This window comes from Myodes glareolus, chromosome 7 (genome assembly GCF_982192425.1).
Source record: "Myodes glareolus chromosome 7, mMyoGla1.1, whole genome shotgun sequence".
Taxonomy (NCBI): Eukaryota; Metazoa; Chordata; class Mammalia; order Rodentia; family Cricetidae; genus Myodes; species Myodes glareolus.
This window is the reverse complement of record NC_142032.1, coordinates 23,068,595-23,140,683: the sequence shown is the minus strand read 5'-3', so window position 1 is coordinate 23,140,683 and position 72,089 is coordinate 23,068,595. Positions and strand designations below refer to the sequence as shown.

General features: G+C 38.1%; 2 protein-coding genes and 1 pseudogene across 4 annotated transcripts; 2 read left to right on the top strand and 1 right to left on the bottom strand.

Moving 5' to 3' along the window:
- Positions 1 to 15,064: 15,064 nt before the first annotated feature.
- On the bottom strand, positions 15,065 to 16,302 carry LOC148121322 (ras-related protein Rab-18-like). 2 transcript variants are annotated; one of them, XM_087907925.1, is made up of 2 exons: positions 15,837 to 16,302; positions 15,065 to 15,769 (listed from the first exon to the last, which is right to left on the bottom strand). In XM_087907925.1, the coding sequence occupies exons 1-2, from the start codon at positions 16,219 to 16,221 to the stop codon at positions 15,564 to 15,566; spliced, it is 591 nt and encodes a 196-aa protein (XP_087764051.1). In that variant the 5' UTR covers positions 16,222 to 16,302; the 3' UTR covers positions 15,065 to 15,563. The 2 variants fall into 2 exon arrangements, with proteins under 2 accessions (XP_087764051.1, XP_087764050.1); XM_087907924.1 differs by having other exon boundaries at positions 15,083 to 16,294.
- A 3,664-nt stretch (positions 16,303 to 19,966) lies between these two features.
- On the top strand, positions 19,967 to 24,574 carry LOC146893650 (ubiquitin thioesterase OTUB1 pseudogene; annotated as a pseudogene).
- Positions 24,575 to 39,238: 14,664 nt separating this feature from the next.
- On the top strand, positions 39,239 to 66,392 carry LOC125397673 (cytochrome P450 2C25-like). 2 transcript variants are annotated; one of them, XM_087907922.1, is made up of 9 exons: positions 39,239 to 39,447; positions 40,942 to 41,104; positions 41,576 to 41,725; positions 48,420 to 48,580; positions 51,883 to 52,059; positions 56,352 to 56,493; positions 61,209 to 61,396; positions 64,783 to 64,924; positions 65,872 to 66,392. In XM_087907922.1, exons 1-9 carry the CDS (start codon positions 39,280 to 39,282, stop codon positions 66,051 to 66,053), a joined length of 1,473 nt encoding a protein of 490 aa, XP_087764048.1. In that variant the 5' UTR covers positions 39,239 to 39,279; the 3' UTR covers positions 66,054 to 66,392. The 2 variants fall into 2 exon arrangements, with proteins under 2 accessions (XP_087764048.1, XP_087764049.1); XM_087907923.1 differs by lacking the exon at positions 40,942 to 41,104 and having other exon boundaries at positions 39,283 to 39,447.
- Positions 66,393 to 72,089: the final 5,697 nt, after the last annotated feature.

Sequence of the window (72,089 nt, the reverse complement as noted above, 5' to 3'; positions counted from 1 at the left end):
TTGGCAGGAAACCACACTCCTAGTTGAGAAGCTATTGGTAATTGATAACTTCTGGAAGAGTGATAGCTTTCTATCAGGGTGTGGCTCCTGGTAGGTCTAACACACTACAGTTTATTGTCACACACCCAAGCATATAGAGACAGTGATAATAGGAGTATAAGAGTTATAAAAACCAAACAATAGGGATGAGAACATAAAGTTGGATGTATTTGAAATAAAGAGCAGATGTAGAAGAATATGAGAAAAGAGGATGAGCATCTCTAATTTTACAAAAATATTTAAAATATTTTTTAAAAGTAAGGTAGTTTGTTATCTGGGTTGGAGTAGTCACCAATCTGTGGTCAGACAGTGCATCATTTTGCATTGTATTAGACATGGTAAATGTGATGGTAGCAGTGGTAACTATAACACGTCCCAGATCTTAACACAACTGACTTTATAATGGAAGTATCATTCAGGTCATAAAACTTAGCACACAGATAGTACCACCTCCAAAAATAAAAACAAAGACCTAATCCACCAAAAATCCCAGTTCTGGGTAAGTCTGTATATGTATTAACTGTGGTTTTTTTGACCTCTGTAAGTTATGCTCCTTGCTACTTTTGTTAACTGAAGTATGTCAACCCAGAATATGGCTCTTATGCTTTAAAACTGTTCCCTGAGAAGGATCCCAAACACCCAATATAGTCACAAACTGGCTAATAAAGACTTTCTAAAAGCTCAAACACGTGTCTGAGCAGTCATCTCTGGTTGATAGTCTACAACAGCAATCTTTTATGTTACAGCTTGGCACACACTCCCATTTCTTCCTCTAAAGACAATTACTCTATATTGTGCTTCCTAAAGTTGGGGGAGGGATGATGTGGGTAGCATGCTGGAAATCAATGCTGATGTTCTACCCTATTGTGAACTCAATACACCTGTGAGACCAGCTCAGCACTGGGGAAGGACCAAGACCTTGCTGCTTGTGTACTGATTACCTCTAAATTTGACGTGTAGCTCAATATTTGAACAGCAAGCCACAATAATTCTAGTGGGAAATACAATAGGTGGGGGAATATGTCTTTATTTCAAAGGCTCTGTCCTCAGCTAGTACTCCTGAGCATAGAAGCCATTAGCATCTCACCAAGTTAAGCTTTATTAACTTTCAACATAGGTTTTAACATACAATCCTGTGTTTTCTAGTCAAGCCTATGTCCAGTAATTGTTTATTTCTTTGTTTATGTGGGATTTTATGTCAATATGAATCAGAAAACAAATTCTGCTTACTTTGCACAAGGTGACAGGGCAATAAGACTTTGTGTCATTAAAGGTCAAAAGACTATTGATATCAAACTTTTCTGACCTCCATGTCAAAATAAAGACCATCTAATTATTAACTAGATTCTAAAGATCATTAAAATCAGACTTTTCTGATCTCCATTTAAAAAAAGATCATCTAATTATTAACTAGATTCTAAAGATCATTAAAATCAGACTTTTCTGACCTCCATGTCAAAACTTGTTTTTTTTTGTTTTTTGTTTTGTAATTTTATTAAAAGTTTCCATTTCTGCCCCTCCTCCCACTCCATCCCTAAGAGCAGTCAGGGTTTCCTGCCCAGTGGGAAGTTCAAGTTCCTCCCGCCTCCCTCCAGGTCCAGGAAGGTGAGTGTCCAGACTGACTGGATCCGCAAAATCCAGTATATGCAGAGGAAACAAGTCCCGGTGTTATTGTCAATGGCTTTTCAGAAAGACTCCGGCCAGCCACATTCAGAGAATCCGGCCACATTCAGAGAATCTGGTTGGATTGCATCCTCGTTCAGTCCCAGTCCAACTGGCCTTGGTAAACTCTCATTAGATCTTGTATCACCCCTCGTATCAGTGGGTGATCACATCCCTCGCAGTCCTTATTTCCTTTTTCATTTTCTTCCTCCTTCTGCTCCTCATTTGGACCTTGGGGGGCTCAGTCCGGTGCTCCAATGTGGGTCTCCATCTGTATCACCATCCATCGTGGGATGAAGGTTCTCTCTGATCTTGCTGTCTTTGCTCACGTTCTCTTTCCTTCTGCTTCTCGTTTGGACCTAGGGAGTTAAGTCCAGTGTTATGATGTGGGTCTCTGTCTCTATCTCCATCCATCGCCAGATGAAGGTTCTATGGTGATAAGCAAAATATTCATCAGTATGGTTATGGGCCTAGGCCGTTTCAGACACCCTCTCTTCTGTCCAGAGAACAATCTGGGGATTTCCTTGGACCTGTGATCCCATTTATAATCAAGACTCCTGTAAACCCTAAGATGACTCCCTTAGTTGAAATATATTCTTCCCTGATCTCATATCCATCCTTCCTCCCTCCACCCATCCCAGTCCACCTAGCTTTCCCCATTCCTCCCCTACTCCCTTCTCTCTAACCCTCTCCCCTTCCAACAACCCTCCAACCCCACCATGTACCCGAGGTTACCTGGGACTCTTGTCTATTTCCAATCTCCAGGCAGATAGCTACATGATTTTCATCAGGTTCACCTTCTTATTTAGCTTCTCTAGGCTCACGAATAATAGGCTCAAAGACCTTTAATTATGGTTAGAATCCACATATGAGTGAATACATACCATATTCCTCTTTTTGGGTCTGGCTTACCTCACTCAGTAAAGCGTTTTCTATTTCCATACATTTGCATGCAAAATTCAAGATGTCATTGTTTTTTACCACTGAGTAGAACTCTAATGTGTATATGTTCCACACCTTTATTAACCATTCTTCTATTGAGGGGCACCTAGGTTGATTCCAGGTTCTGGCTATTACAAATAGTGCTGCTATGAACTAGATGTCAACCTGTAGAAGAATGAAAATAGATCCATATCTATCACCATGCACAAAACTCAGGCCCAAATGGATTAAAGACATCAACATTAATCTGTCCACTTTGAACCTGATAGAAGAGAAAGTGGAAAGTAGTCTACAAGATATAGGCACAGGAGACCACATCCTAAGCAGAACCCCAGGAGCGCAGACAATAAGAGAAGCAATGAATAAATGGGACCTACTGAAACTGAGAAGCTTCTGTAAAGCAAAGGACACTTTCAGTAAGACCAAAAGGCTACCTTCCGACTGGGAGAAGATCTTCACAAACCCTTCATCAGATAAAGGTCTGATCTCCAAAATATACAAAGAACTCAAGAAACTAGACAGTAAAACTGTAATTAACCCAATTAAAAATGGGGTACTGAACTGAACAGAGAATTCACAACAGATGATCTTCGAATGGCCAAAAGGCACTTAAGGTCATGCTCAACCTCCTTAGCGATCATGGAAATGCAAACCAAAACAACTTTGAGATATCATCTTACACCTGTCAGAATAGCCAAACTCAAAAACCCCAATGATAGCCTATGCTGGAGAGGATGTGGAATGAGGGGAACACTCATCCATTGTTGGTGGGAATGCAAACTTGTGCAGCCACTGTGGAAATCAGTGTGGCGGTTTCTCAGGAAACTGGGAGTCAACCTCCCTCAGGACCCAGCAATTCCACTCTTGGGAATACACCCAAGAGATGCCCTATCATACTATAAAATCATTTGTTCAACCGTGTTCAAAACTTGTTTTGAAAAAGTATTTTTAATTTAATTATTGCAGTCCTTATTAACTAAAGTCATGTTTGTTTTGAATGTCTATGACTAAGGTTGATATTGAGTCACAGTACACAGTGATTGATGGTTGGTGGATGGAATAGAACTGAATGTCTTTTTTAAGAGAACAGTGCAGTATGAGGGCTCAAACCCTGGTTAATTATCAGTAGTTTCTCTTTGGCCAAAGCATTGAATTTCCAAGGATCAGTTTTAAATCCACAGATGGAAGAATTTTGGCTTAGACAAAGAAAAGGAAAAAGAATCAGAAGAAATATGTGTGTGAGCATTTCAAGAACATATATAATCTGTGTAATATGATTCATAAAATATTATATAAAGTGGTCTTAAAAGACAATTTCCCATGCTATGAAGCTTAATAATATTGGCTTAGTCAGTTTAGAACAAATATAAATATGTTTCTGCAAACCAGCACTTTTGCTTGTGGTTTGATGTTATAATTAGAATAATATATATCATTCCACAATTACATGTATCTTTAGGATGACTGTCTTTACATTTTATTCTGCACACCCTAGTTATTTTATAGTATGATTTCAAACATCCATAAGCTTCCATGAATTAACCAAATCATAGAAATTGATTTGTATTCAAATTTCCTCATTGTGTAATAATTTGAGAATTGTAATGAGTATTGGGTTTTTTTTTGAGGCAGGATTTTTCTGTAGCTTTGGGGCCTGTCCTGGAACTAGCTCTTGTAAATCAGGTTGGCCTTACACTCACAGAGATCTGCCAGCCTCTGCCTCCCAAGTGCTGGGATTAAAGTGCGCCACCACTGCCCAGCTCATGATGACTAGTTTTATGTCAACCTGACACAAGCTAGAGTCATCTGAAGGGAAGGAACCTCAATTGAGAAAATGTCTCCATGAGATTTGGTTGTAGGCATATTATAAATCAGTGACTGATGTAGGATGGTCCAGGCCATTACAGGTGGTATATGGAGTGCCGCTCTTGAGTTCTATGAACTAGCAGCCTGAGTAAGCTATGATGAGCAAGCCAGTGTGGCGCACTCCTCCATGGCCTCTTCATCGGCTCCTGCTTCTTGTATCCTTCCCTGCTTGAGTTCCTCTTTGGACTTAAATGATTGATAGTGATGTGGAATTGTAAGTCAAATAAACCCTTTTCTCTCAAATTTGCTTTTGATCATGGTATTTAATCACAGCAATAATAGCCCTAATTAAGACAAGAATAAAAACAATAGAATAACTTTTCAGTGGACAGTATAAATTCATGAATACATAGTTCCTATTTTCTACTTTCTGTGCAATTAACTAAGTTGTTTCTATGATCAGTTTGCTAAGCAAGATTCACTTCTGGAATGAAGTAAGGAGGACAATCCCAATATTTTTCTTTTGGAATTTGTATGGCTGATAGCTTGATATTTTTTTCTGGTACTCCTAACAGTGCGAATGGGTATATATCTGGGACTCTTGTGACTATTCCCCCTGTTGGGCTGCCTTGTCTAGGCTTAATATGAGGGTTCTTGTCTTACTGTATCTTTTCTGTCATATTTGACTATCATTTCTTGGAGGCCTGATCTTCACTGAAGAGGAAATAGACGGGGTGTGAATCTGGGGGAGAGGAGAGGTGAGAGGACCAGGAGGAGGGGAGAGGGTGGAAACTGTAGCCAGTCAGGATATATGGTTTGAGACAATAATCTATTTTTAATAATAAATTGAAATAAAAATAAAACAACAATGACTATCAGAAAAGTTTATTGAATTCTGTTTTTTGATCCATTTGAACTGTGTGATACTGACAGTTCTCTATCTTGTCACCATTAGAACAAATAAAAGCAATCTTGGTTTCCATGATTGTGTTATACAGTGGTCAAGGACAGGATAATACATGGTCTTTCATTTAAGGTGTCCAAGTAACAGTAGGCATACTTTATTGACTTAGTTGTATTTGTCAGAGTTGACTAAGTATTTATAAGGTTAAACTTACTGACAATGCATGTGCAAACATTTAAGACTACAAACAAATATATTAAATATATAGTTAAACCTGGGTATGGTGGTAGATGCATAGACTTTTAACACTGAGACAATACAGAGGATGGGTAATGAGTTTGAGCTAGGAAAGGAGACTTTGTTTAAAGCAAACTTATTTCATAGAGATACAAAATATCCTTATCTGATCACTAATTTCAGTATCAGTGAAATTAATGGATTAGAATTTTGAGGAATTTTAGTGTATCTAGTCATTAACCTTAATATATTTCAAGAATAGGGGCATCATCTCAGAACCTGCTTTGCATTTGAAATGACAACATTTAGTTATCAACCAGTACAATAAAGCCAGACTCTCTAAGGTGTATCTGTTAACAAGGACATGCTTGTCAACAGAAGAACATCTTACTTTTGCCTTTATCACTAGGTTAAAGTCCACTCAAAAGAATGATTAAAGAACATCTAGCTCATTAGTCAATTATGACACATTGATTCAGTGGGTAGTATTATGAATTTTCTATAGATCCAGTCATGGTCTGGTGCTCAGTCTCATCTGCTTTTTTTCTCACTCTGGAGACAGAGCTCTGGTAGAGTGAAGTTACCTCCTGGTACCTATTCTCTAGTTATTGTAAATTTCCTCCAGATAGATGTGCAGGTCATCAGCTGATCTTTGACCAAAGTATTCCATATTTCTTTATTCTTTCCATTCCCTGTTATAAACATTCCAAGTAATATATGCCTTTAAGACCAGAAATTACATAGCCTTAGCAAGATCCAGGGCTGGAATTCCCATAAAAATCAGGTAAGAATTTTCACACACACACACACACACACACACACATGCACAAATCCATGACCATCAGCTCAAAATGGAAGTGGCTAGTGCACATGCAGTAAACTTTTCAATAAAGTTAAAAAATGAATTAAATCATCATGGAACTCTAGAGGGGAAGTTTAGTGTGCAATGCAATATTTCTAGGTGGTAGATAAAAGGTCTAAAAGGTTTGCTTTCAGTAAAATTATGAATAGGGCACTGATTGTATATTAAATCAGCATACTACTTCTTTTCCCCCAGCACACATACCAGGTAAACAGGCAACCTTCATAAACAGTAAAGTAGAAACTATGGCTCTTAATCAGATAGAACATACACCAGACACTGTAATTCTACGAACCTACATGTCTGGAAACTGTGAAAACATGAAGGTCCTAAACAGATAGGCAGCACACACTAAGAGACCCCAGATGCAAGCCCAGACTACTATACCCAGCAAAGGTTTCAATCCCCATCAATGGAGAAAACAAAATATTCCATGCCAAAATCAGATTTAAACAATACCTATCAAAAAATCAAGCTCTACAGAAAGTATTAGAAGGAAAAATTCAACTCAAGGAAGCTAACTGCACCCCTCCAAAAGGCAATAGACAGCCTCAAACCAGCAAACCCCAAAGAAAGGAAACACACAAACACTACCATCAAAAAATAACAGGAATTACCAATCACTGGTCATTTATATCTCTCAATATCAATGTAATCAATTTGCCTAACAAAGACACAGGCTAACAGAATGGATATGAAAGCAGGATCCATCCTTCTGCTGTATACAAGAAACATACCTCAACCTCAAAGACAGACATTTCCTCAAAATAAAGGACTAGGAAAAGATTTTCCAGTCAAGTGGACCTAAGAAAAAAATGGGTGTAGCTATCCTAATATCTAATAAAATAGACTTCAATTTAAAATCAATAAAAAGAGATGGAGAAGGACAGTTTATATTCACCACAGGGATAATCCATCAAGATGAACTCTCAATCCTAAGCATCTATGCCCCAAATAAAAGAGCACCCATGTATGTAAAAGAAATATTACTAAAGCTTAAATTGCACATCAAACTTCATACACTAAGAGGAGCAGACTTCAATGAACAGGTCAACAAGATATAAAATGAACAGAGAAATAAGAGAACTAACAGATATTGTAACTCAAATGGACTTAACAGACATCAATAGAACATACAAGTCAAACATGAAAGAATATACTTTCTTCTTCGAACCTTCTCCAAAATTGACCACATTCTCAGTAACAAAGCAAACTAGAGCAGATATAAAAAAAAATGAAATAACCCCCTGTATATTCATGGTATAAAGTTAGAATTCAACAACAATGACACTAATTGCAGAAAGCCTACAAATTCATGGAAATTGAACAGTGATCAATTGAATCATCCTGGGTCAAAGAAGAAATAAAGAAAGAAATGAAAATCTTTGCAGACATCAACAAAAATGAAGGCACAATTTACCCAAACTTATGGGACACTAGGAAAGCAGTGCTAAGATGGTACGGAAGAATTGTATTCTGTCAATCATGTTTTAAATAAACACTGATTGGCCAGGCAGGAGGTGTAGGTGGGAAACCCAGACAGGAAGTGGAAATGATGCAAGGAGAGCAGGAGGAATTCTAGGGAGGAGGAAGCTGATTCCCTCTCCTGCCCGGATCACTGAAGCAGCAGGATGTGAGCTGCCCCACTGGAAAAGGTACAGAGCCACATGGCTAAAATAGATAAGAAGATTGGGTTAATCAAGATGTAAGAGTTAGTTAATAAGTAGCCTGACCTAATGGGCCAATCAGCACTTTAACTTACAGAGATCTCTTGTGTGATTTTTCTCTGGGACTAAATAGCTGGGGGGCCGGGCAGGACAGAAAAACACAAACAAGCAGGCCCCCGGCCTTTTCTTGTTACACTAAGAGGAAAGTTTATAGCACTAAGTGCCCACATAAAGAAGTGAAATGTCACACTAGTGACTTAACAGCACACCTAAAAGCTCTAGAACAAAAAGAAGTAGACTCACTTGGAAGAAGTAGATGACAGGAAATAATCAATTGAGGACTGAAATCAATGAAATAGAAACAAAGAAAACAATACAAAAGATCAATGAAACAAAGAGCTGGTTCTTTGAGATAACCAAAAAGATAAACAATCCCTTATCTAAACTCATCAAAAGGCAGAGAGAACATCTAAATTAACAAAAGCAGAAAGGAAAAGGGAGACATCACAGCACACAAGGAGGAAATCCAGAGAATCATTAGGTCCTACTCTAAAAACCTGTACTCCACAAACTTGGAAAATGTAAAAGAAATGGACAATTTTTTTTAGATAAGTACCACATACCAAAATTAAATCAAAACTAGGTAAACAATTTAAATAGACCTACAATCTGCAAGAAAATAGAAGCAGCCATCAAAAGCCTCCCAACCTAAAAAAGCCCAGGGCCAGATTGTTTCAGTGCAGAGTTCTAACAGAACTTCAAAAAAGAGTTAATACCTGTATTCCTCAAATTGTTTCACATGACAGATTCAGAAGTAACATTGGCAAACTCTTTTTATGAGGTTACAGATACCTTGATATACAAACCATTCAAAGACTCAACCAAGAAAAAGAATTACAGACTAATCTCCCTCCTGAACGTTGATATAAAAATATGCAATAAAATACTGGTAAACTGAATCCAAAAACGCATTAAAAAAATCATCCAACATGATCAAGTTGGCTTCATCCCAGAGATGCAGGGATGGTTCAATATATGAAAATCTATCAATGTATTCCATCATATAAATAAATTGAAAGAAAAATTCTAGATGATCATCTCATTAGATGCAGAAAAAGCATTTGACAAAATCCACCATCCCTTAATGATAAAGGTCTTGGAGAGATCAGGGATATAAGGAGCATATTTAAACACAATATAAACAATATACTACAAACCAGCAACCACCATCAAATTAATTGGAGAGAACTCAAAGTGATTTCACTAAAATTAGCAAAAAACAATACTGTACACTCTCTTCATATCTATTCAACATAGTTCTTGAAACTTTAACTAGAAAAATAAAACAATAAAAGGAAATCAAGGAGATACAAATTGGAAAGGATGAAGTCAAACTTTTGCTATTTCAGATGTTATGACAGTATACATAAGTGACCCCAAAACTCTACCAGAGAACTCTTACAGATAATAAATACCTTCAGTTATGTTGCAGGATACAAGATCAACTCAAAAAAAACAGTAGCCCTCCTATATGCAATTGATAAAGAAGTTGAGAAAGAAATCAGAGAAATATCACCCTTCACAAATAGCATAAAATATCTTGGGGTAACACTAACTAAGGAAGTGAAAGACTGGATATAGGAGGCCCTTCTGTCTATGTGTTGCTTTCATTGGTTGAATAAAGAAACTGCCTTGGCCTTTTGATGGGGCAGAACTTAGATAGGTGGAGTAGACAGAACAGCATGCTGGGAAGAAGGGCAGAGTGGCAAATGCCATGAAGCTCCTGCCTGAGGCTGACGCTGGTTAGCATCTTTCCCAGTAAGCCATGACCTCGCGGTGCTACACAGGTTACTAGAAATGGATTAAATCAAGATTTGAGAGTCAATAAGAGTCTAGAACTAACGGGCTAGGCAGTGTGAATGAATACAGTTTCTGTGTGATTATTTTGGGTGTAAGCAAGCTAGGCAGCCAGGATGAAAAGCAGGCCCACTTGTTCCTGTTACAAAAGACCTTTTCAACAAGAACTTTAAGTCTTTAAAGAAAGAAATTGAAGAAGATACCAGAAAATGGAAATATCTCTCATGCTCTTGGATAGGTAGGGTCAACATAATAAAAATGGCAATCCTACTAACAGCAGTCTCTAGATTCAAAGTAATTCCCATCAAAATCTCAACACAATTCTTCACAGACATTGAAAGAATAAACAACTTCATATGCAAAAATAAAAAACCCAGGATTGCTAAAACAATCCTGTACCATAAAGGAATGTCCAGAGACATCACCATCTCTGACCTCAAACTCTATTATATAGCTACAGTAATGAAATCAGCCTGATATTAGCATAAAAACAGACAGATTGACCAGTGGAATTGAACTGAGGACCTGGATATTAATCCACACAACTATGAACACCTGATTCAAAAAAAGAAGCCACAATAGACAGTGGGGGAAAAAGCATCTGTTACAAATAATGCTGGCATAACTGGATGTCAACATGTACAAGAATGGAATAGATCCATGTCTATCCCCATGCACAAAACTCAAGTCCAAATGGATTAAAGACCTCAATATTAATCTGACCATACTGAACCTGATAGAAGAAAAAATGGGAAGTACCCTTCAGGGTATGGAAACTTCATAAATATAACACCAGCAACACAGACACTGAATGCAACAATAAATAAACAGGACCTCCTGATACTGAGAGGCTTCTGTAAAGGAAAGGATACAGTCAATAAAACAAATAGACAGCTTACTGAATGGAAAAAAGATCCTCACTAACCCCATATCAGACAGAGGACAGATCTCCAAATTATATAAAGAACTCAAGAAATTAAACATCAAAATACCAAATAATCCAATTAAAAATGGGGTATAGATCTAAACATAGAATTCTCAAAAGAAGAATTTCAAAAGAATTTGTTCAACTATGTTCATAGCAGCATTATTTGTAATAGCAAGAACCTGGAAACAACCTAGATGCCCCTCAATGGAAGAATGGATAAAGAAAGTGTGGAATTTACACACATTAGAGTACTACTCAGCAGTAAAAAAGACATCTTGAATTTTGCATGCAAATGGATGGAAATAGAAAACACTATCCTGAGTGAGATAATCCAGACCCAAAAAGATGAATTTGGTATGTACTCATTCATTTGTGGACTCTAGCCATAAACCAAAGTCATTAAGCCCATAGTTCACAAGCCCAGAGAAGCCAAATAACACGGTGAATTCAAAGAAAATCATATATAGATCCTCCTGGAAATTGGAAGCAAACAAGATTGCAGGGCAAAATCTGGGGGCATTGGGATGGGGGCAGGGGTGGGGGTCAGTTTGGGGGAAGGGGAGAATGGGAGAGGAAAGGGAGAAGGTAAGGATTGGCAAGAGCTTGGGGGATTGGGAGAGTGGAGGTGGAGGAAGGGCGGATATAGGAGCAGGGAAGAAGATACCCACAGTAAGGGATCCATTTTAGGGTTGGCAAGAGACTTGGCTCTAGAAGGTATCCCAGGTGTCCATAGGATGTCCCCAGTTAGGTCCTTGGACAGCAAAGGAGAGGGTGCCTGAACTGTCCTTGCCCCACTATCACGTTGATGATTATCTCGAATATCACCATAGAATTTTCATCCGGCAACGGATGGAGATAGAGACAGAGACCCTCATCAGAGCAACGGACTGTGCTCCCAAGGCCCAGTTGAAAGGCAGAAGGAGGGAGAAGATGAGCAAGGAAGTCAGAACCGTGAGGGGTTGGTCCACCAACTGAGGCAGTGTGCCTGTTCTAATGGGAGCTCACCAAATCCAGCTGGACTGGGCCTGAATGAGCATGTGATCAAATCGGACTCTGATTGTTGCTGACGATGGCGGCTGACTGAGAAGTCATTGATAAAGGCAATGGGACTTGTTTTTATGGCATGTTCTGGCTTTTTGGGACCCTAGTCTATATGGATGCACAGCTCCCTAGGCCTGGATGTAGGGGAGAGGGCCTTGGACTTCCCACAGGGCAGGATTCCCGGCCCTCTCTCAAGCAGGGCGGGAGAGAAAAGAGGGGGTATGGGGGAGCGGGAGGGGATTGAGAGGAGGGAAGAAAGTGTAAATAATTGAATGGAAAAATAAAAATTAAAAGAGAGTCATAATGTAAATATCTGATATACAGGATATCTTTCTGATACGTGACTCATGTGGGGGTCGTGGCCCATGGGTTGAGAACCTCTAATAGCAGGAGACACATAACAGTTGACTATTTCCCATGTCTCCCAGCTGCTCTGGGACTCAGATGAGATGACACATATACATCTGAGAAAGGGACCTTAAAGACAGATTGGCTTCCTCATCATCCACTCTCATATAGCAAGTATTGCCAACCTCCTTTCTTGTATAAAAGTTGCCTTACCCATATGGACAGCACACTGCTTGCTTATACCTTTACCTGTTAACAGGAACTTGAGCTGCTCAGAGTTTGAGGCTGTAACAAACATGCTGCTGTGAATATTAATGCAGAAGGATTTTTCAAGGACTTGTACTGTCATTTCTTTGGGGTAAACTCCCAGGAGTACAATGTCTAGATCATACAGGCAGTGTATGTTTAATTTTTAAGAGCCTCAGAAACTGTTTTCCAAAGTGATTGCTGCAATTTTACACTCCCAGCATCGATGTGGAAAGTCTCTGTTCCATCAGTATCTCATGGCTGGTCTTCTTCAGTCTGAGCCACTTTAAGTGATGCACAGTAGAACCTCATTGTGACCTTAATGGGCACTTCTACACCAACTATTGAAGAAGGCCATATTTGAAAAGTGCTTCCTTTCCATTCTCAAATCATCTTCAGAAAATTTTTTATTCAAATATTTTGCTTTTGTTTTGAGACAGGTTCTCATATAGCCTCGGCTACCACTGTACTGGCTGTGTAGTTCAAGGTGACCTTGAATTCCTCCCTGCCTCCACTTTCTAAATGATGGAATTAGAGATGTGGACCACCCACCTGACTTACTTTGCTTATTTTCAAAGGTCATTTTATTAATGAGCTTTGAATGTTACTTATTCTAAAAGTCTGCAATCAGATATATGATTTGTAGCTATTTCTCCTAGTCTGTGGCGTGACTTTCCAAGAGTACAAATTTTTGATTTTAATAAAGTACAGCTTAACTGAAACAAAAAAGAAAAAAGAAGACAGGCCCAGAACAACATCCATCCACCATTCTCTTCAAAAGAAAGCACTAATCACTGGAAAAAAACTGCCTTTCATCTAAACTGCTAAAGATCTCCAGACATGACCAAAGGAAAACTGGAATGACTGCCTGGCTGCCCAGACCTGGATAGTCTTGTCTCCCTATAGATTCCTAAACTGTAAGACCTTCTAAAGCCTGGCAGGCCCCATGCTAACAGCAGAAGGCAAAAGCTGCCCTTAAGACACTGCCCTCAATGACCATGGAGAATGCTGGGAAATGGCTGTCTATGTAACCAATCGAGTAAGTTTTCTATCATTTTAAAATCGATAACTCAGGTAAAACTCCAATGCAATTTGATGGATGAGAGGTTTTGCCAGTTTAAAAATGACAACTTCACAAAACAGATTTCAGCATAACTTCATTACTATGTCTAAATAAAAGGTATCTTAACATACAAAGCTCAAACCAAGAAGGTGTTTTAAGGTATACACATGCAAGTTAGTAAGGAGTGTACCTGCAAGTTATAAAAGTCTGAGGATAAAAATGTGTCAGAGTATAAGAAAATGATTTAAGGTGTACAAATGCAAATTATCAAATTTCTCTCTCTTTATGCTGTCATTGATAGTCTTAACACTAATCAATAAAATTCTGATAAGCTATTAATCTAGCTCTGCCAGAGTATACCACTAACTATACTGCAATATCAAGATTTTATTTTATTTTATTTTTTTTAAAGAATAAGCAGAAGTCTTGTCAAGACATATTCAAAATGTACATAAATCAAAAATTTAATAACATGACCAAATTATAAGTGTATTGTGAGCTACCTTTCTCTAACATTATAGAAGCAAAAGTCTCATATTTAATAAAAATATACAGAATGTATAAAAGCTCTAACCACATGTAGACTGCCAAGTATAAATGATGTAGAATGTAAGGTGGTTTCCACATATGGAAACACCCTGTTCAGAAAAAAGCCAATCTGAAGTAAACCCACTAACACACATATTGCAAAGGTACACAAAAATGTTTATCATTTATCATTGTACATAGAGAATAAACTGCAAAAATGAATATCAGAATCTTAATGAGGAATAATACAGTGACCAGCCTAAGTACATTGTTACTTATGGAGCATAAATAGCATAGGTCAACGTAAATTTAATAGTGTATGAGTGAAAAAACATTGTACTATAACAAGGATTTAGAAAACTGAATACTGTGGAAAAGGTTTATTCTGTACAGGTTGGTTTTTAATAAACTATTGGCTACTTGTTACAGTAAATTATCAACAATCTCATTGCAATAGCATTTCCCCAACATTCAGAATCTGGAAGCAATAGGCCTTTCTTAAATTATTACTTAGTATTTTCTCTCCCACCTTCAAAACACAGAAATAGGTTTTTGAATAGTAATTAGCCATTTATGGAAGCCATAAGATACAGATAGTCATTACACAAGCTACAGTTAAGGCATCTGGACAAACACTGCCAGCAGGTGTGGGAAAAGATGTTAGGTTTTAGAAGTGGAGGAAGTATTAAAGAAGTTACAGTATATAGTTGATGTCCTTCTGAATCCCAAATGAGGGAAAGCCTTGCTGCCGTCCTGCCAAACGCCATATAACTAAAACATGATTCCAAGGATCAGGAACCCAATGTGTGCAATGGATTAAAGTTCCAGGATTAAAATGGATTAAAGTACAGCTAACTACTGTAGTAAATTAAAATACCAAATGGCTTTAACTTATCAATACTATTTTGGAAGCTCCATCAGAACAAAAAGAGATTTAATTATGAATTGGCCTGGGTTCCATTCTGAACTGAGAATTTTACTTAGTATTAAGACTCTCAAACATCCTAGAAAAGCTGTGAATCATGCTTCATTATTCCTCAAGGGAAACTGGATAGGTTTGATGATACCTGCTTACCTTCCCACGGTTCTAGTTCTGCATACCAAGTAATTCAGTAATTGATCAGAGCATTTAAGCAAAAAGGAGAACAAAAGCAGACTTACAGCAACACATCCTAGATGATATTTTTTTTAAAAAAACGACATGATAAATGTAAATCATAAAATCAAATGTACTCATGAAGGTACACCTATTTTACGTTACATTAAAAAAAAAATCCTATAGACTGCAAACTGTGCATGCTTACCATAACATTTCATCTGGGAAAGCCGATGAGGGGGTTTCTTGTAAATACTCACTGCCATGATAAAAACAATTATGTGCAAACAGCAAAGTCCCTAATAGCAGTTAACAGTTTATATACAGAAAGATGTCACTATCTGATCATATGCAAGAGAACGGATCCCCAGAGTTCATAGCACAGAACAGTAACCACCACAGGCTCCTCCTCCATGGCTCTCTTCCCTGTGTGACAGCTTGACTCCTTTGTTCTGGTTCTCACTTTCCCACAGTCCAGGTGTCTGAATGATCTTTTCAACAAGCTCCTCAAAGGCACACTGAACACCATCACAGGTTTTTGCACTTGCCTCTATGAACAACATAGAATGTTTGCGTGCAAATTTCAGGCCTTCATTTCTATCAACTTCACGATTTTCCTTATCAATTTTATTTCCAACTAGCATGTTTACTATGTCATTTCTTGTACAGTATGTTTCCAATTCATTTAACCAATTATCCAGTTTAACAAAGGTGTCTCTTCTTGTGACATCATAAACTAATATAGCTCCCTGTGCACCTCTGTAGTAGCTGGGAGTTAATGTTCTGAACCTCTCTTGACCAGCTGTATCCCATATTGCAAGTTTAGCCTTATTTCCATCCACTGAAATCGTTTTCACCTTAAAGTCAACACCTATTGTTGCAGCAAGTTCTGGATCAAAGGTGTCATCTGTGAACCTCAGGAGCAGGCTGGACTTGCCCACCCCACTCTCGCCGATAATGAGGATCTTCAGAGTGGTCAACAAGTCCTCGTCCATCCTGCACCCACTCTACTCGGACACAGCCTCCGTCCCTGTCAGCGTTCCCCAGCGTCGGCGAAGACGGCCTGCGCATGCGCACCGCCGTAAGATTTTTAAATTCTCTTTGGTCGTTTTCTACCTAAAAGATAATTTTCATTGTACACAAACATATGTCACAGTCATTTCTGGTATAAATATACTGTTGTTTATACAATGTATATGTTTAAATCTTACGTTTTCACAAACTCAACTCTTGTAAATCCCAAGGAGACAACTTGAAGAATTCACCTTAAGCAGGTCAGATGACCCCTCCCTCAATACCAAATCCTAAGAATCCAAGTAGTTCCACCTTTTCCTGGTCCTGACATCCTCCTTAATCACCAGGACTTAAATTTTTTTTTCTTCCTAAACTTAACCTTGTCCTTTGCTCTGCCAACACCTCGTCAGGACCAAGAGACTCTGGACAGTTTCACAAAGCCTGGATAACAGTGAAGTTATCATTTACCCCAGGAATGGTCAGCATCCCATCTTTCTCAGGTCCCCCAAGATCCCGATGCTGACAAATCAGCAGGAAGCAGAAAACTCAGTGTCCTTATTTCCTTAACCCGCCACACCCAACAGTTCACATTTTTATGATAAGAGGAAGATGGGAATGTTATAATTTTGCTGGCCTTCCTGGGCAGTACCCTTTAATGGAAAAGCTCTGCCCACTCCCAGTCTTTCCCTTTCTGCCAAGGGAAACTGATCCCCACTTTCTTCACTTTTCTCTCACTTCCCATTGTTCTTCTGAAGAGGCAGCTTTCTGTCTCTCTCCCCTTCCCTTTTTTACTCTCTCTGCCCTCTCTCTCTTTCTCTTTCTTTCTCTTCTCTCTCCTCACCCTCTTTCCCATCCTATATCCTACCAATACCAACTAATTAAACTCTCTTTACCTGAATTTTCTCTGCATGGCATATCTGTCTGTCCCTTATGTGTCATGGCCTCATACCCAACATGGGACCCACCAAGATCCCTCTCGTGTCATAAATCTTTTGACCACGACTGTCCTCACATTCCTCCATGCTCTCTATATGCTCTATTACAGATGTCCCTACAAGTCTGCACTTAATCCCTTTATGAAACAGAAGATTGAATTTTTACCTCATGATTTCTTTGTAAATTATTTTTTCTGTGTGTCATTGCAAGGAACAATGATAATAATATTGCTGTCCTTGCTTCCGTATGACAGCAAGGAATACCCCAACCTGGAGATATGTGACCCTGGTAATTTTCTACACAGAGGGAAAAATTTTAAGAAAAGTGACTACTTCAACAATTGGTGCTTCTATGTGTGCTACCAAAATCCACATAAAATCTGAGAAAGCTTGAAAGGACTTCTAGACACTAGAGAGCAGAGTTTAACACAGTTTCTTGCTGTAAGCTGGTAGCATGCTGTAACTCCTTTAAGAGAAGTTTTCTTGACTCAATGGTAGCAGAAAAAGAGCCATGCAGCCTTTAAATGCCAGCTTTCTGGGCCATGCTGCCAGCATGACTTCTGGCTCTCTCAGGAGGCTGAGCATTTAAATGGAGTTTGTAAGCAGTGTGTTACAAACTGCTTACTGTTTTGACATAGACCTGTTGCATCCTTGGAAGTGGGTAATGTGTGTGGCTTACAGAGGTGGTGAATAGACTTCTACCATGCTGGACTCTATGGACCAAGCAGGCAGAACAATTTATAACCTAGTAATGCCACAGCTGGAATTCTTAAGAAGCACTTAGCATTTTAATGAGCAATCCTGTTCAGAAAATAGTTATAAATAAACAATAAAGACTAATTCAGAAAAAAAGACCTCTAAATGGGTCACAGTGTTGAATAAATGTACGTGGGCTTGAGATAGAAAAGAAAAAGAATATAGACAGTTATAAAAAGAGGCAAATGGTTTTTTTTTACAAAAAGATAAAGTCTTTAAAGAGACAGTATACAAACAGGCATAGATTAAAAGAAGTAAAGAAAGAATAAGCCATGTAAATATGGAATATACACAGAGAATCTAGATTATATATATTATTGTGTTTTCTTTGGATTTTTTGATCACAGAGAGATATTTGATTCTGAAAACTGCTAAGTTAAGCCAACATATATACTTTAAAGATATCTTGACTTTAGAATTTGAATCTATGGATATGTCGCTTTGGAAAACAGGTTCTTCTTTTGTTTTCCCAGAAGATGAGAACCTGTGGATTCATTCCAGGCTATTGTGGTTTGATGGACCAAGATCCCCTGAAAGGTCACCTTGAACATCCCTCAAAAAATTACTTTGCCCAATAAAAAGCAAGAAACAGTTTGGAAAGAAACTATACCCAAATTCCCTAAATGTTTGTTTATAAATGTTTGTTTACATTTAAAGGGGGATATGTTAAAGAGATCCACATTGGTGCGGATCTTGATTTATTGATGCAAATTTAAGGCCAATTTTGTTATACTGTATATATGTAGTTCTGCTCTAAATTAAGGTACTGTGATTGTGCAGTTCATTTAAAATGTAATGTATAATTAAGAAATATAGGTTAATAGATAGTCATCTATAATAATCAAGTTTGTAGTCATGTTAGTTAGGTTTTTCTAGATGTACAGAGATGTATTTAAGATGGATAGGCATTTTTTAAACCTTTCAAAGACTACAGAACATGGTATTTAAAATGTTTAAGAATTTGGGACTTTTCATGACAATGAGGCACATATGCTCCTGACAGCACAGCACCAATTACTTCAAGAGGAACATGGGCATTGAATGCTCCTTATGGAGTTTGCTAGTCATTTGGGCAAGAAACTGTTCCTGCCTCGACTGCTAAACTGAACATGAAGGACCCATAGAGAAATGACTGCTGAACTTGCTTAAAGGTGAGACAATCCTTGGGGTTCCTGCTTCATCAATGAGTCTGCTAGACATTCTTAAGGGCACAGGAGAAAGTGACTGAAAAACTGCTCATAAATTTTCTTCATGGAAAAGTCTGCTGGATACTATGGGCCTGTCGACTGAAGATGGATGTAATATTTGGTTACAGAAGAACTTTGGGTGACTGTCCAGGCAGAGAGATGTCTCTGTCAATTCTGGAGTTTTGGAAGTTGTTTACAATACACTTCCTGTTAACTTAGGTATTATTGAATCCTTCTGGAGTCTTTGTTGGATTTGAAGAATTTATGGTTATAGTTTTCCTTAGTTATGATAAAAGATAAAGTAGTTATAAATATTATAACTGTAATTCTTGCTTGATGCCCGTTTTGTTGTATGTAATTTTCCTATGTTAAAGTTAAAGCCTTCCTTTGCTATTTAAACAGAAAAAGGGGGGTGATGTGGGACTTCCCTTTGTATGCTATGATTACCATTAATGAATAAATAAACTGCTTTGGGCCTACAACAGAGCTACAGAGGAACAGAGCTATGTGGGGAAAACTAAACTAATGCTGTGAGAAAGGAGGCAGAGTCAGAAAGAAGCCATGGAGTCACCATCAGAGACAGATGCGCTAAAATTTTGCTGGTAGGCCACAACCTAATGGTGATGCACATATTAATGGAGATGGGTTAAATTAATATGTAAGAACTAGCTAACAAGAAGCTAGAGCTAATGGGCCAAGCAGTGTTTTAATTAATACAGTGTCTGTGTGATTATTTCAGTGCTAATCAGCTGGCAACAAACTAATGGCCTCTTCCTACATCTTTCTCAACAGGGAATAGAAACTTGATATTATGGGTCTAGTGCCCAAGGATCTGTGAGACTTATATAATGACTCCACAGGGGTTGGTAGATTTGCAGTTTATGTATGAACAGGAGCATGATTTCCAGTGCCCACGAACTATCCTTGATAAGAAGCATCCTCCTTGTCTGGCCATGAAAGTGAGGCATTTGATTGTTCTATCATTATTCAAAATTGAAAAAGCTAGAGTGTAGGACATGTTCATTTATTTTTTTATCTTTAGATATATCACAGAGATACCATCCTAAAGAACAAAGTTTATTTACACTTACTCACATACCATGAAAATGGAGATTTCTTCATTATTTACATTCATGTCTTTTTGCTGTGTTATTCACCTGCAGGCTGAACTATGTATCTATGTATCCAAAAATACAGGAAAACACCAAAGGGCCCGAAAAACACTTGGTAAACAGATGAGTGAATAATTCATGTTAATGCAGTTGGATCAATGCGATGTGGCCAGAGGGTTGGTGTGGAGAAATTCATACCTTACTCTTTTACATATCACATTTTGAGCACAAATATAGCAATATTCTCATAAAATACTTTTTTGCTGCCTCAAAGGGTCATAGAATATTTTCAAAAGAAAATTCAGCTCATTTTACCAAAGGGTATGAACCACTGTAACAGGTTCTTTCCTCTAAATTCATAAAGTTCCATTTTCAGATCATCCTGGGATGATAGAGATATTGTAGATATACTAGGTTGTCCAACGGTTCTCACAATCCCCCTTTCCCACAGATTCAGGGTATGAGAAATAAATGTTGAGACTATACCTGTAGAATCTGTACTATCTGCATACTAAGTTCCCTTTTTTGATTTTGTAATCTTGATAAAACTCTTAATCCCTACTCTACTCTCTGGTATTTTAAATACAGGTGGGAGAAAACACATCTTGCTGAGAAGTATTTTTGAATGACATATTCCTTAAGACCACATGTTAACTGGAAAATGCCTCCTTTATCTGCTTGTCTAACTAGGCTTTTCTTCACTCATACATTTATCCAACCACCCACCCACTAACTCAGTAGGTACTATTATTCACTTGTATCTGTATCAGTACAGAGCATCTCAGACTAAAACTTGTTATGTACAAAGAATAGTTACTTTCCTTGGTGTGTCTCTCTATCTCGCCAGGAAAACAGATGTGTGTAGGGGAGGGCCTGGCCTGCGTGGAGTTGTTTCTATTCCTGACCACTGTTTTACAGAACTTTATGATGAATTCCCTTGTTTACCCAAAGGACATCAATATGATCCCATTGACCACTGGATTTTCTTCTCTGCCACTCCCATAAGGCTCTGCTTCATTCCTCCCTAAAGAGATCACATTATCTGATTCTTGATGTGTTGTCTTCAGCAATCCCCTCCAGGCCATCATGCATTTCTTTCCCCATTGAGGACCTTGTGTCCTTTCCAACTTCTCATATCTTCCAAATCCTTCAAGTTTCAGGAAGCACACAGATTCTATTGTGCAGTTTCTGGAAACACTGCACACATTTATTCTCTGTAATATTGTTCTTATTTCTTGTGCCCATGTGTATCTAAATTTCAGTTATTTTTTTAATGTAACACCAAGAAATTATTACCTTATGATAATTCACAGCAATTTATCTTCTGCATTTTCTCAATAATAAGGGCTTCTAGTTGGTATACTTTTGCTCACACTTTCATTATAATTTAGACTAGAAACAAAAGAACATTGATTCTCAACAGTTCATGCTGATCCATATAATGGGAAGAATTATCATGTAGGAGGGAGTGGAGAGAATTCAATCAATGTCCAGGCATGGTGGCATATACTTCTTATATCAGTGATTAAAAGGCAGAGACAGGGGGATCCCTTAGACTTACTGGTTATCCATATAAGCTTAATAGTCAAGACTCAGGTTCTAGCATCTCTGACACTGTCTCAACAAACAAGAAGAGCGATTACTCAGAAATAGCACCCAAAGTTTACTTCATGGATTTACTTTACTTTATTACATGGATAATATTTTTCTCTCATATTTTCACCTAATCACCCTACCTACCTTTACACCCTACCTACCTAATATACACCATACCTACCTTTTCTTCAATACAATAGAGACTGTGAAGTAGAAGAGAGTAAGAAAGTTCTTTGACTGAGCTTCAACTGGAGTATCTGTATTTGTATTTGAAACAGATAAATTGTGGCCAGAAGCAGCAGCACCCTGTAGAGAAATAGAGTATGGACAAGTCACCCGGAGGAAAACACAAACAGGGTGGGATTTTGCTCTCATGGGCTGCTGTGGGCCATTATGCAAATACAGAAGATGCCAATTGGTGATTCAGCTATCATTTCACCAGATAAATTTTTCTCCAATAGAGAGAAGCCCAAACAAGAAAACAATTTAAGACTACAGTCTCTGGAAAATTAGCTGCTTCTATCTGTAGATCCACTTGTGCAAAAACATCTGTGAAATCTCCCTACTTCCATGAATTTGTATGTACATGTAATCTCATGATTACATCTCAACCTTATGCACACATGCACACTCAAACACATCTGTGGATAATAAGGAAGATGACTTCTCATCAAACAATATAAGTCTGATGAACAGAAATATGCTGTGGGAATACCTTTGCTCCTTCAGCCAATAGCCGCTGAAATTCCAGCCTACTGGGGCGTGGTATTTCATTGGCTATTGGCTGGAGGAGCGGAAGGGGAAGAAATATACTAGGATATGCTTCATAACTAGATCTTTTGTTCCATGAGGATTGTAAGACACTTAGAAGCCCGACTAAATTCCCTAACAATTAACACTGCAGTAATGTATAATCTCAGTTTATGATTCAAAATTCAAGGCTCAGCTACCTAACTGTTTATGTTTAAGTCATAAAATTCATATGGTGGACAAATGTAACAATTAACCAATCAACCAAGTCCAGAGAAAAACAGCTTTACATGGGAAAAGTTTTAGAGATTGCTAGGGCTATAAGAGATGGTCTGACCTCACAGTCTGACGTCAAGGCTATAGATGATGGCCTTAACTCACAGCCGTGATTACACAAACTTCAAGCTTCCCTCCACGTGCTCTGGGTCTGCAAGCAGGATAATAAAATCATTTTTATGTTTGGGACTTTTAAATGCCACTGCCCAGGACAATGCCAAACACCATGTCCCTGCCTATACAATACAACGGTAAATGGCTCTGCTTTTTATTGTTTACTCAGGGAATGCATTATGACCCAGAGAAAGTTTCTGTAAATTTTTTAATTAAATGTTGAATGTGTTGAATGTGTGTATATAAGTCAGGTTAACTAAGAAGGTAGAGAGAATTTTAAATGAGCCAATAGAGCTAGAGTATTGAAACTAGAGATCTGGAAATTAATAATAATAAAAAAAACATGGGGTGGTGGAGGAACCTCAGTAGCAGAAGCAGGAGCCGCTGGGCAGCAACTCCGAAGGTATTAACTGTCTGGCCTATGATGAAGCCATTATGGCTCAGCAAGACCAAATCAGCAAGAGATTGCTGGGCAAGATCCTCTGATCTCAGAGTGTCTGGAACTCTCAGTCTTGTACAAGGAGTATGCTGAGGATGACAATATCTATCAACAGAAGATCAAGGACCTCCACAAAAAGTACTCATACATTTGGAAGACCAGGCACGGTAGCAACTGCTTCTACTGAGAATTTGACTTCTCCCACTTGGAGGCACTCCTGGATGACAGCAAGGAACTGCAGCAGTTCAAGGCCGTGTCTGCCAAGAGTAAAGAGTACAGGGTGTCCCAGGGCTTCACTGAGTTCACTATCTAGGACTTCCAGAACACATTAATGGACCTCCTTGAGCAGGTGGAGAAGCAGACCTCAGTAGCTGACCTGTTGGTCTCCTTCAATGCCAAGAACACCTCAGACTACCTTGAGGTCTACCTGTGGTTCTCACCTCAGGATACCTACAGCAGCAAAGCAAGTTCTTTGAGCACTTTGTTAAGGGTGGCCAGATTGTTAAGGAGTTCTGCCAGCAGGAGGTGGAACCTATGTGCAAGGAGAGCGACCACATGCACATCTTCACCCTGGCACTGGCCCTCAGCGTGTCCATTCAAGTAGAGTACATGGACCATGGTGAGGGTGGCACCACCAACCCACATGTCTTCCCTTAGGGTTCTGAGCTTAAGGTCTTCCTTCTCTACCTGCATGGACACTACAAATTGGGCTGGCTGGCTTGCTGCACCCTGTCTGCCTCTTCCTACCAGGAGATGAACATGTACAGAGCATTTTTGGTTTGGTTTCTTTTTTCTTTCTTTTTTTGTGGTTGTAAATGGTCATATTTTCACTCCTCCCTTATCATGTCACACAACCTTCCATATTTTATTAAAGGTGATTCTGGTGGTGAAAAAGAAAACACAAGGCCCACAGATCTGGTATGTGAGTACTTTCTTTTATAGATAGAAATTTTCCTAAGTCCTTGCTGCTTTGAAGGCATTTTTCTGCAATCCTGGTGCAGCTGTGGGAGCTGATCTCCTGGCCCTCAGTACCTATCTCTTCCTCCAACTAGTTTAGGTTGTGTTTGTGCCACTGGGAGCTGCTTTTTGTCCAATTGCTGCAGACGGTGCCTGTGCCTCTGTGGGACACTAATGCTGCTGTGGACGGTTATGTTTGTGGGGCAAAATGAGACTTGTAGATTACAGGGTGCAATGAGGGGAGGGTGAATAGACCTGCTCAGCTAGTAATGCTATGAAGTGTGGGACAGGGGCACACGATATGTTGGGGCATTGGAGGGGGAGGCCTGCTTGTTTGTCCCAGCTGCCTAGCTAGCTTACACCCAAAATAACCACACAGACATTGTATTAATTAAATTACTGCTTAATCCATTAGCTCTAGTTACTTGGCTAATTCTTACATTTAATTTAACCCACTTCTATTAATCTGTATATCGCCACGTGGCAGTAGCTTACCAGGTAAAATTCCTATCATTCTTCTCCAGAGGCTCTCTGACTCTGCTTTCTTCCTTCCAAAATTCAGTTCTTGATGGGGAACTTCAGCCAATCACATTCTGCTTAGGGTGTGTTCCCCTGGGGCCACACAAAACAAATAAAAGATCCAGGTGTGCTTGCCCCCTCCTCTTTGCCCTCTGAATTCCTGGATTGCTGGGACCCTGATTTTTGTAAGTTTCCTTTCTTCTGTTTATTAAAGTTGTATATTTTGTATTAAGCTAGTCTGGCGGACTTTTCATTACCAATCGTCCTGAGGCATCATCTGGCACCCTCAGGTTTAGGGACATCATTTAGGGATTGGTTATAATTAATATAGGGATGAGGGAATGGGGGAGGTATTTTATAAGCTCAGAGGTGTTTATAAAAAAAGGGGGATTGATTGGTGATGGGATAATAATATATTGGTATTTGTGTGTTACTGTTTTTAGAAAATTGTATTGGTGTTGATTTTTGTACATTGATATATTGAATATTGTATGTGAGTATGCTTCTACCTCTATTTGTATTGATACATTCCTACCTCTGATTAAGATATTTATGTAATGATATACATTGTTTACATTTGGAGGTCATTGTCCTCACTCATTGCACAGTTGTTCATTCTCTTAGTCTTCAAGTTAGGTAGATAGAAATCAATAGTTATATATGTTTGTTATATTTATATTTAGGCTAACCAGGTTATTTAGGTGCATAGAGATCATACTTAGTATAGATAGTATAATCTTCAACCTCTTCGAAGAGCTGTAAAAAATGGCCTTTAATCTAACTCATAGTTCTATAGTAGTGAGACACAATCGCTCCTGGCATCACCGCTCTACTCCCGAGAGAACGTTGAGCACCCAAGACACTCCACGTGGAGCTTGTCTTCTTCTGGTAGAACTGGCCTTTGGGCAAAGAAAAAGCCCATACCTCGACCACTGACAAAATTACAAAATATCCATAAATGGATAAAAGCAGGATTGTCTTGTCTTGCCAAGACAGGGTGAGAGAGTCCTAAAAGATTTCTTGCCTTTGAAAAATGGCATGTCAGTTACATCAGACCTTAGCCAAAGTTGGTTGACTCAACATTGCATACGAGACTTTGGGTGATTGCCCAGGTATTCAGTTATCTCTTCCATTTGTTGCACATTTCGGAAGTTTCCCGCTTGTACTTCCTGGCTGCTTGAGTAAAATTATATCCCTTCTCAGATCTTTGATGGAGTTGAAGATTAGATAGTTGTAGTTACCATCTACATTATTTAGACTCCCTGAAACAGAATGTTTAGTAAAACTTTTGTTATATGTTTCTTGCTTAATATTGTTTGTTGTTTGTAACTTTTATTTATTATTTGCTTCTATTGTATATAATTGTATTTGGTTTGGTTCTGTCTTATTTTAGAAAAAAGGGGGAGATGATGGGGAACTTCAGCTAATCACATTCTGCTTAGGGTGTGTCCCCCCTGGGGGCACATAAAACAAATAAAAGATCCAGGTGCGCTTGCCCCCTCCTCTTTGCCCTCTGCATTCCTGGATCGCTGGGACCCTGGTTTTTTGTAAGTTTCCTTTCTTCTGTTTATTAAAACTGTATATTTTTTTCTCAAAGTTTATTAAAATACAAAAGTCTCCATTTCTGCCCCTCCTCCCAATCACCTCCCACTCCACCCACTCCCTCCCCACCTCCCTCTCCATCCCCAAGAGCAGTCAGGATCTCCCACCCTGTGGGTAGTTGAAGCTCCTCCCCCCTCCCTCCAGGTCCAGGAAGGTGAGTATCCAAACAGACTGGATCCCAGAAATCCAGTATACGCAGAGGAAACAAGTCCCAGTGTCATTGTCAATGGCTTTTCAGAAAGACTCCGGGCCAGCCACATTCAGAGAATTCGGCCTCATTCAGAGAATCTGGCTGGATCACGTGCTCGCTCAGTCCCACTCACTGGCCTTGGTGAACACTCATTAGATCAGTCCCCTTGTATCAGTGGGTGATCACACCCCTCGCGGTACTGATTTCCTTTTTCATGTTCTTCCTCCTTCTGCTCCTCATTTGGACCTTGGGGGAGTCCGTCCGGTGCTCCAATGTGGGTCTCCGTCTGTATCGCCATCCATCGTCAGATGAAGGTTCCCTCTGATCTTGCCTTCCTTGCTCACGTTCTCTTTCCTTCTGCTTCTCGTTTGGACCTAGGGAGTTAAGTCCAGTGTTCCAATGTGAGTCTCTGTCTCCATCTCCATCCATCGCCAGATGAAGGATCTATGGTGATAAGCAAAATATTCATCAGTATGGTTATGGGCCAAGGCCAGTTCATGCACCCTCTCCTCTGTCCAGAGAAAATCTGGGGATCTCTCCTTGGACCTGGGATCCCATTTATAATCAAGTCTCTAGTAAACCCTAAACTGACTCCCTTAGTTGAGATATATTCTTCCCTGATCCCATATCTATCCTTCCTCCTCCCCCCTCAGTACCCCCCCCCCAGCATTCCCCATTCCTCCCCTGCTCCCTTCTCTCTAACCCTCTCCCCTTCCAACAACCCTCCTACCCCCCCTCCATGCACCCGAGGTTACCTGGGACTCTTGTCTATTTCCAATCTCCAGGAGGAAAACTACCTGAATTTTCTTTAGGTTCACCCTCCTATTCAGCTTCTCTAGGATCACGAATAATAGGCTCAAAGACCTTTAATTATGGCTAGAATCCATTTATGAGTGAATACATACCAAATTCCTCTTTTTGGGTCTGGCTTACCTGACTCGGTAAAGCGTTTTCTTTTCTTTTTTTTATTATTTTTTTTAATTTTTTTAATTTTTTTATTTAATTTTTACTGGGAACCCCTCCAGAATCAAGTCTCTTGCAAACCCTAAAATGGCTCCCTTAGCTGAGATATAAACCTCCCTGCTCCCACAACCATCCTTCCTCCCTCCCACCTCCCATTCCCCAAGTCTTCCCCAATCCTCCCCCTCTCCCCTCTCCCTGACCATCTTCCCTTACTTCCACCCCCTCACCCCCATGCACCCGAGTTTGCCTGGCAATCTTGCCTAGATCCACTATCCAGGAGGATAACTATATGATTTTCTTCAGGTTCACCTTCTTATTTAGCTTCTCTAGGATCACAAATTATAGACTCAAAGACCTTTAACTATGGCTAGAATCCACTTATGAGTGAGTACATACCATATTCCTCTTTTTGGGTCTGGGTTACCTCACTCAGTAAAGCGTTTTCTATTTCCATCCATTTGCATGCAAAATTCAAGATGTCATTGTTTTTTACCACTGAGTAAAACTCGAATGTATATATGATCCACACCTTCTTTAACCATTCTTCTATTGAGGGGCACCTAGGTTGTTTCCATGTTCTGGCTATTACAAATAGTGCAGCTATGAACATAGTTGAACAGATACTTTTGTAGTATGATAGGGCATACTTGGGAGAGTTCTATCCAGAGAGTGCTGAGGAGTTCTATCCAGAGAGTGCTGAGGAGTTTCATCCAGAGAGGAGGAGATGGGCAGGCGCCAATGCAAAACTGTATATTTTGTATTAAGCTAGTCTGGCGGACTTTTCATTACCAATCGCCCCGCAGCATCAAGTTCTGTCTTCTCTGCCTACCTAAGTTCTGCCCTATCAAAAGGCCAAGGCAGTTTTTTATATATTAACCAATGAAAACAATACACAAACAGAAGGAACTCCTACACCATTAGGGCCTAGAGCCTAGAGACTGGGCCGTTTGGCTGAGAGACCAGCTACTTACCTCTTTTTCCAATAGATGCAGATAGGGTCTGTACCTCTGCCTGATAGAATTTTTTTGCTTTCTCTGTATACATATGTATATAATCTACAAATAAGACTACTTTGTCTTCTTTTCCAATTTGTATATCCTTTATCTCCTTCAGCTATTTTATTGTTCTATGGCTGGTGGTGAAGGCTGACTGAGAAGCCAAGGACAATGGCATTGGGCTTTGATACTACTGCATGGATGGGTTTTGAGGGAGCCTTGCCTGTTTGGATGCCCACCTTCCTGGACCTGGGGGGAATGGGGAGGACCTTGGACTTCCCATAGTGTAGGGAACCCTGACTGCTCTTTGGCCTGGAGAAGGAGGGGGAGTAGGAGTAGGGGAAGGGGAGGGAAGTGGGAGGAGGTGGAAATTTTTAATAATAAAAAAATAAATAAATTGATGACGAAAAAAGAACTCCAAGTATTGTATTGCATAGACTTGGAGAGGGTGGATAGCCTTGTCTTGTTCCTGATTTAGTGGAATTGGCTTCAGTTTCTCTCCACGTAATTTGATGTTATCTGTAGGCTTTCTATAAATTGCCTTTGTTATGTTTAGGTCTGATCCTTTTAGCCATAGTCTTTCCAATTTCTTCTATATTTTTAAATGTAATATTTTAATTGATTATTTGGAAATCTCCCTGAACATGTCCCATTATTATTACATCCCCATCCTCTCAGGTCCGCCCTCCACTCTTGTGACTTTTCTCCAGAAAAGACAAAAAAATGTCCAGTTTGTTTTCTCCCAATAGTCTGTATATTGGAACATGGTCAAACTCTTGTTGGGCAGGCCCTTAAAAAGTGAGTCCTTCTCTCCCTTACTTCTACCAGAAGTCTTCTGTATTGAAGAGATATAGTTTATCATCCTTGTCAAAAAATTTATGAGTTCTCTTAGGTGACTTCCTTCCTAGGTTTCTACTTTTTGTTGTTGCGGGGTAGGGATTGTCACAAAATATTTCTATGTGTCCTTTTTCTCTGTGAGTCTGCAGTCATTGTTACCATTGCAGAAGACGCTTTCTTGTCTTTCATAGTCAACAGGAATTCTACCTTCTTGGAAATGACTGACACCTGATGTGAGTGTCCCTTCTATATGCTATGAATATGTTTTGTTACCATTGGTTAACAATTAAGAAGTTGCTCTGATTGAGTTATGGCAGGACAGAATATAGGTAGGCAAGAAAACTAAACTGAATGCAAGAAGAAAGAAGATGGAGTCAGAGAGATACCATGTTGTTGCTGAAAGAGAAAGATGCCAGAACCTTACCGATAAGCCACAGCCTTGTGAAGATACACAGATGAATAGAAATGGGTTAATTTGAGATGTAAGAGTTAACTAGAAATATACCTGTGTGACTGGCCAAATGGTGTTGTATGTAATAATTTTTTTTGTATGTGTGGATATTGGGGTTTGTGGGGGTGAAGAAATGAAAGAACAGTCTCTACTTATATAACAACACCCAATGTTGAACAACATACATTCTCATAAAGTCTAAGAAAAATTGCAAATGGGGTTCTTGACCCTAAAAACTAGAGCCAATTGGATCTTCTTGGTTACTGCATTTTTTTCAGATGGGCTCTTTTTGCTGATGTGAGCAGAGGTGCAAAGTTTTCTCACCCCACTTACTGTATTCAAACATATGCAGTGTTAATTGTGGCTGGGAAAGGTTCTGTCTACCAAAGTCATCTTACTTTGACTGTGAAAGCAGATAAACCACACAAATCTCAGTCCCTTTTGGCCATGGTAAGCTATGATCAAAAGTAAGAACTTCAGGTTTCAGGAGAGTCTTAGGACGATGGTGTGTGCGGCTACATCCTCTCAAATAGCACCACGTGCATCTCCAGAGAGGCATTTCTTTGAGGTCCAAACAGTCTCAAAACATTTTCTTAACCTCTACTGATTAAGTTAAACATAGTAAAAGACTTTGCTGAAATATTTTACCTACTGTTTCAGAACTAAATTGTGCATTCCTTATGTCCGGATTTTCTGGCAGTCTTGAACTGTATTCCTTTGCTTTTTCACCAGTAGAGGATGACCCAAGTCCAGGTTTGTGTAAATTTGTAGTCAGTGTGTGGTTCAGCATGATCCGAAAAAGTATATGCAGAGGGTGCTGTCTTCTGGGGTTGTGGTAGTCCCACACACCTTTTCTACAGCCACCAGCAGGTGATCAGGACTTTAAGATTCTGCCTGACTTTAGGTGGAAAAACCACTAAGGGATAACTTTCAAGCATTTTTAATACTACACTGTTACCACCTACTGTTTTGTTCCTCACAAAGGATATTTGTGTTAAATTTGACTTCCTGTCTTTGGATCCTGAATGGTGAAGGAAGTTCTAGGGAGAGTCTGTTTGCCACCAAAACACTGTTCAGGCATATTATAATTTTGTAGCAATAGATAGCTACCAGTTGTTTGGGAATACGATGTTATAGTGTGTTGCTTTTGCTTATGTTGCATTTGTTTAACTATATGAAGCTGTGGTACTTTACCTGTTTTGAAAACCTGAGGTTCTAATAAAGATCTTAATGGCCAATTGCAAGACAGGAGAAAGGATAGGCAGGACTGTCAGGCAGAGAGAATATATAGAAGGAGAAATCTTGGAGAAAGGAAGGAGTGAGAGAAGAAGGACATTGCGGGCAGCCATCCAGCTACACAACAATCTTCAGTGTAAGACTGAAATAAGATTTACAGAAATAAGAGAACAGGGAAAGCCCAGAGACAAGTGTTAGACAGGATAATATAAGTTAAGAAAAACTAATAAAAAAGCCTGTTAAGCTAAGGTTGGATATTTATAACGAAGTATAACCCTTCTTGTGATTTATTTAGGAATTGGTTGACAGACCTCCAAAAAAGGCAAAAGTGTGAAACATCAAAGTACAGTCAGTGATGTAAGGAGTGTCTATCTATGGCTGCACAGCTTCCCACATGACTCTATGGCAAGACCAGAGGCTCCATCTGTAAGCCCTGACCTTAGCACAGGGACATTAGTTCCTGCCTGTTATATCTCACTGAATTGCAGCAAACACTGAAATCAATGAAAGAGTCTTTTCTAACTCCACCTACCAGGTGTAGTCTTATTCTTTCTTCAGGTCACAGGGAGTGGGGAGTTGGGGAGGGTGGTAGTGATAGTTCATAGTTGGCAGCTTAATGTTCCAAAAGGTCAATATGCAGACACGCAAAGGGAATGAGGCAACAAAGTGTTATCACGACTGGTTCAGTACTGGTTTAGAGTCCAAGGCAATGACTTTCCCCTTCCAAATGTATCCACTGCTCCTGACTAAACTATAGGGAAGTAGATGTGAAAGAGACATGTCTTGATTCTTTTTTTTATATTGATTTTATTGAACTCTACATTTTTCTCTGCTCCCCTCCCTGCCTATCCCCACCCCTTCAACCCTATCCCCAGGTCCCCATGCTTCCAATTTACTCATGAGATCTTGCCTTTTTCTACTTCCCATGTAGATTAGATCTATGCCACTCTTAGGAATCTCGTTGTTGTTTAGGTTCTCTGGGATTGTTATTTGTGGGCTGATTTTCTTTGCTTTATGTTTAAAAAGCACCTATGAGTGAGTACATGTGATAATTGTCTTTCTGGGTCTGGGTTACCTCATTCAGAATGATGTTTTCTAGCTTCACCCATTTTCCTGCAAAATTCAAGATGTCATTATTTTTTTTTCTGCTGTGTAGTACTCCATTGCACAAATGTACCACATTTTTTTTATCCATTCTTCAGTCAAGGGGCATTTAGGTTGTGTCAAGTTTCTGGTTATGATGAACAATGCTGCTATGAACAAAGTTGAGCACATGTTCTTGTGGCACAATTGAGCACCCTTTGTATATATACCCAAAAGTGTTGTTACTGGGTCCTGAGGAAGGTTGTTTTCTAATTTTCTAAGAAATCGCCACAATGACATCCAAAGGGGCTGTACCAGCTTGCAACCAACCAGCAATGCAGAAGTGTTCCCTTTATCCCACAACCTCTCCAGCATAAGTTGTCATCAGTGATTTTGATCTTGGCCATTCCTACAGGTGTAAGATGAAATCTCAGAGTTGTTTTGATTTGCATTTTTCTGATGACTAAGGATGTTGAACATAAAGTGTCTTTCAGTCATTTTAGATTCCTCGGTTGAGGGTTCTCTGTTTAGGTCTGTACTCCATTTTTATTGGATTATGTGTTCTTTGGATGACCAATTTCTTGAGTTCTTTATATTTACTGGAGATCAGTTCTCTGTCTAATGTGTGGTTAGTGAAGATCTTTTCCCATTCTGTAGGCTGTTGTTTTTTTCTTGTTGACCGTATCCTTTGTTTTAGGGAAGCTTTTCAGTTTCAGGAGGTCACATTTATTAATTGTTTCTCTCAGCATCTGTGCTGCTGGGGTTACATGCTTTGATTCTTAAATCCCTTTTTTTTTCTTTACCTATGTTGGACCTTATAGATTCTCACTTGGCTTTCTTAGTTCTTGAACTTGGTCTAAGAACACCTAATTGAATATTGTGTCTGTACGAATATGAGCACTCCAGAACCTTATTCTTCACTCTTTGAAAAGTTGTCTGAATAAGTCACAAGAACAGTCAACCACATTAGCACAAATTCATAAAATGATAAAAATATTAACTAAAATCTCAAAAATGCACCAATTTCAGAACATACCTATGAAATATTTGAACAAGTCTCTGCATTCCTTCTACTCTTACTTTTTTCATTTTTAAAATGTTGAATTCAAATTTATGTAAGAGTTAAAGCAAGGTAGATCCATAAGATACTGATAATACAACCATTTTCTTTATTTTAGTTGTCAGATTCCATCGTGTCTGAAATGTATTGTTCTAGAGGATTCTGCTTGTGAATGTTACTTTCTTGAGGGGAGTGGTAAACATGAAGGCCAACTTGTTGTTTAGAACTGCCATGCTTCCATTTAATCTACCTTGCAAACCTCACAGCTTTGCAAACCTTTACACACTGGCATTTCAGGGTGGCAGGGAGGTTTGCTCAAGTTGGTCATGTAATATACGTCATTACCTATATGACTTAAGGGAAGTGAGCTGGAGACTTTGTGGTCCTCCTAGTCCTCAGAGGTCAGACTCAAACCCCTCTGGTGACCTTGGTTCTTCCCAGTGTAGGGAAGTTCACCATAGGACTTCCTGTGTTTACAGGTGCCATATACACTATGCAGATGCCCTGTCCCTGCTGCTAAGCACCTGTTAGCTCACTTGAAATTATCATGTGGAATGAAAAAGACAGTTTTTCTTTTCTTATTTTCTAATTCAGTTGCGCAATTAAAAATTTACTCTGATTTTTGTTTATATCTCCATATATTTGCTCTAGGAAAAAATTTTCTGCTGTCTAATTGATAAAATAATAATATTAAGTCAATTAATAATAATTGATCATTAATAATTATGACAAAACCAATCAATATAATTAATGAAATTAATAATATTAATAACATTAAGTCAAGTAATAATTATATTAATTGATAAATTTGTAATATTATAATATGTTATAATATTAAAAATAATAAGTTTTAAAATAAATGTTTTTATTTTTTAAGAAAAAATAAGAAAATCATGTGTTGGAGAGGCTAGAATGTTACAAGTCTAGAACTTAATGACTAGAGGTCAACTCTGCTTCCTTTGTAGCAATTTTTTCCCAAATCTTTATGTGACTCTTAGGTAAAATTTTGAATATATATATATGTATATATATATGTGTGTGTATATATACACATATGTGTGTATGTATGGGGTATATATATACATACATACATATATATATATGTATATATGCTGCGGGAGCTCCTTCTGCTCCTTCAGTCAATAGCCGCTGAGATACCAGCCCATTGGGGCGTGGTCTCTCTCTCTTTAAAAAAACAGCGACTGTCCTCCACTCTCTCTCTGGCTTCCGGCTCCACTTCTGGCTCCTAGACTCCTTTCCTGTTCGCGCAGAGGGGCTGTTGTCTGGGACAGTAATCTGTAAATTTTTTCCCCTTTGAATAAATAACCATTCTATTAATCATAATTCCAAACTGGTGTGGAATTGTTTGTGAGTTACGCCTTCATCTGGCGCCCCACGTGGGACAGAAAGAAATATGAGTTTAGAAAACATCTTTACTTTTCTTCATATCTATCATACCTTTCATTAAATATATCTATCATGCCATTCATTGAATATATGTATGTATGTATATGTCTATATGATTACTGTTTAAGTTTTCCACAATGAACAATGAGTTTTTCCTGCAGTGACATTTGAAGTTTCTGGGAAGATGATGGAGTCCCATAACAACAACTCCACCCGGTTGATATGACGTCATGATACTGATAGCGCTACTACAAGACCTGTTTTGGGTACCAGCTACACAAGACGGTTCCAATGTGGTTAGTTGAAATGGTGCACATCTTGTACAACATTCTGGCCAGACCTCCACAAAATACTCAGAGACTATTTACAATTTTAAAAGACATTGATCTTGAAATTTAACCATCATTTTACTTTCACAGGATCCCCCAGAAAGAACGTCGCCCCCATGACAGCTGGAAGTAATTCTAGAGAACGACGTCCCCTCTCCCAGTAAAGTTTGTCCTTGGGTTTAGGGACATCATTTAGGGGTTGGTTATAATTAGTATACGGTTGAGGGTTGGGGGAGGAATTTTATAAGTGCAGGAATCATTTAAAAAAAAAGATGGATAATTGGATTATGGAATAATAGATTTGTACTTGTGAGTTATTGTTTTTAGACAAATATATTGGTATCAATTCTTATATATTGATACAAAGTTAAATTATGTTGACTATTGTATGCATGTATGCTTCTACCTCTGTTTAAAACATTTTTATGTATTGATATATGTATATATTGTATTGATATATGTATATTTACCATATTGCATTGTACACTTCTACCTCTGATTAAGATACTTATATATTGTTTATGTATTGATATATATATTTAACATATTGCAATGTATACTTGCACATTGTTTATATTTGGAGGTCATATTGTCCTCATTTATTGCACAGTTGTTTATTGTCTCAGTCTTTAAGTTAGATAGGTATTGAGAATTATATAGATCAATAGTCATCTAAGTTTGTCATTTATAATTAGACTAATCAGGTTTTTTAGATACATAGAGATTATATTCATTATAGATAGATAATCTTCAACCTCTTCAAAGAGCTGTAGAAAATGACCTTTAATCTAATTCAGAGTTCTATGGTAGTGAGACACAATCGCTACTGGCACCATCAATCTATTCCCGAGAGAATGTTGAACACCAAAGACACTCCACCTGGAGCCTTTCTTCTTGCCAGAACTGGCCTTTGGGTAAAGAAATGCCCATACCTCAACTACTGACAGAGTTACAGAATATCCGTAAATGGATAAAACAGGACTGTCATATCCTGCTAAGACAGAGTAAGATAGTTTTGAAAAGTTTCTTGCCTTTGAAAATGGTATGTCAGTTATATCAGGCCTTAGCCAAAGTTGGTTGCTTCAACGCTGGAAACGTGACTTTGGGTGTTTGCCCAGGTAGCCAGTTGTCTCTGTGATTTGTTACATGTTCTGGAAGTTGTTTGATTTCACTTCCTAATTACTCAGGTAAAATTATTTCCCTTCTCAGATCTTCGATGAGATTGAAGATTATATAAATGTAGTTACTTTTCTCTCATGACTTGACCAAATTATTTGTTATACAAGACTTAAAGCTAGTTAGAATAGGGTATTTTTATTTATTGTATATAATTTCGTAGGTTTGTACTTATTGTATATAATTTCATAGTAGGCTTAGAACTCTCTTACTTAAACAAAAGGGGGAGATGCTGCGGGAGCTCCTTCCACTATTTCAGCCAATAGCTGCTGAGATACCAGCCCATTGGGGCGTGGTCTCTCTCTCTTTAAAGAAACAACGACTGTCCTCCACTCTCTCTCTGGCTTCCGGCTCCGCTCTCGGCTCCTAGACTCCTTTCCTGTTCACGCAGAGGGGCTGTTGTCTGGGACGGTAATCTGTAAGTTTTTCCCCCCTTTGAATAAATAACCATTCTATTAATCATAATTCCAAACTGGTGTGCGATTGTTTGTGAGTTACGCCTTCATATATATACACATATATGTGTTTATATATACATATTCAACCAAAATACTAAGAATTTTAGAAGTCATCTGAGGCCTGTACCTGAGTTTTCTCCATATTTTATAAATACGGTACCTTACCTAATGCTTCCATTGGTAAATTTAGAAAAGGTCTCCATTTATGGTTTTCTTTAAAATTGTTCCCATGTTGGAACAAGGTATTGGGGGAAACACTATTCCAGTTTTCTTAGCCATGGTCCATCATACTTTTCTCCAGAATAAACTATCTTTTTTATTCCTTTGAGTGAGAACTACTTTTTCAGACATGAAAGAAAGACTGTTTCAGAAGAGAAAGATGACTGGAAGTTAGAATGAGGAGGACACAACATGGTAAATAAAGAGTGTTTGTAATGTCACAGTCATGATATACTTGAAGAAAAATGACATTATGAAATCTATTCAATTGTGTGATGGATATGCACTAGGAATTACTCATAAAATTGCCAAAATATTTTTAAAATTATGTGATGTTATAGTGATATTTCATTTGTATTTTGATAAATAAAGTTTGCCTGAAGATCAGAGTGTAATCAGACCTAATAGTCAGCCTTATAGACCTAGAAGTGGTGACACATACCATTAATCCCAGTATTCACACTATTTTGTTATAGAAATCCGCCAGTAGTTTTGTACACCATTAATCTCAGCCCTAGAAAAGAAGTATAAGAAGGAAGGAGACAGCTCTCAGAGTCTGATTCTGAGATTCGTGAAGACAGGATCACCATTTCATACTGAGGAAGAGGTAAGCATCTGTGGCTGGTTGTTTTACTTTTCTCACCTTAGGCTGAACACTAATATTTGTCTCTGAGTTTTTATTAATCATGCTATATGATGTTGATGAAAATATAGACAAGCTAATAAACAAAATGTAATGAAGGGTCAATAAAATGTTCTCCCAAGAGTCAGTCCTTTTTGCTTCAGCTACAGTAATTGGTTATATCTCATGCATCACCAACAGCTCTTAAGACACAAATTAAAATGTAGATCTGTTGAGCACAGAGGCCCATCTCTCTTTAAATGTTCTTTCATTCTTGTATTCAATAAAAGGGGAAGTTGGTCAGCATTGTGCTGACTTACAGATGTGCCAGAACTAGTGTCATTCTGGGCATGAAAAGAACTCTACTAAGACTGTTTAAGTCAAATCTATTCTTTGAGATTTTAGAGCAATATGATTTGGGCAACTAATTATTGCTTACTACATTATAAATAATAAGCATAACCATGAATTTGGGTAATTGAAGTTTGTAATAGCTCCCTTTATAGCTATTTTTTGTAATCTTTGAGCAAGATTACAACACTTGATCTAACTTTTCTGACTTCTATGTAAAAACAATGATGACATAATTATTAACTAGATTCATGTTTACTGGGAATGTTAATGATTATGATCAGTATAGTGACATAGTCCACAGTCAAGAAATTATGATGAATATAATAAAACTGAATGCTTTTGTGTAGGGAAGGGGGCAAAATACAAGAAGTGTGGGTTAAGTTAGAAATTCCTCCCTTAGGCTCAGGCGTTTGAATACTTGTCACCTACTTGATGGTGCTGTTTGGGAAGTTTTAGGTCATATCAAATATTGTTACTGTCTAGAGACTATTCTGCTTATATAGTTTTACATCTGCATGTGTGGGGTGAGGAGATTTCTCATACGTTTCCTTAAGAAACTATGGTGAAGCCAGGGGAGTAAGTAAGTCCACTAGATAGTCAGTTTGATTTCTAAATTCTTCCAACTCTGAACTGTGAGACACTGGCAGTTCTTTATTTCCCATTACCTTTAGGGAAAAAAATCTTTAATGGTTGGACTACACAACACTGAAAAACAAACAACTTACTTCATCTAAAAGCTTAATATATATATTTTGATTCAAGATGTGTCACTAATAGCTATGTTTTGTTATCTTAGCTTTATAAATGACCAAAGAGTGAAAATAAGGAGCTATAAGACTTACGTTGATTAACAAAATATGTGCAAATGTTTAATGTTTAATATAGGAAAGAAATATTTTAAATACACATGACCATGGAGGTGCACAAATATATTTCTAGCCATCGAAAGAAAATAGCAAAATAAGTGTCAGTTTGAGGTCAACCTAAGCTATACAGTAAGACTATGTTGGCAAATAAATATATTTCATAGATATTGCAAACTATCCATAAACTTAAGTTGCTATCTGGTCACTAACCTGAGAATATAAATGTTGAGGTTTATTTCTTCCATATCAAAATTAATCTATTGCTTCTCAAAAATAGTTGCTCATTATAAACGTTTATTTTTATTATCACTATGTGGACACCAATCTGTTCTGTTAAACGAGAAATTTAAATGAATACCCTGTAAAGAAGGACAAGGTTAAAGAACATTTTATTTTTACTTTTTCGAGAGGATAAAGTCTACTTGAGAGGTTAAAGGTTATCTGATTGACCAGTCAGTGATGTTCCAAAGAAGGACATGTTGATTCAGCAGGTAGTGTTATAAAAGCTAGAGGCTGGCTGATCACAGCTGTGCCAGGCAGAAGGATCTCCATGGATGCAGCTGTGGTCCTGGTGCTCAGCCTCTGCTGTTTGCTTCTCCTCTCACTCTGGAGACAGAGCACTGAGAGAGCCAAGCTCCCTCCTGGCCCCACTCCTCTCCCAGTTATTGGCAACTTCCTGCAAATAGATGTGAAGGACATTAGCCAATGCTTGACCAATGTAAGTATTCCTTGTGCTCCTCCAGTACCTTTACAAAAAAGATGAACTGAAAGTTGTTTTAGATGAAAATCTAGTATCAGAGGCAATATAGTTAGTTATGAATAATCACAAAGTCAAAACTCTTGTGAAGTGTTCTGTATCTTATGACCCTTGAGGCTGGCCATTGTCAAGAATTCAGTAATGAGTGAGGTTTTTGGTGAAAGGACATTTACTTCTTCATATGTTATAAAACAAAAAATTTTCACAAAATGGCAAAATTTGTGAATATTTCCTATTTTAACAAAACAAAAACCCAGGCTTTTCCATTATATTTAGTTGAAGAACAATAGTGTGTAATATTTTATTCAATAAGTCTGACAGAATTTTAGAAAAACATTTTTACGAAGGTTATTTATTTGATGCTAGACACTAACAAAGTAACTGATGCCTAATTTAACTAAATACCAATGGACATGGAATACCACGAGAAATGCAATAGAGAAACCAAGATTTTAGCATATTTGGTGATGTTTATGTCCTGCCAGAGAAGGAACTACTTATCCAGGGAATGTTGTATGCCTATGGTGCAGCTCCTGTGGTGCCCACTCTCTGTGCCAAATCTGGTTCCTCATTAGAATCAACTGTGGTGACTTACAAATTTGCATTTCAAAAGTAAATAAAGCAGCCTTACATTGCTGCTTTATTGGCGCATTATTTTCTTTATTCCATTGGTCTACTTGCCTAGTTTTTGTGACTAGCAGACGGTTTCTATTATATAACTCTATAATTTTATTTAATATCAGTTATTGTTGTATCTTAAACAGCATTTTTACTTAATAAGAATGCCTTGACTATTCTTGGTCCTTTTAGTTACCATATGATGTACTCTGCTCTTTTCTAAACCTGTAAATAAGACATCAGCTGTCTGATGTATAGCATTAAATCTATAACTATAGTAGTATGAGTTTAGTAGTATGTGTGTTTTATTACTTGCTTTCTGTTTCTTCTCTAGTCTTCTTATTACGTAGGTCTGTGGTTGAAGAAAGAGTTTCCACACCTGTGGGCTCGACTTCCATAGGTCAGAGTGTTCAAAAAGGCTGTTTCTGCCTGAGTTGAGAGACTGGGACTTGGTGGGAAAGATGGGAGGGTTGATGATGGGTAGGGTGGGCAGGTGCTGAGACAGAGGGGACAGTAAGCAGGCATGTGTGCGTCCTATATGGAGTTCTGGTGGTCAGCATCCTGCCAAACGTTTTGGTGTGGAAATTCATTGCAATCTTTGTGTGACAACTTCCTGAGTCTTAAGCCATTATATGGTTCACTGTAGGTAATCAATAACTGATATTCACCCTAATATGATATAAATAGGCTTCACAACCATTTGAAACTGAACTTTGCCTGATTAAAGCTTTTAAAATACAGTGAGTGTTATTATCAGTGTGAATGAGGTTGACTCCATGGAGATTGAAATGGCTTTTTTTTTTTGCTAGTATTTACATTTTTATCTCCCATTTTCAGTTCTCAAAAGTCTATGGCCCTGTTTTCACTCTGTATTTGGGCATGAAGCCTACTGTGGTGTTGCATGGTTTTGAAGCAGTGAAGGAGGCTCTGATTGATCATGGGGATGAGTTTGCTGGCAGAGGAAGGTTCCCAATAGCTGAAAAAATTAATAAAGGTCTTGGTAAGTAATTATACATGTTTATATGAGGGCTACAGTGTTTCAGGTGAAAATGAAGACTGAAAGGAGGGCTGGGACTTCTTCCCTAGGTACAGGTTGGACCTCTCTGTGGTTTCACCCAACAGATTTCTCATTTGTTCCTAGAATATTTTTCTAGTGCTTTACCATTTCTTTTTTTTTTCTGAAATTTTAATTTTTAAAAAAACTATCATTTCTCATTTTATATACCAATCCCAGTTCCTACTTTTAACTTTCCCTGATCCCTCCACCTTCCCCTCCATCACAACTCCCATTCACTTCTCAGAGAGGGTAAGTCTTCCCATGGGAAGTCAACAAAGTCTAGCACATTGTTTGAGGCAGGACCAAGGCCCTGTCCACTATATGTAGGCTGAGCAAAGTATCCCTCTAAAGAGAATGGGTTTCAGAAAGCCAGTGCAAGCAGTAAGGAGAGATCCTATTTCTCCTTTTCTTTAGGCATTGTTTTCAGCAATGGAAACAGATGGAAAGAGATAAGGCGCTTCACCCTCACAACTCTGCGGAATTTGGGCATGGGCAAGAGGAACCTTGAGGACCGTGTTCAAGAGGAAGCACAGTGCCTTGTGGAGGAACTGAGGAAAACCAATGGTAAGTGCAGATTTAAGCATTTGCATCTTAGTCAAGGTGTGTGTGTGTGTGTGTGTGTGTGTGTGTGTGTGTGTGTGATGTTGATCATACCCATTCTAAAATTTTCTTTTTTTTTTTAACTCAGAAACAATGAATATCGGTTTCATGTTAATTTTTTATGAGTTGAATAATTGTGCATTTCCATCAGCACAAGTGTACTTTTTCTTTGTGGATCATTTCACCACAGAATTATTGCTATTTATAATAGTGGCAGAGCCCAATCAGAGGATATTTGTTTTCATTTTCTTGGATTACAGAGGTTTGAGGAAATTTACTGAGTGGTACAGGGATTCTTCTATGCCAATGTAACACTGATGTAATTTACACTTGTCATTTCTTAGCCAGGTGTAGTAGAATTTTCATCAATTATTTTTTTCTACTATAGCATGATCTTAATATTGTATTGTCACTTTGTAAAAATTTATTTACTACACTGAGAATTTTATACAATGTGTTTTCATCATTTTCACCCACCAACTCTACTGAGATACACCTCAGTTTTCTATCTACCCTACTTGGTGTTGTCTCTTTAGTTACTATCCACCTGACATGATTCAGGCTTTACATATAAGATTTTTTGTAACAAAAAATTTATTAAGAAGGAGCCATCACCTATACTCCTCAAATTATTTTGTAAAATAGAAAATGATGAAGCACTTCTAAAAATATTTGTACAATGTTGGTATCTTTGTTGGGGGAGGTTGGCCAATTATTCTTCCTGGCCACCTGTCTAATTTACACCTGAAATAATCACACAGAAGCCATAATATTTAAATCACTGCTTAGCACATTGGCTCTAGCTTCTTATTGACTAACTCTTACATTCTAATTTATCCCATCTATATTAATCTATGTATCACCATGTGGCAGTGGCTTACCAACAAAGTTCTGGCATGTCTGTTTCTGGTGGTGGCTTCATGGCATCCCTTTGACTCTGCCCTTCTTTCTCCCAGCATACAGCCTAGGTTTTCCTCTCTAGTTCTGTTTTTCCCTTGCCATAGGTTCAAAGCGCTTCTTTATTCATTAACCAATAAGAGCAATACACAGACAGAAAGCCCTCCCACACCACTTCCCATTTTCTGTTTAAACAGAAAGGAAGGTTTTAACATAGTAAAAAAATATATAACAAAACAGGTATCAAGTAAGAATTATAGTTACAATATTTAAATCTACTTTATCTTTTATCATAACTTAGAAAAACTATAACTATAACTCCAAACTCTTCAACTCCATCAAAGACTACAGAAGGCTATGATATTACCTAAGTAAACAAAAAGTGCATTGTAAACAACTTCCAAATCTTTAGAAATAACAGAGATATCTTGCTGTCTGGGCAGTCATCCAAACTTCTTCTGTAACATTGGGGCATCCATCTTCAGCCTACAGGCCCATAGTATCCAGCACACTTTTCCATGAAGCAGGAAATTTCAAAGACAGTTCTACCTATTTTGGCAGTTTTCCAGTCACTTTCTTTTGTATCCTGTAGAATGTCTAATAGAGAATTTCATGAAGCAGGAAACCCAAAGTACCATCTCACCTTTCGCAAGTTTAGCAGGTATTTCTCTGCTGGTCCTGCATTTCCAGTCAACAGTTCAGGCGAGAGCAGTTTCTTGCCCAAATGACTAGCAAACTCCATAAGAAGCCTCTTAGATGCCCATCTTTCTCTTGAAGTAGCTTGTACTGTCAGGAGCAGATGTGTCTCTGTCATGAGAAGTACTAACTTAAAATATTTTAAATGCCATATTCTGAAGTCTTTGAAAGGTTTGAAGAATACCTGCCTATCTAAAATACATCTCTGTATATCTAGAAAATCTAACTAACATGACTACAATCTTGACTATTACAGATGACTCTCTCTTTACCTATATTTTTGCATTATATATTATATTTTTAAATGAACTGCACAAACACAATAACTTAATCAATAGCAGGAATATACATATACCTTATAACAAAATTTACCTTAAATTTGAATCAATTAATTAAGACCCATAGCAGAGCAAATTATCTACCTGTATAGCATATCATCATTTAAATGTAAACAAACAATTATAAACATTATTTGGGAATATGGGCATAGTTTTCCCCATACTGATTTCTACTGATTAGGGGCACTATTAATCAAGTCTTTCATGGTGCATCCTGTATGCTAGGTTCATCTCAGTCAGCAGTTGGGTGAAGTATTTTTTTTGAAGGTGTTCACAGCAACCTTTCTGGAAATATTAGCCTGGAGTGAATTCACAAGTTCTCATCCTCTGTAGGGACAAAAGAGGAACCTCTTTTCCAAAGTACCATATCCTTAGATCCCAATTTGGAAGCCATGATACCTTTATAATATACATGCTGGCTCCACTTAGCAGCCCATACAATGAAATGTCTCTCTGTACTTAGCTCATTCACAGTCAAAAAATTTAAAGATAACACAATAATATACATAATGCAGACCCTCTGTGAATTTTCCATTTTTACATTGCTTATTTTTCTTTCTATGACTATCTGTACTCTGTCTCTTTAAAGACTTTACCCTTGTTTGTAAGCAATAACTTTATTTTATGTCACTCTATACTCTTTTTCCTCTCTCCCAAGCCTACTTACATTTCTCCAACACTAGGACTCATCTGGATTGGTCTTTATTGCATATCTGTAATTTTTTCTTTCCAGGAGTGCTTTTTAAAATGCTAAGTGCTTCTTATAATTTAAGCTATGCCATTACTAGGGTATATATGGGAATTCATTCTTGCCCTACCCAGTTCAGCTGGCAGAGCTGCTCACTGTTTTCCTTCCAAGAGTCACACATTGACCCACTTCCAGGCACATAGCTGGTATAAGTTGCCATTAAGTTGCCAAGTTGCAGCAGTCTGCTTACAAACCCCATTTAAATGCTCTGTAGCCATATCTCCTGCCTGAGAGAGTCAGAGTTCAGGTTGGAGCATGATCCAGAAAGCTGGGATTTCAAGATGGCATGACTTTTTTCTTTTGCTACAGCGGAATCAGGAAAACCTCTCTTAAGGGACTGTGACAAGCCACCAGCTGAAAAACAAATACTGCTAAACTTTGTTATTTTGTATCTAGAATTTCTTTTCAAACCCTTTCAGGTTTTATATGGATTTAGTCCACCATGTTAGCATGTCCATTTGTAGGTATCAGGTAAAGATGGATGCTTAAAAGAAATCCCACACTAGCTCAGAATTAAGAATAATAGAGGGTTATTTATTTAGGGGTAGACTCACAAGTTCCTAATCCTCTGCTGGAATGGAAAACAGCAACCAAATCCCACCATCAGAAAAGAGGCTGGGTCCTTGCTTTACATCAGCATAAATAGTATAAGAGACCATGAACAAGTGGGCAGGTAACTTAAAGGCTACTGGCTGTAGGATTTCTTACAGCAGTATTTTAATAATATCAAAACAAGGCAAAGTATAAAAGAAAGGAATAAATGAAGGAACAAAGAAAGAAAGATAAAAGGAATTGAACAAGGAAGAAAGAAAAAAGAAAGAAAGGAAAAAAGAAAGAAAGAAAGATTTATAGGCTAACATCTCTGATGAACATCGACAACAAATTTTTTCAATAAAGTATTTGTAACTAAATTGATATTGCACTATTATTCACTGCAATCTAATTGGATTCATTCCCAAGTTTAAGGGATGGTTCAACATATGTAAACCAATAAACATGAACAACTTCATCATTTCCTCTTATATGACATTCTCTGTTTTGAATTACATTCTATCTAAAAACACATGACAGCACAAATCTGCAAGATGCACAAAGAAAAAACCAAGAATTATCTGTATTAATTATTTGTATTAATCAAATCATGTATTAAACTAAACATGAACTGCTTTTACTAACCTGCTGACTCTGTCTTTAATCCTGCCTATCATTTCTGCCCATGTACACCTTTTCTTTTGTGTGTGTTTGTAGAAAATGAATCACTTTTCTTTTGATATTGTTATAAATGCTACTTACCTAAGAAGTTCCTGACCTGAAAAAAGTCAGATTAACTATTTGATTTCTAAGGACTTAAAGTTATTTTTCCAAACAAAACAAAGGAAAGACTGAAAATCAATTTAATCTGTGAATGAAATGTATACACATGAGAAAAGTTCTTTCATCCTTCACTGTTTTTAACTGATAGCATAGAATATAATTATGTTTTCATACTGGTGTAGGAGGATCTTCTTTCTATGTGTTGCTTTCATTGATTGAATAAATAAAACTGCCTTGGCCTTTTGATAGGGCAAAACTTAGATAGGCGGGAAAAAGAGGATGCCAGGCAGAAGGAGGCAGGCAGAGAGCCACCCATCATGAAGCTGCTTAAAAGGTCAGACATGCTGAATCTTTCCCGATAAGCCACGAGATTGTGGTGATACACAGGTTTAGTAGAAATGGGTTGAATCAAGATGTGAGAGTTAGCCAATAAGAGGCTATAACTAATGGGTCAGTCAGTGTTTTAATTAATATAATTTGTGTGTGGTTATTTTGGGGGCAGCCAGGAGCCGGGCTGTGTGAACACAGCCCACTGTCGATGCTCCTTCATTGCAACATCATACCCTGGCATATGCACAGCAATATTAAGGAGTTTCCTGTTATTCAAATGTATAAAAATTTTTCAAGAACACTGTTTTTTTTTTATGTGATACTTATTTGAGGTCTACAGATTTAAATTTTAGTTCAACTTGAATGTAAAGTGATAGGGAAGAATTATCTGTATTCTGTCAATCATGTATTTTAATAAAACGCTGATTGGCCAGGCAAGAAATATAGATGGGTCAACCAGACAGGAAGTAGAGGCGGGGCAATGAGAACAGGAATATTCTGGGAAGCAGGAAGCTCCCTCTGCCATTCCTGCCCAGACCACTGAAGAAGCAACATGTAAACTGACAGCTGAAAAATGTACCAAGCCATATGACTAACATAGAGCAGAATAATGGGTTAAGATAAGTCATAAGAACTAATAAGTAGCCTGACTTAATGGGCCAATCAGCTTTATAACTTATAGAGATCTCTATGTGATTGATTTTCTCTGGGACTTGCCGGTTGTGGGGTACCGGGCGCGAACAGATACCCCAACAAGCTGGCCCTTATGTTACAATAAAGTGTATTCATCATTTTTCAAAGTCAATTCACTATAGAAAAGACATCAGAAGAAACTGTTCTGAGAGCTCTGAAGAGATGGTTTATCACTTGAGAGAAAATGCTCCTTCAAAGAAGCAGCAATGGGTTCCAAGTGCTGGTGTCAGGCAGCTCCATGATATCTGACATGCTCTCCTAGTCTCCACAGATATAACACACACACACACACACACACACACACACACACAGAGAGAGAGAGAGAGAGAGAGAAAGAGAGAGAGAGAGATACACATACCTGTGAATTCATGCACACAAATAAAAATAAGTATAAAAAATTTCATTATGATTTTTCAAATTTTAAGCATTATATCAGCATAGTAATTTAATAATGGTGATTTGTGATATGTTTAAAAATCTAGAAATTACACTGTTTCTCAAATATGCTGTGTAGAGTTTGAACATAATCATTATTTATGTCTTTTAAAAAATAAACATTGTTGCTAATGCTATATATAGTGTGGGTTTTATATAGGTATTTCATAGTAGCGTAACATGTGTTTCGAACACACCTTCCTACCATCACCTTTCTGGTCACCCCATTCCTATTTTTTTGATTGCATCCTTCCCTGGGATTCTTTGTTTTAATTAAAAAGATTGTTTATTTTTATTTTATGTATAGAAATGTTTTTCTGCATATACATGTGTGCACCACTTGTGTACCTGGTGCCACGGAAGTAAGAAAATTGTATCCTATTCCCCTGAAACCGGGGTTACAGAAAGTTCTGAGCTGCTAGGAGGCTGCTCAGAACTGAACTCTAAAACTAAACTCTAAAATCTTCTTAAACAGCAGAAACTACTTTGAATGCAGAGCTCTCTATCTAACACTAATCTTGTTATACTTTGTGTCTTCTTTTCAAGTACGGTGTTTACTTCTGGAGAAAATGCATTGTCATAAATGATGAAATGAGAAAAGGGAAGTTTCTATTACTGCCCTCATATTGTTTTCCCTCATGGAATTTAACTGTAATAGGAAAGTTTTCATTTTTTTTAGTGATGCAAACAAATCCACATGGAAGTGGCTGTTCTTGAGATTACACATTATTCTCAAGTAACAAGGAAGAATTCTCCTCACAATTTTCCTTCTAATACCAGAAGTCACCTGCAGTGGGTTCCTCCTTCCTTGGGTCAATACTCGCTTCTTTGCTTTAATTATTGTGGCTGCGAATCTTTTAGGTGTTCACTCTTCTACTTTCATCTGAGTGCTACAGGGCCATTAGGTATTCCAGTAAGAAACAATTCTGTTCCAAATACTTGAAATTGCAGGTTTATAAAATTTTTTGTTTTCTTTCAAGTACTAGGTAGTTTAATTGCTATATCAGATATGGTCTGTTCTTCTTCAACTATCTTACTAAATTTAAGGTTAAAGTGATACATTGATTCTACATATTATGACTGCTTAGTTGTTAGAAAAATTGTAGATAGAATATGGTTTACAACTTCTAATGACTCTTTACCTGTCAACAAAACCAAAACACCCTCTTTGTCCATTTTAATGGTATTTTTCCAATTGTTTCTTCAGGCTCACCCTGTGATCCCACGTTCATCCTGAGCTGTGCTCCCTGCAATGTCATCTGCTCCACTGTTTTCCAGAATCGTTTTGATTATAAAGATCAGGATTTTCTTACCTTGATGGGAAAATTAAATGAGAATGTCAAGATTCTGAGCTCTCCCTGGATGCAGGTGAAGTCAGGATCTTTTCCTACTCCAAACATATTTTTGGTCTTTCATTCTCAAAGATCAAATTTAGTATGTACTGAGAGGTGAGGTAGCTAGACAACATAGTTTTGAATAACATATTATGGAAAGAATATCTGGAAGGCAGGTCTAAACCTTTTGTTATACAAATAGCAAAACTGAAAGGCAGTTTCCAGATTGGTTCAAGGCTGCTAGTTTCATATCCCTTGGTTTTCCACTTGAAATCCAGAGAATTCTTTGTATAAATTATTGCATTCACATTTGGAAGTGTGGCCAGTTGTTCTCAGGACATTCTTCTATGCATAATTCTTATCTTTTGACTATTAAACACATTTTTATCATATTGCTAGGCAGGAATATTTTAGTTTAGAAGGAATATTCCCTCAAAGGCGAAAGAATATTTACGGCAATGAAATCTGCCAGGAAACACTGAGTAGTTTCAGTGGTATGCTGTGCCTGCTGGAATCCTAGTTAACAAATAGACATGTAGAAATGAGAAGATGAGTGATTTAATGTCATGTGGCCCACAGCCCACATAAATCTTCTCAGAGTTATCCTAGACAGAACTGGCATCTCCTGAACTCTCCCCAGGAATGGCTGTGATCCAGGCTGTCCAGTAAATCAAGGCACCAGGCAGTCAGGCACTACTATGGTGAATAAATGTATGGTGGGATATGGGAGAGACAGAAAGAAGAGTTCATGTAGTGTGGAGAGAGGCACATCTGAAGAGGTGAACAGTGAGGAGTGGACTGAAGTGGGCAGCCAGTTGCTAACCATGGCTAAACTTGGTGTTCGCTGGAGCGTGGTGCTGCCAGGTTTCATGTCTGGGTACATGGACCTGCTGCAGCCTTGATCTGTGTTGATGTCCATAGCTCCTGAAACCACCTTAGGCAAAGTGGAAAGAGCTGTGCACGGCTGATGCTTTCACTCACTCACCAAAACACTAGGGAGAATGGGTCCTGTTCCTCCTTGTGGTAGCATAGTGGATCTGGTCTTGGTGATAGGGGTGTGCATGAGCCAGACCTACAAAGTTGAGCTTGGCAGATCTGAACCCGACTGCCCCTCATCTGCCCTGTGGTAGCATGGATCGGGGAGAGATACTGCCCACTGACTCTGGCAGATGGGAGAGCTGTCCAGGAGGTCATAAGATTGGGAGAGTTGACCTTGTCCCCACCAGCGGCGGAATTTAAGAGAGTGGAGCCAGTACGTTGCTTGAGCAGCACAGTAGAGACAACACTGTTTACAGGGGTATAGGCAAGTCATCTCGGAAGTTCTGAGTGTGAGAGAGCTGGCCCCACTACTCATTTGTCATGTGGTGGTATGGTTGGAGGAGAGATGTCTCCTTTATCATTATCCCTTCACTGCCGGAGGCACTCATAGAAGTAGGCCCTGATCTAGCCTGGGCAGCACAGTTGAGTGAACCCTGTTTACAGCTGCACAGGTGAGCTGGCCCTGAGGTTGTGAGAGTGGAATAGCTGTCCACACCCACTAAACTGCTTTGTGATAGTAAGGGCTAGGGAAAGATGTCCTCCTTCTCTTGCCACTGCTACCTCTGGTGTATGAGGGAGCTGATGCTCCTCCTTACCAGTTTCAGTGTCTTGGAAAGCTGGTTCTGTACCTCCATAGGTAGTAAAACTGAGTTTACTCTATTGAATCTATTGATTGGGGTGCAGGGCTGCAGGTGAATCAACCTAGATAATGTGAGTATGTGAGATCTGGTCCCTCCCCTCATCTTCTTATGATGGTATGGGTGTAGGTAAGATTGCCTACCCTCCCTTGTAAACTGTGGCAGGTTGCAGGGCTGATCCTAAGGTCATAATATTAGGAGTGTTATCCCTGCCCTTTATCAGCTGCAGCTCTTGGGAGAGTGGCCCCTGGACGTAGCCTGGATAACACAGTCGATCTTGCCCTGATGATGTAGGTATGGGAAAGCCAACTCTGAGGGTATGAAAGCAGTTCCTTATTATAAAGAGTGAACTAGACAGAGCTATGTCAGAGAGTTCGTCATTGTGGGTACAGGGGGAGAGTTGAAGAACTGGCCAACAGTGCAACTCCCTAGGCTCAGATCTAAGGTTATGAATTGAGGCACCTCAACATCTACCCTACCTGTGAACTCTTGAAGCATACGGAGGAGCTGGTCCTGCAGAACCAGGGCTTCAAGGTCTTCATGGTGCAGGGTAGTGACAGAATATCTAAGACTCCCAGTAATGGCCCAGTATTGATAGTGTAGCAGAAAGCAGAGACCCTGAGGCAGTAAAAGACTCTTCGCAATGAACCTTTGCCAAGCAATGATATATGGATAAAAGTGTGTACTGCCTGACTCACTTTGTCACAATACAGCTTCCATGATAAAATTTTCTTTTTTTCTTTTTACTCTTAAATTTTATTCTATTTTATTTTGTGGGGAGGAGTTTAAGGACTGAGGGTGGATGTGTGGGCATATGAAGGTGAATGGGATGGAGATGTGTGGTGTAAAGGACACAAAAGTAAATAAAAAGCAAGTAAAAAAAGAATGCCAGTGATCATAGAGAAACCCCTATAGGCTATGACACACTTTTGCTTTCAAAGTCTCTTGGAGCCCCACCCACTTCTAATGATTTATTCCAAGTCATAGTCTAGTTTATAAGAGTTAAAAATGCATTGCTACATTTATGATATAAATCAAGTTGCCCAACTCTTTTTACTACTGTCATCATCTAAAAAGTGTAAACGACAATGATTTGCATCATGTCATACTTCAGACTTGTAGAGAATAAATGGTATAAGCCATCAGTCAGTTTTCACAAATAATCGTTATATTAAAGAAGGATTCATGAATATTGAAACTTGATCATGATCTTTCATCAATCGGGCAGGAATTCCTTCCCACCCCAGTTCTCTCTATTACCACAGAGAATTGCTATGTGTATGAAATAAAACACCTCTTCCTTTTGTTGATCGCTATTTTTCCTTCATTTCTGAATCTATAAATCCATGTTGGTCTTGCTATTTATTATGGATATATGTATTTCCTCATTTAAAAAGTTCTTTGGCAAGGACTGGAGGAAAGGATCAGTGGTGAAGAGTGTTTGCTGATCTTCCAAATGACCTAAGTCCAATTTTCAGCACCCATGTTAGATGATCCAAAACCACTAGCTTCAGGTGATCTGATATTTTTGACCTCCAATGTACCCACACATACATGGCACACACATGTATGCACGCATACATACCATACACACACCACATACATGACTAAACGTAAAACAATTCATCTCAACAAAATATTTCTCTCTCTGATTTTGTAGATCTGCAATAATTTCCCTTCATTAATTGACTATTGTCCAGGAAGTCATCGCACAGCATTAAAAAATGCTCAATATATCAGAAATTACCTTTTGGAAAGAATAAAAGAGCATCAGGAATCATTGAATGTTGCAAACCCTCGGGACTTCATTGATTACTACCTGATTAAACTAAAACAGGTAAAATATTAATATAAATTTATTTTATTGTCTGAGCATGTTTTGGTTTTTTGAACACTGAAATGTTTGTCAGAGATGGTTTAAGTCAGTATCATTTGAAAAACAGTTTTAGTATTTATTATGTGTTGAGATTCACCATATGGGTACTAATAATATGAAGGGAATTTGTTAACTAGAACACATTGTCTCTGGTCTTTAGAAATTGTAGCTGAGAACAGCAATACAAAGGGCAGGTAATATGGGAAAAATTCTAATCAAGTAGAAAATAACCAACCATCGTGGCAGTGTGAATAGTTGCACCAAAAATGTGCACGTTGTGAGGCTAGAATTCTTGAATGTCTAGTGAGTTAAAATATATTTGGCCATGTTGTTATTTTAAAAGGATAGATAGAGGAGTTAGTTTTGGAAGGACTGAGTGATATAAGAGAGGTATGTGGTGGGAAGAGAAGGTGTATGGAAGAATGAGCCTTTGAGTACAAGTTCAAGTGAATTTTCACCAAAAGGGGTTAAGGATTGGTATCTATTAGGTATTCTGACAGCATGAACTGCATTGGCATTGTGTAGTTTATTGAAAAGATAATTTTCCATTGAATTTTCTTGAAACTCAGAAAAATCCAGTTGAGTCTAGATTATTGGGTTTGGTTATGGGCATTGATTTTACTCCACTGGTCCTATGTGTAGTAATACTTAATAACCTGGTATCTGAGTGACCTGATGTTGCTGGGTTTTTTGCCAGACAATTTTTCCTATCTTTTGCCTTTTATCTGACTTTTAGAGACTGGGTTTCTCTGTGTAGCAGTCCTGGTTGTCCTGGAACTTGATTTGTAGGCCAGGCTGACTTCAAACTCAGTGAGATCAGCCTGTCTCTGCTTCCCAAGTGCTGAGATTAAAAGCATGCATCTCCACTACATGATTAGTTTGTAAGATATAGCTCACAGAATTAGTCCACTGAGTGGAAAGTAGTATCTCATGACTGTAGCCTTGTTTCACTTACATTACATTTGTACCTTATGTGATTACAAATCACTGCAACTTCCAGCTCCTTTTAGTTGGAAAGCAATCCTTTACCATGATAAAACACACCGCACCACTACTGATCACTCCTTTCCCTTCACTCCATCCTTAGCAGTTGTTAGTGTGGTTTCTTTATGTACAGACTTGCCTACAATGAATGGATCATCTAAACTGACTCAGTATATGTGGCATTTAATTTCTGTTTTCTTGCACTTGCATGAAATCTTGGACATTTGTCTAAGTTCGTCTTGTTTCAGTACTTCCTCCTTTCATTGTAGCAAACTTTATTTTCATGCATTAATAGCACAATGCACTTATTCCTCATTGATGAATATTTGTGTTATTTCTGCCCGAGGCTTCTCTAAGCTATATACATATGAACATATGTTGATATCACTTCCTCTGACTATATCTCCAGGACTGGGGTTTCTGAGTCTAATGATAATAGCTTTATGGTTTTCTTTTTGGAGAAACTGCTTAAAAATCACATTAATACAGTATTTCATATCTATGAGATCCCCTATTTTCCAAATAGCTGACAGAAGTTGTAATTTTAAAACTTAACAATGATTAACAAAATTAACAACAAATATTACCAACAATTCAGCGGCATGAAGTAATACTTCAAGACTGATTAGATTTGTATCTCCTTCACAAACACTGAAAACGGACATCTTTTAATGTGCTGTTTTTCCTTTTCGTGTCTTCAGAGAATTTTTATTCTAATATTTTTGCCCATTCGACTCTTTGCTGTGTGGAGCTATAAAATTATGTATGTATCTAGATAGAAACCTTTCCATATAAATAACATGGAAACATAGTTCCATTCTGTAGGTTGTCATTTGTACATTCTCAGTTATATCATTAGCATTTTGTTGTGGATGAAGTCTGGTTTATCTGGATTTTGATGTTTTGTTCTGTAATCTATGAGTACAAATCATAAGAAATGAGGTTCATCCTTGGTCTATGTTTTTTTTCACTATTAGCATCCTTCTTTTATGTAGTTCTTCTTCTCTTCTGTCATCATCTGTTAAAGACTCTTTCTTTAGATGGAGCAATCTTGGAACTCAGTTTTAAAATACTGACTGTAGATGTTTAGGTTAACTCTTTGCTATCAATGCTTTATTGGTATTGATATTGATTTGTGTATCAATACTTCATTGCTTTCATTACTGTAGTTCTGCAATAAGATTTTTAAATAATTATTTTATATTTGATACATTTGTTCTACTTTTTGCATAATTTTATTAATTCTTTGAGAATTTCATGAGATGTAATTTGAACATCATCCTCAACTTTCATTGCCCTCCTCCCCATCCTCTTAACTCTTGTTACTAAACTTTGTGATTTCTTTTCTCCACTTTTTCAGCATTAAGTCAAATGTCTGTTGTTCATCTAGCCTCAAGCCTGTCATGCAATCAAGCAACAAGGAGCCATATTATCGTAGGAAATTGTCTCCACCTTGCCATGAACTAATCATATTTTCTACCCCTACTTTGTGTTGTGTTTTTATCTCATGGAGCCTGTACAGTTTTTGGGCAGGCTGTTACAGTCGTTGTAAGTTCTCATGTTCATTTGTCCTTTTGTGTCCAGAAAATACTGATTCATTGATGTTACTGATCACAGAAGATTCTTATATTTCTCCCCCCTCTTCCATACAGATACTTAATCTTTCTGGGGAGGAGTATATTATGATTTAGGGTTGATCAGGATACAATGCTTCATTCTCTGTACATTGAACAGTTGGATGTCTCTGTATTGATTTCCATCTTCTGCAAGGAGAAGTTTCTCTGATCAAAAATGTGAGATTTCTATTCTATGCACATAGTAGTAAGTCATTAGCTATCATTTTAATACTTTTCCCATTAGTATATTAGAGTAATAGATTTGATCACCAATTCTTAGACACATAACAGTGACAGATATGGGTCTTATGTAACATGGTGGAACTTGGTGTGGGATAATTCTGTATTCTGTCAATTATGCTTTAAATAAGCACTGGTTGGCCAGTAGCCAGGCAGGAAATATAGGCAGGACAACCAGACACTAAGTAGAGGTGGGACAATGAGAACAAGAGAATTCTGGGAAGCAGAAAACCCATTCATCCACAGTCCTGCCCAGACACTGAAGAAGGAAGATGTGAACTGCTCCGCCAAAAAAGGTACCGAGCCATGTGGTTAACATAGATAAGAATAATGGGCTAATATTAGTTATAAGAGCTATTACAAAGCCTGAGCTAATGGGCCAATCAGTTTATAACATATGTAAACCTCTGTGTGATTTTCTTTGGAGATAAATGGCTGTGGGAACCGGGCAGGATAGAAACCTCAGGCAACAGAATGGCATCCATGTGGACAACTGCATCCACATAAAACCTGAGAGAGCTTCGCAATCTGAGCTTATATCCAAAGAATATCAGCATATGAAAAGGCACCTGTACATTTGTGTTTGTTTCCTGTGGTGTTTCTCAAAATAGCTGAGATAATCAATCTAGAACTCTTTAATGGATTGATTGGTGGGAATTGTGGGAAACACATGCAAAGATTGTTACTTTTTAAATATAAAAGAATATTTACTTATTAGTGCATTAAGATAGTATAGGTTTATTTACCTCAAGGACAAAGAATCTTATTACAGACCCATTTTAGTTTAATAGAGAGTGCTCAGAGCTAAAGTCAAATGTCTTCCACTGTTCTTTATCATATCAAGAACACAGTTCTTCAATTTTATGTATGAATCTGTATATCCCAAGATTAGACCTATCTCATATTCTTATTCTTATGGTTTTGAAAGGATAGAATACATAATGAATAAAATGTTTCATTTATGTTTTTAAGGCATGAAAGCACAAAACTATGTATATTTAAGTTCAAATAATCACATCATTGCAAGAGTTAGGGTAGTTGGGAATTTAGGGTAAAATTGAAATTCATGAAAATATGTGCCACAGTCTTTGAAATTGTTAATTTCTTCTCTACTCTACATTCAAGTATCTTTGTTGGCAACAAAATAAATTAAAAATTTTGTTGAAGTCTTATTATTAAAAAATCTTGCACATAAATAAAACATTATGCCAAATTAACTAGACTCAAAAATCTATACAACTCAATAAAGTTCCATACAGTTAGAATAACCATTGAGAATGAATATTATGGAGTTTTACTATAAATTATACACTTTCCTAAATAAATATATAAATTTGCATGAAACTGTTGAGTCATTGTAATCAGATGTTCTGATAAAGAATTTATCAGATTATTCCATCAAATTATTCTTAGGCAGACCACAATCAGCAATCGGAATTTACACTTGAAAGTCTGGCAATTACTGTGTTTGACCTGTTTGGTGCTGGGACAGAGACAACAAGCACAACACTGAGATACGCTTTACTTCTCCTACTGAAGCACCCTGATGTCACAGGTAAGGGCACCGGTGGTGACCCACAGTGTTCCTGTAAGATGCTGGAAAGACTCTGCTAGTGTCCTGCGTGTTTTATTTTTCTACAGAAGTCTCAGTCCTGCAGATTCACTGTAATGAACAGCATGACTAAGAGAAAACAAAAACTTTAAGAAAAACAATCAAATTCTGGTCAGTGTCTGAGATTTCCGGAGGGTAAACTGAAATAGGCATGGCCAGTATCCATTGTCCTGTGGATACATGTCCTTTTATTCTCAAGTTATGTGTTTAGGTCAGCTAAAACCTTTTAGTTTCCTTACCTTGTTCTGATGACTCTAACTTTGGGATGGAGAAAAGAAAACTCTCCTCACTGAAGCCTAAGTAAAAAGCCTAGACTTTATTGAGTCTGGCTTGGATAATATGTATTCTGAGAAGATTCCAAAAATTTAGATTCTCCAGAAAGACTTTTGATCGATGTGGAAAATGTAGATTAAGAAATTTTGTCAATTCAGAAATCCATTTTCTTAAACTTTTGTTGAACAATGATCTTTTCAACTGTACCAATAGTGTTTTCTTTTGCATTGTATTTTAAAACAAATTCAGTGTTCCAGCACATACAAAACACACCCTCCCTTCTGTACCCAACATATGATAAAAGCACAACCATGTATCATATTTTTTGGATAGGAAGAAGATAACAAAAAGCAGCCAAGAAGACTTTACCAAATTTCTGAAACATTATTATGAAGAATAAGAAAAATATAGAACAGGAAAGATGATGTTGAAATATTATTGTTAGATGAACATGCGTGTAGTAAGACACACAAGCTGTGACTCTGTATCTACAGACCTGTAAAGATTCTGGTTCCGAAGCAATAGCAGCTTAAGAAGAGAAAAAAGTTGTCTATAGGACGCTGGACTCGCTGAGGTTCCCTTCCTATTCCCATTCAGCATGTCACACCCCTCCAGGAAAATAAAATTCTTACAAGAAACTAAGGATAAGAAGCTCTTTACCTGATACATTGATGATTGGCAGGGAATGAACAATGCATAGGAATGAAAGCGGAGGCTGGCAGCATTTGAGTCCAAAATTCTAGATCTCAGATCCCTTCTCTGCCTTGCTCCATGTATGTGAGCAGTGGGGTCACTCATCCAGACAAAAGGAATAAATCAGTGCCCCTCATTTTACCAATATAATAGAAAATATTTTCCATATATTTACACAATGGATTGAAAATACCCATCCAAGACACAGATTCATGGTGTTTTCAGGACTGAGTAGAAGCATGGCACCTTTCAGGGAAATACTTGAGTCACACATCAACTTTTCTTATTGAGACTACACCAGAATTCTTCTCAAAATCAGCTGGCTTCTTATGTGTTTATAAAATAAAAGGCAGAAGAGTTAACCATTAGTTTTGTTCACTTTCCCATTTCTTCATGAAATTAGAGAGATCATATTTTATCATATTATGTGAAGTAAAGTAACAGGAATTCATGGGATTCAGGAGTGTGAATAGCACTTGTCAGAGGGTAAGAGTATCACAGAAGTTGTTGGATACCACCTCGGGGAAGCTCCCAATTGAATATTTACCATGTGGTGCTGTAAGTGTGAACATAAAGAGGGAATGAAGGAGAAACAACTGTAGTGTAAGTGAATACATATAATTGTCTTTGTGTGGTGTGTGAAGTCCTTCTGTATATGTGGTACTTTTATTGTTTAATGAATAAAGAAGCAATTTTGGCCTGTGATAGTGTAGAATAGAGCTAGGCAGGGAGGACTGAACTGAATGCTGGGAGGAAGAAAGCAGAGTCAGGGAGATGCCAGGTAGCCCTGCCATGTTGGACAGAAACTTGTTGGTAAGCCACAGCCATGTGGTGCTATGCAGAGTAAGAGAAATGGGTTAAATTAAGATGTAAGAGCTAGTCAATAAGAAGCTAAAGCTAATATGCAAAGCAGCGATTTAATTAATGCAATTTCTTTGTGATTATTTTTGGACTGAGCAGCCATGTGATTATTTTGGAAATGATCTAGCAGCCTCTTACAACAAATTGGCACTTCAACATATTGTAGCTAAACTTATATAATCTTGAGAAGATTTGCAACGGAATTCTAGACACAAAAAAGCAAAGTTTAGATGCATTTTTTTATTGGATGGGCTCTGCTTGCTGGCAGCATGCCACAGCTTCTTTAAGAGAGGTCTTTCTGATTCAGTTGTAGCAAAAGGAAAAAAAAAGAATCATGCAGTTTTTGGAATGGCAGATTTCTGGGCTGTGCTGCCAGCAGAAACTCTGACTCTTTCAGGAGGTCTAACTATGGAGCATTTAATTGAGGTTTGTGAACAGAGAGATACAATTTGATTAATGGCATCACAGGCCTACTGCAACCTGACCCTAGATCTAGGGCAGAGAGAATGGCTCTCAGAGGCAATAAATGAACTTCTGATATGTTGAACTGGGTAGAAGCAAAAGCCAAGCAGCCTAAGTCCTAATAATGTTGCTTAATATTTTAAGAAGTACTCCATGACCGAAAAGTATTTCAGATACACAGTAGGATAGATTCATACATAATAGATATTTAAAAAGACATCTGAATAAGACACAGTGTGTTTTAAAAAATGTATGTAGACTTGGGAGAGAAAGGAAAAAGAGTAGAGAGAGTTATAAAAGGAAGTAAATGGTTTATAAAGAAATAAAACAATGTCTTTAAAGAGACAGAGAACAAACAATCATACATTAAAAAGTAAACATAATAAAATAAATATTAAACTTGTAGAAAAAGCAACAGAGTAAGAAAAATAAGTCACTTAGCTCGGCCAGAGACAGATGCTAGACAGAACCTTGCCGGTAAGCCACAGCTATGAGGCAATACACAGATTAATAGAAATGTATTAAATTAAGATGTAAGAGGTAGCCAATGAGAAATTAGAACTTATAGGCAAAGCAATGATTTAATTAATACAGTGTTGTGTGGTTGTTTAGAGTCTGGGAAGCTGATAAAGAAACAAGCAGCTTCCTACAACATTTGTAGGTCTGGATTATATTATACAGGGTTATTTTTTCCTAGTTCCATCATTTACATACTTGTATAATTTTATTAATTTATAATGAATGAGTAGCACTCTATTGCATAAATGTGCCACATTAAAAAACTATTCCTATGTTTTTGTGCACAATTTTATTTCTATTTTTTGACTCTTATGAGTAGAAGAACAATGAACATGGTTGAGCAAGTGTGTCTGTGATAGGATGACACAACTCTTAGATGTATGCTTAAGAGATGTGTAGCTGTATCTTGCGGTAGATTGAGTTCCATCTTCCTCAATTACTGTCAAACTGACTATATATATATGTATATATATTTGGCTGTACAGGTTTGCTTTCTCTCCAAAAATGCACAAGTGTTCCCCTTTATCCATGTCTTTGCTGTCATGAGCTGTCACTTTTTCAAAAATTGATTTTAGCCTTCTGATGGTTGTAAGCTGAAACCTCAAAGTAGTTTTGATATGCATTTCCCTGATAACTAAGGCTTTTGAACATTTTTCTAAGCTCCTATCAGCAATATGAATTTCATCTTTGAGAATTCTTTGCTTAGGTATGTACCCCATTAATTAACCGGGTTATTTGTTTTCTTGATATCTCATTTTTTGAATTCTTTATATATTTTGGATCTTAGCCCTCTATTGAATGTGTGGTTGCTAAAAATAGTTTTCCACTCTATAGCCAGCCATTTAGTTCTAATGATGGTGTTTTTTTCCATGAAGAAACTTTTTAATTTTATGAGGTTCCAATATGCTATTGTTATTGAAGTGAGGGGAAAGGAGAAGAGTGTATGTGTGCTATGCTTAGTTCATATTTGTTTATGTAGATGATGAGATTTGGCTGAAATTTCATTTCGAATATCTGATTGTCATAAAAGTTGTATGTGTGTGGGCATATAAGAAACAGTCTGATGTTTGATTCCCCTCTGTATGCTGAGAATATGTTTTATTACCAAATAGGCTGCTTGGCCTATGACATGTCAAAATATAGCAAGGAAGGAAATCCAAGTAGAGATAGAGAAGGAATTAAGGCAGAGTCAGGCAAATGCCATAAAACACTGACAGAGAAAGATGTTTGAACCTTACTGGTAGGCCACAACCTCCTGGTGATACATAGATTAATAGAAATGGGTTAATTTAAGATGTAAAAGCTAGCTATGAATACACCTAAGCTGTTGGCCAGTGTGGTAATTAATATAGTTTCTGTGTGAATATTCGAGTGTGGGAACAAACATGAAGAATCTTTCAAATTGGATACATCCAACACAAACATATTCATATATATATATATATATATATATATATATATATATATACAATAGAATGTGATTGTAAGAGAATATTGTATTTGGGTACAGATTTAGCATCTGACTTCTAATGTCCTTTACCATAGACTAAAGTATTTTGAAGAATTATATTGTTTTATTTTATCTTTTTAATTACTTATACTTTATTTGCTGCTACAGCTACTAAATAATAGAAATATCCTGATCTACCATAATATTTGTAGAGGATAGTGATATAAATCCACAGCACAGAATTTCTGTCTAAATATATGTATAAATACTTTTATCCATGAATGAAAAATGCACATTTACACTTATTTTGGAACACCTGCATTGTGCTGTGTATGGTCTAACATTGTGCCAAAAAAGCTACTTTTCTCCTATTTCCCCTTTTGTCACTGTGACCAAATAGCTAAAGTCCGGGAAGAGATTCACCGTGTGGTTGGCAGAAACCGCAGCCCCTGCATGCAGGACAGGAGCCACATGCCCTATACAGATGCCATGATTCATGAGGTCCAGAGATTCATCAGCCTCATCCCCAACAACCTGCCCCATGCAGTGACGTGTGACACTAAATTCAGGAACTACATCATCCCCAAGGTGAGTTTGGATTTTCTCTGCTGCGCCTCTATGCTCTTGATGCTCGTGGGTTCACAGTGTTATTACAGTCATCTGAGTTATCTGGTGCTGCTGATGGCTTATACTGCTTCACGATGAGAGGGGCAGGTCTAAAGCAGGTGTAGATATGCCTTGTACCTGGTAATGACTCTCCCACATTTGCTATCTCTTCCAAATACTGTTTGCAAAGTTTAGGTATTTCTGTTTGAAAGTCTACATTTTGTCAATTCTCTAAAAGTCTTTTCTGGCTTTTTATCATTTTGTGGTGCAGTAGAATTGTCTGTATTCTGGCAATCATGTTTTAAATAAACGCTGATTGGCCAGGCAGGAGGTATAGGCTGGAAAACCAGATAGGAAGTGGAAATGATGCAAGAGAGCAGAAGAATTCTGGGGAGGAGGATGTTGATTTCTCGCACTCCTGCCCAGATCACCGAAGCAGCAGGATGTGAGCTGCCCCACTGAAAAAGGTACTGAGCCACATGGCTAAAATAGATCAAAATAATGGGTTAAGATAAGTCATAAAAACTAATAAGAAGCCTGACCTGAAGGGCCAATCAGCTTTATAACTTATAGAGATCTCAGTGTGATTTTTCTCTGGGACTAAACAACTGGGGGGCAGGGCATGAAAGAAGCCCCATCTGACAAGCCTGGCCCCTCATGTTACAATTTTGAGGAAAAAAAATATCTCCAAATTGGAAAGAATTGATAAGATAGATTCTTCAACTCATCAATAAGGTTAAGTCATTCAATCATTTTTTTTGTGATGTTTATTTCTCTGCCCTGTTCCTTTTCATTGATGTAGTCTATAAATATCTTTTCATAGGTCTCCTAAATGGTGAATATCTTTCTGTTATTTTCTCTCTAGTGCCGACTCTGCTTTTCTTTCCATTAGCTCAATAGCATCAATTTGTGCAATCATTCTGTTGGTCTTAATCTTATCTTAACATATGAGTTTTATTATTTCTAATAATGTATCTGTAAATGTATGTGAAATTGAAGGTGTTATGTGGGCTAATACTTTTCTATATACTTTTCATAATTCTGTGTTCTTAGTTTATCTTCAGTATGATAAATTGCAGGATAGTGATGAACAAAATTTTTTGCGATAAACACTTCTTGTCTCATTTCTGATTAGGATGAAGGATAGTGACTTTAAGATCTCTTTATCAATTTTGAAGTCCTAGGATACACCGATAGTTGTGTATATCAGATGAAAAATTTTGATCTGATTTATTTAATGGTATATGAGATACTTTACTGTGGAGCCAATTATGTTTGAGTATGGCCCAGGAATACTGATTTTCCCTTTGAGATGAATTTTATTCACAAAAGTCTGTACATTATTTTCAAAACTGTTCATCATGCCCATTTTATGGTTCTATATATTGTGTACTTTTGATCACCAACTGTATATGGTATAAACACATATTTATAATGGATTTTTCCACTACACATTGCTTATGACTTCTAGTTTAAGAAAATTCTCTTCATAGTTTTTCTTCCTCAAATTTGTTCTATTCTCTTTTTATATTAAAACCAAGCTTTTGCCTTAAAAAGGAGTTTAAATTGATTCCTGATGTCATTATGTTTGTACTTATTTCTGTGGTGAATTAGTGCTATTTTGAAGATTTCATAAATTGCAGATGAAAAATGTAGAATTTTTATAGTTATAATTTCATTCATAAAGCATGACATTGATCTCTCCCGGGATTCTTCTTTCTTGGGGGAGGGTGGAGTGGGGCAAAATGATACTGGTAAGGTTCCAGTTACTAACATCATGTGCTGATGATAGAACTTCCTTCTCCAATTGGCAGTATGTTTTCTGTATGATAACAGAAGGGTTAGTTTATCTGTATGGGTAAGGGATATTCTCAAGGTAAGACTGTTGAGGTCTGTGGTTAATATACAGAACTTGGTTAAGTTTATGTACTTAGAGCTAACTAAATAATAAGTATAACAAAGGTCAAAATAGGAATGGCACACTTACTCATATCTTCCTTGGGTTTAAAGCCTAGTTTGAGGTGAGTGTTGTATCACCTAAACTTATACTTCATCATAACTCTCCTTCAGGTTCATGACATGACAGGTTTCTTTGGCATGTAGTCAAGTAGAATATCCTATTCTTGTACTTTATGAAACAACCAAGTTGATTCTACATTCTGAGAGATAAGATAAATGATTTATTAGATGAGAAGAGAACCACTGATGTCATCAAAACAAATAGGATAAGAAGGAACCAATGATCTTTGCCATAATTGTTCTGGCAGATTTCAGCCTGTCTAGGCCAAGAAGATTGTGCTGCCCCTTCAGAAACTCTCATTGCAGCAGAGCAGCAGTCACAGCCAATATGTAAACAAGTGATTGTGAATATACTATGTTCAATGCCTGTTGACACTAGAACTTAATTTTCACATAATTTACATATATCATTAATGGTCTTTTTAGTTTTAAAATTCTAGATATATTTAGATAAACTGCTCTCTAATGTGTGTCGGCAGCCTTGAAAAAGATTTTTAGACCACATTCCTAGTAACTTTGAAATAATATGAGGTTTGTGTTTCTACCAGTTAAAGAGAACTTGCCTGCACCAGCTCCCTGCAATTTCTATGTCTTCAGAAGTTCTATTGATTTAGCTGTCACCAGATCATCTTACCTTCATCATACTTTGTTTTATTTTATTGTCTCTCTCTCTTCCCCATTCCATTCCTATTTTTCTCCCAAATAGTCCTCATCTTGCATTACACACACACACACACACACACACACACACACACACACACACATTTATGCATATATATGCATTTCTATATTTATGTTTGTACATTCACATAGACAGATTATATACAAGACTGAACACATCTGCTTCTGCACATAGCATTGCATTTTATTTCTTATAATATAAATACAAAGATAGATTCTATAAGTGAGTGAAAAGGAGTGGCCTTTATCTTTTCAAGGCCTTTATCTTTTTCTTCCTTATTGTACTTAATGAATGGTCTGTTATTCTGTTCAAAACACTCAATGAATTTTTCTATTTATAACCTGATTCACATGAAGGGTATGTAGACATATGTGATGAACAGGAGCAGTCAGTGTTCAGAGAAGCATGAGTTCAATCTAAAGAAAAGGGAGAAGAGACTCAGAAGTTTTCATCCAAGTACTCCTGTGAAATGTCATTGAAGTTACATCAGCTACAACACTGTGGCTGACTTCCTCCCTGCTGCTTACAGTTCTGTCTGTTGAAATGTCCCTGCTGTTCTTTGTACTTAATCCCAACTATGGAGCAGAAGGTGAACCTGGATATTTCCCTGATTTGTATTAGCTCTATGATTTCTTTTAACTTTATTTGTTTTTGTGTGTTGTTGTAGGGAACAACGGTAATAACATCACTGACATCAGTACTGAATGACAACAAGGAATTCCCCAACCCAGAGATATTTGACCCTGGCCACTTTCTAGATAAGAATGGAAACTTTAAAAAAAGTGACTACTTCGTGCCATTTTCAACAGGTAATAGAAATTCATTTCCATGGATGCAGGGACATGAGGATCTGTCGAGACTTATATAGTGGCTCCCTAATGGCCAGTGATCTTTAGTATGACTTTCAGTGTTTATGCGTGCCATGATAAAGAGATTTCTTTTTTTTCAGGTTATGAAAGTGAGGCTTTAATTGTTAAGTCACTGTTCAAAATTTAGAAAACTGGAGTACAGTGTGTTTGTTTTCTTCCTTTAGCTACATCACAGAAGTACCAAAGAAAGCAAAGGCCATTTACACTTTACTCACTCACTGTGAAAATGGAGACGTCATAATTTGCTTTCAGGTCTTCTTTGCTGTGTCACTCACCTCCATGCTCAACTATGTAATTACAAGTCTCCAAAAATACCCAAAATTACTGAAACACTCCAAGTGCACTTGGTAAACACACAAATGAATAATGCTTAAATTTCAGTTAAAGTAGGCCAATGAGAAAGACTCCCAGATCTCTTGGTTATTGGGGATATCAGTATATTTATCTCTCCAACTTGATATATTAGTGCAAAAAATGGAACATCATACTAATAAATGATACCCTAGATACCTCAAAATTCATGGATTGCGGAGAATCATAAGAAGAAATCACTTATCATTAGTAGAATTTCATGAATAGATCAGAGAGTTAATTTTGATAATTAACAGAGAATTCTTCCTCAGTCCTTTAGGCAGCCTGATTAGAGATGTGAATAACTATAACTAGTTAAAAAGTATTTTTGAACAATGTATTTCTTAATAGTATAGGTTAATTGAGAAACAAATGTGTTCCATATTTTTCTATTTGCTGAATTAATTGTCCTTTCATGCAACCAAACATCTATCCATCCACCTAAAACTTACTCTTCATTTATAGTCTTAGTTATAAATGCAGTGATTCTCAAATTTACAAATGAGAATAGTAATCTTTGATTTTATCCCCTCTAGGAAAACGAATTTGTGCAGGAGAGGGCCTGGCACGAATGGAGCTGTTTCTATTTCTCACCACCATTTTACAGAACTTTAAGCTCAAATCTCTAGTTAATACTAAGGATATTGATACAGTACCAGTGGTCAATGGATTTGCCTCTGTGCCACCCCAATACAAGCTCTGCTTTATTCCTGTCTAAAGATGAGCAGAATGCCTACCCCAAGCTGTGTTGTTTTCTGTAATTTTCTAGACCCTCATTCACCTCCTTCCCCATCTTGTACAAGATGTCCTTCACTCCTCTCATGTATTCCCATTCTGTCATGATCCAGGAAACACCTGTTAACTATTTTCCAACTTGTTGAATCACGGTAGAAATATATTGCTATTTTCTATTTTCTGCAACTGTGTTATTATTCCTTTTGTTAATGTGAATCTGGTCTTTAATTAAAATAGACCTTCACTGCAAATATTGTAATAAGAGAATCAATGGTCATTTTCTTCTGTATGTTTTCAGTAATAAATAAATCTGATTTGTGCACCTGTTCTTAGACTGCTTACAGTTTAGGTAAGAAGCAAAATGAAATAAGAGTTCCCAACACATCATGCTGGTCCACATATCATGAAGCTTAGAGATTGTAAGAGTGAGTGCTAGAGAGATATTTCTTTCGCTGAAGTGCTTGCCCATTAAACCTGAAGACATCGTGGTGTGTTCTTGTTATACCAACACTGTGTAAACAGAACAAGAGATCCAGGAAGCCTGCTAGACATCCAATCCAGCCTAATTAGTGAGCCTTGTTCCCAAGTGTTTCACCCTGTCTCTGAAAACAAACTTGTCAGCTCCTGAGAAACAACACACAAGGTTCAATTCTGATATCCACATATGTGTATGTACATGTATAGGCATAAAGACACTTACATATAGGCACTTGATTATGCACACATCCACATAACCATATACATACAAAAATTACAGAGTATGAAGAGGAAGATGGTGCCAATGCTCTTTGGTTGAGCATCACTTAGACTCACTAGAAGTATTTGTATTTGATACAAATAATCAGTGTCCATGAGTAGCTCCAGTTAGAGGATAAGTCACAGGGTGACGCAAACTGCCTCGAACCAGCAATAACGACACGACCACGGAGCTCTTCTTGCACGCAGTTTATTCAGGACCTTTGCTTCTCTCTCGCTTCTCTCCCGTTTCTCTCTGTCCCAGGGCAGACCTCTCCCAGCCCTTCTATAGGCTATGGTCTCCTATCCTGGAGTGCCACATGGACATCGCCCATAGGCTCAAGCATATGCAAGTGACACATGATCATAGCAGGTCACGGGCCATCACCATAAAAGGAGCTGTTTATCACAGAGAGCACTCGCTTTCAGGCTCGCAGAGGGTGGCAGTCGGTGCCATCTTAAAGGCACGGCTCCACGCAGCTCTCTACAGTTCCCCCTTTTTTGTTTTCACATAAGCAACAGGTAAGAGTAGAGGTCTGATTTCTGTCAAAAAATTAATAGCAATATACTGATGTCTAGCCAGGTGCTGTCCACTCAAAGAAATGCCAGATCCGCCGGTGCCTTTTGTGCAAAGGTGAGAGATCAAGCACCAACCCACATGCAATCAGACTTGCTCTTCTTGAGACCAACATTACAAGCTCTCAAGTGCAGTACACAAGCCTTGCAACCTGTGTCAACAATCTTTTAATGTAGCTAGCCATATTTGGGGAGACTGTCCTGCTTCAATGGCCGTAAAAGCCTGGATGATCATAGCTGCATTGCGATGCTGTGAGGTCCGTATGTGACATATGTGCCACAGACACACCAAGGAGGCAAGCACCATTAGACCTGTCAGGGCTCCTATTCCCGCCCACTCCTTAAAGTAACTAAAAGTCCATTTCAGCATATTGAGAAAAGCATTAGCAGTAGGAAATTCCAGCCATGTTACATTCAGGGAAATGATCTGGTTGGTCAAGGTGTCTGTCATGTTCTCGAACTCCTTGCTCCACTTTCCCTAGAGGTATGCGCTCAGCTGCCGGCTCAGGTTACCGTTCTTTGTAAGATTCTCAGCCAATCTAGAAGTGATGCATAAAGAGGAGAGGGGATGAATACATCCTACACTGGTTAAGGTTACTAAATCATCCACCTGCTCTTGTAAGAGATTTACTCTTTGGTTTACTGTCAAAATTTCAACTTTTAAATGGTCATCGATGGATTTTAAAAGTGGTCATTGTGGAGGCTGTTCTCTCCACGATTTCATTAACTGTCTCTGCAATCTGAGTTGTTGCAGTCATGGCAACAGCAGCTGTTATGGCAGCTGCATTAGATACAACAATTGTGGAGACTAGGGCTGCTGTTATCCCAAAGTCTCGTTTTGTTCTGAGAAACTGAGTGATTGGGAAGGTACCAGTATCAACTCTGACCGGGATGGGAACATATGTGGGAACTCTCATCACCACAGCTGTGTTATATGTACCATTCCAACATTGACTTGCGAGGCAAATTGCCTTAGAGGAATTACAATAGATCACATCCTCTGTGGCATTGGTAATATTAGTCAGCAAAAAGAAGAAAGGTGCCTTTAAGCACACTGGACTGGCAGAAATGGTAACATCGTTCATCATTTTATTTATAGTGACATTTGAAAGAACTCCCTTTGTATCTCGGCTGGCAGAGATGTTAAGTAGCCAAACAGTCAAATTGCGAAGGGCAGAAAAAGGCTCTAGGGATGAGAAGGCCCCTCTTTCATTAGGAAGAATCCATTGGAACCAGGGCCAATTATTTTTCTTATTAGTTTTCTGATTAGTCCAATTAACAAGATTAAAGGAATATCTTCCTAAAGGAGGGGTAAATTCAAAACCTGGTGCAATCTGCTTTGACTTATGATCTGGGCTTTGACATGGTGTCCATTGAGGAGGGTACCCTAAATTAGGGACACAATAAAGTAATACTTGTCAAGCGGTGGAATTCCCTAATCCTAAGCATGAACTTGAAGGCTGAAGCCCTTCCATCAACATTAATAAGGTAGTAATACTTGTGGCATTGCCATCGTTTTTACTGTTGCCTGTGCCTGAGGGAGCACCCGTATTTATTGTTCATAGTGCTTCTGCGAGCATGGGGAGAGGAATATGATTATCGGTCAACGGGTCAAGCCAATTACCCACCGAGCTATTTTTCAACCATATACATGGGTTAGAATTATTTTCAAGAGAAAAGCATAAAGCCCCTTGAAGAGGAACATCAGTTGCATTATACATAGCCATGCTAGGGTCTAAATTTATGCAGGGTAAGCTTAATTCACAACTAGTGGAAAAAAAAAGACGGGTAAAACTTTTGACGTAGAATGAACAGGAATAGGAATTGGCCATGCTTTTGCCATGGCCCACAAGATTTGTTCATTGGCCTGGATCAGCAACGGGGACATCAGGACTGTCACCATCAGTAGGATCACTGTCTGAGGCTTCATCTTGCTTGTCGTTCCTATGCACCTGTACTTTTCTCACCAAGCGTTCCAGTACTCAAATAGGGTCCAAATGATCCTGTGGAAAGACACAAACAGAGCCTCGTGCCCATGCCAGCACGGGATCAGGGCCATACCAGACCCCTGTCAGAATGCCATTCCATTTCACTAGACCTTTAGGTTGGCTATTTGGACAAACATGTCTGTCCACTGAAAATTGGTTGGAATTATCCGAATTTAAAAAATTCAAGGTAAATAAGGCCAAAGAAAGTCTATTCTTGGGAGTCTGTTGATGACCTATTCCCCCTTTTTGTTTTTGAAGCATTTCTTTTAAGGAGTGATGGGTATGCTCCACAATGCCTTGGCCTTGTGGATTATAAGGCAGTCCATGTACAAGGTGAACACCCATATGCTGGCAAAACGATGTAAACTGTTTACCAGTATAGGCAGGGTCATTATCTGTTTTTAACTCTTGGGGCTTGCCCCATGCTGCTCATGCTTCTAAACAGTGGGCAATCACATTGTTCGCCTTTTCCCCTGTCATGGGAGTGGCATACATGATACCAGAATAAGTATCCACAGAAACATGAACATACTTCAGTTTGCCAAATTCTGAAATATGAGTGACATCCATTTGCCACAGTTTAAGGGCGAGCAACCCACGCGGGTTGACCCCCAAAGTTTGAGAATGATGATATATGACACATTGTGGACAATCCACAACAACCTTGCATGCATCAGCACGGGAAATGGCAAATTTTTGTTGTAGGGTCTTTGCGTTAACATGAAATTCTTTGTGAAAGTCATGAGTCCTCTGCAGGGAGAGGCAAGAAACATCCATTCTTGTCTGGTACACTGATCAACCTTGTCATTGCCAGCAGCTAGAGGGCCTGGCAAACCTGCATGTGCTCAAATATGTTGCACAAAAAAGGGATGTTTTCTCTGCCATAAAGGCACTGTAGTTGGACAAATAATGCATGTACTGAACTTGATGCTTTTAAAGCATTAACTACATAAGCTGAATCAGAAATCAAATTAAATTCAAAGGAACAGGCCTTAAAGACCTCTACTACTATAGCTAATTCCACAAGTTGGGGGGTTCCTGGGGAAAATTGGTGTGTAACAGGCTCTGCAGAATCCACCATGTAGACTCCACAACTGTTTTTGGATCCATCTGTAAATATAACACTGGCTCCTGGTATAGGCTGCGAAGAGTTATTTTAGGGAAAATTAAAGGATGTTCTTTAAAGAATGACAGGAGAGGATGCTTAGGAAAATGACAATCAATGTATCCAGAATAAGAGCAGCGTAAGATGGCCCAATCATCGATGGTGGCACATAACACTTTCATTTGAGCATTATCATATGGGACTAGCAACATCTTAGGCGGGCATCCAAAATGTTGTAAACAGGTTGGGACACCCTGCTGAGCAAGTATAGCCACAGCAGTGGGATAATGTTCTATAGCTTTAGCAGGGGAAATTTTAGGATGGAGCCACAGCAGTGGTCTCTCTTGCCATAATATACCTGTAGGTTGTAAATTTGTAGGTAGAATACACAGTGTGATATTCTCCACGGATTTTACTCTTTTTAAAAACGCCTTGGATAGTCTTTCTTCTACCAAAACAAGTGCTTGTCTGGCTTCGTCAGTCAAGTACCTGGGGGAATCCAGGGCTTTCTCCCCCAACAGGATCTCATATAGAGGTCTTAATTCATCATTAGTCATACCTAAGTTGCCTCTTATCCAGTTTATATCTCCTAATAATTTTTGAAAATCATTCAAAGTATGTAAATGGTCCTTTCTAATTTCTACCTTTTGTGGAACAATTTGATTATGTGTCACTTTAGATCCCAAATAATTAATCATCTTATCTTGTTGTACCTTTTCTGGGGCTATATGCAGCCCTTTTGCCTGCAACAGGTCTACTAAGACACTGTAGGCTTCTTGTAACATGGACTCTTCCTTGGCACATAAAAGAATATCGTCCATGTAATGGAGGCATTTCAAACTTGGGAAATGAGTCCTCAGAGGTCTTAATGCAGCAGCTACAAATAGCTGGCACATTGTGGGACTATTGGCCATTCCCTGAGGCAGGATAACCTACTGATATCTTTTGTCAGGCTCTTCATGGTTCACTGATGGTAAAGTAAACGCCAAGTGTTCACTGTCTTTGTCACATAAGGGTATAGAGAAAAAGCAGTCCTTAATATCCACTACAATTATTGGCCAATTAGTAGGAAGAGCAGATAATAAACGGAGACCACATTGAACTGGTCCCATCATATTCATCCTTTCATTAATGGCTCTGAGATCATGTAATAATCTCCATTTTCCAGATTTTTTCTTGATAACAAAAATGGGTGTGTTCCATGGGGAAAGGAAAGGTATTATATGTCCATTGTCTAGTTGTTCTTGAACTAACTGATGGGCTGCAAGCAGTTTTCCGGAAGAAAGTGGCCACTGAGGAACCCATACTGGCACATTTGATTTCCAGGAACTGGGGATACCTTCCTCAGTGCCCCCTAGGAAAAACCCAGCCCTTGTCTGGGCTTTCTAGGTTGTGGTGTGATAGGGTCCTTGCGACCTCGTAGAAATTTCCCCAGTCCAAAATTTGGATGACATCCCATATCTTTCATAAAGGATTGTAGCTTCTCGAATATTCATTGCTCAATTTATAGGTCATTTCCCTCATTAAGTCTCTCCCCCATAGAGATACAGGGAGCTCAAGAACATAAGGTTGGATGATTCCTGAATGCCCTTCCGAATCTTGCCAGTTTAACAGG

What these genes read in the sequence shown, in the direction of transcription:
- LOC148121322 (XM_087907924.1), bottom strand. Translation starts at nt 16,221, where the DNA reads ATGGACGAGGACTTGTTGACCACTCTGAAGATCCTCATTATCGGCGAG.
- LOC125397673 (XM_087907922.1), top strand. Translation starts at nt 39,280, where the DNA reads ATGGATGCAGCTGTGGTCCTGGTGCTCAGCCTCTGCTGTTTGCTTCTC. An exon ending in GGAACTGAGGAAAACCAATG is followed by an intron (nt 41,726 to 48,419) that starts GTAAGTGCAGAT and finishes TTGTTTCTTCAG; the next exon opens with GCTCACCCTGTGATCCCACG. An exon ending in GAAGCACCCTGATGTCACAG is followed by an intron (nt 56,494 to 61,208) that starts GTAAGGGCACCG and finishes GTGACCAAATAG; the next exon opens with CTAAAGTCCGGGAAGAGATT.